This window comes from Lepus europaeus, chromosome 3 (genome assembly GCF_033115175.1).
Source record: "Lepus europaeus isolate LE1 chromosome 3, mLepTim1.pri, whole genome shotgun sequence".
Lineage (NCBI taxonomy): Eukaryota > Metazoa > Chordata > Mammalia > Lagomorpha > Leporidae > Lepus > Lepus europaeus.
Genome location: NC_084829.1, coordinates 114,993,807 through 115,065,669, shown reverse-complemented (window position 1 = coordinate 115,065,669; position 71,863 = coordinate 114,993,807). Strand labels below are relative to the sequence as shown.

Sequence of the window (71,863 nt, the reverse complement as noted above, 5' to 3'; positions counted from 1 at the left end):
ACCCATTATCAGGTCCACTCAGTACATTAATATTTGTAGATGTAATCTCCCAGTGTTGCCTGGAGGAGAGTATGATGTTACGTTTCCACCTCTTATCAAATTGTTAAATTCCAGTACCCTATTTTCCTTATTACTTGTTCCTCTCACCATAGGCAATCCATCTTTTAGGGTTATAGGTACAAATTTGGTGCTGGCATTTGGAGCTGTAGTTTAAGACAATACCTTGGCTCCTGAAATCATAAAAATATGATTCCAATCAATACCAATGGAATTCTTTTCAGATCTAGAAACAAAGACACTAACACTTCTCAACTTTTTGGCTAAGATCAAGTGTAGAACAAAAGATGCTAAAATTCATATGGAAACACAATAGACCACCAGATAGCTAAAGCAATCTAATACAACAAAAACAAACCCAGAGCCATCACAATACCAGATTTGAAGACATACTACAGGACAGTTATAATCAAAACTGTCTGATGCCAGAAAAAAAAATACAGACCTAAGGAACAGAATAGAAACTCTAGAAACACTCCATGCATCTAAAACCAACTAATCTTTGACAAAGGAGCTAAAATCAATTCTTGTTGCAAGGACAGTCTCTTCAACAAACGGTGCTAAGAAAACTGGATCTCTGCATGCAAAAGCATTTTTTTTTATTTGACAGATAGAGTTCTGGACAGTGAGAGAGAGAGACAGAGAAAGGTCGTCCTTCCATTGGTTCACCCCCAAATGGCAGCTATGACAAGCGCTGCGCCAACCCGAAGCCAGGAGCCAGGTGCTTCCTCCTGGTCTCCCATTGGGGTGCAGGCGCCCAAGCACTTGGGCCATCATCCACTGCCCTCCCAGGCCACAGCAGAGAGCTGGACTGGAAGAGGAGCAACAGGGACTAGAACCTGGTGCCCATATGGGATGCTGGCTCCACAGGCGGAGGATTAACCAAGTGAGCCTCGGCGCTGGCTCCTGCAAAAGTATTTAACAAGACCTCATCTTACACGTTACACAATAATTCACACAAAATGAATCAAGGACCTAAATCTAGGATATGATACCATCAAATCACTAGAGAACATTGGGGAAACTCTGCAAGACATTGGCATATCCACAAAGACTGGTCAAGAAGACCCCAGAAGCACAGGCAATCAAAGCCAAAATCAACAAATGGGATTACAGCCAGTTGAAAAACTTCTGCACTGCAAAAGAAACCCTCAGCAAAGTAAAGAAGTAACCAACAGAATGGTAGAAAATATTTGCAAACTATGAAACTGATAAAGGTCTAACATCCAGAATCTATAAAGAGCTCAAGAAACTCCACAACAACAAAATAATCCAGTTAAGAAATGGGCAAAGGATTTGATCAGGCATTTTTTTTTTTTTTAGGAGAGAAAACTCAAATGATTAATGGACCCCCAAAAAATGCTTAGAATCACTCCCCATCAGGGAAATGCAAATCAAAACCACAATGAGGCTTTCCCCTCACTAAGGTTAGAATGGTTCTCATACAGAAATCAATAAACAACAAACTCTAGGGAGGAAATGGGGACAAAGGTACCCTAATCTACTCTTGGTGGGAATGTATGGAGATACAAAAGAAACTTGAATATAGATCTATGATATGACCCAACCATCCCACTCCTAGGAATTTACCAAAAAGGAAATGAAATCTTCATATGAAAGAGTAACATGAACTCCCATGTTTATAGCAGCTCAATTCACAATAACTAAGACATAGAATCAACCCAGATGAACATCAACTGACTACAGGATAAAGACATCATGGTATATTTATATTATGGACTACTATTCAAAATTTTAAAAAAATAAAAGGAAATCCTGTCTTTTGCAACAAAATACATGCAACTGGATACCATTATACTTAGTGGAATAAGCCAGCCTCAAAAAGATAAATACCAGAGGCTTGTGCTGTGGTGCAGTGTGTTAAAGCCCTAGCCTGCAGCTTCAGCGCCCATATGGGCACAGGTTCTAGTCCCGACTGTTCCACTTCTGATCCAGCTCTCTGCTATGGCTTAGGGAAGCAATGGGAAATGGCCCAAGTCCTTGACCCCTGCACCTGTGTGGGAGACCTGAAGAAAGCTCCTGGCTCCTAGCTTCAAATCAGCTCAGCTCTGGCCCTTGTGGTCATCTGGGGAGTGCAACATCAGATGGAAGACCTCTCTCTCTCTCTCTCTCTCTCTCTCTCTCTCTCTCTATTTGGCTCCTCCTCTCTCTGTAACTCTATATTTCAAATAATTAAAATAAATTTTTAAAAATATATAAATATTATATATTTTCCCTTATGTAGTAACTAATAGAGTACCTAAAAAGGAATGTGTAGGACTGAAATTTACATTTTAAGATGCAATGGCTCAATAGGCTAATCCTCCGCCTGCAGCGCTGGCACACTGGGTTATAGTCCCAGTCAGGGTGCCAGATTCTGTCCCGGTTGCTCCTCTTCTGGTCCAGCTCTCTGCTGTGGCCCCGGGGAGTACAGTGGAGGATGGCCCAAGTGCTTGGGCCCTCCACCTGCATGGGAGACCAGGAGAAGCATCTGGCTCCTGGCTTCGGTTCAGCGCAGTGCACCAGCCGCAGTGGCCATTGGGGGGTGAACCAATGGAAAAGGAAGATCTTTCTCTCTGTCTCTCTCTCTCACTGTCCACTCTGCCTATCCAAAAGAAAAAAAAAGATTCAATGATTGTTGACAACCTCTCTCTTGACTGTTGAGGAACAGTGTTTTTTTCTTCATAATATTTGTGAAAATCTTTGCTTAGTTTAGGGTCAATTTTAGGGTTAATCTTAAGAGTATAAAGTAAACTGAAAATAGATCCTTGTAAATAATAAGAGTAGAAATAAGAGAGGGAATGGGGAAATACGGTCTAGAGGGTGGTTAGGGTGGGAAGTATCATTATGTTCCCAAATCTGTTATATATGAAATCTGCACATTTAAACAAATTTTTAAAAAAAAAAAAAAAACTTGAAACATAGGTTTAAAAGAAAGAAAGAAACCCTAATGATTTAGTCAATTTATTTTATAAACCCACTGTGTCTTGTACAGGATCTGGAAATTCTTTTCTTAAATCTTAATTTAGTGAATCCAAAAGACATAGTTGATGATTAACCTGTTTTCTCTGTAAGTATCTCTTTGAAAAAAAAATAAATAATTGAAGTAAATTTCAAGATGCAATGACTTTGAACAGCTCTTGTCTGGACTGTTGAGGAACAGGTTTTTTTTTGTTTGTGCAAATTGTTGAACACTTTATTTAGTATAGAGTTGGACTTCTCTGTATAAAATTAATTGAAAATGGATCTTAGTGGAGAGTTGAACTAGGAATGGGAGAGGGAGGGAGAGGAAGGGTGGAAGTTTATGTGGGAGGAGGGGTATGGTGGGAAGAATCACTATATTCCTAAAGTTGTACTTATGAAATGTATGAAATTTGTTTTCCATAAATAGAAGGTTTCATTGGGAAAAAATAAATAATGAAAGAAAGAAAGGAGCTATTATAATTGTATGCTCTGAATTTTTCAAAAGTTTTAGATTCAAGAGTGGGAGCAAAGTTTGAAGTGGAGGCAAAAAAAAAAAAAGAATCTGGTCCTGAAAGTGCAGGGAGTGAGGGCTAAAAATGGAGGATCCACTATTCTAGCTGTTGCAAGAATAGTCAGCTGCTATGGTTGCCATTTGCTTTAAAAGCATTTATTTAATGTTTAGACAAGTTTTCCTTTAGAGAGAATTAAGTTATTTACTTATATTTTAATTTTGAATCTAAAAAGTTAAGAAAAACCATAAGGGAGCCACTTGGAGACATTGGAGTGCGCAACAGTTTATATGACATTGATGTTGCAAAAGAAAAATATAAGAGGAGCTCTGTAAATTTAAAACATTTTGTACATCAAGCACAGTGGAAAGGCAACACATTTGATGGAGAAAATACTTGCAGATCATATTTCATAAGAGATTAACAGTGAATAAATATTGTTTTTAAAGAAATCATTCTAAAATTTTCATGAAATTTTGTGATAACATATTTTCATTGTACATTATAATCAAAGGGTTAATGTTCCACTAAATAAAGAGTTCAACAAACAAAAAACAAAACCAGCATATCTCAGCAGGAATGCACATATGTTCCATAAACAACAATAAAATGAGAAGACATCAACATCACCCATACACAGTAAACTTCAAGATATTCACATATCATTGAAACCATATTGGTATGTTCTTGACTGACAATGATTCAAAACAAAGTTTGACAAAACAATATATTTGAACCAAACTGAGACACAGAGGCATTTCTTATTTTTGTTTTTGTTTTTTGATTTGTTTTTATTTTAGTTCCTACATAAAAGTGAAAACATGAGGAATTTGTCTATATGTGTCCGATTTATTTAACTCTACATTATTTCCTCCAGTTGCAACCATTTTGATGCAAATTATAGAATCTCATTCTTTTTAAAAACTAAATAATACTCCATTGTGTTTATTATATATATATAATGCATACACATTTATGCAATATCACATTTTCTTTTTTTAAAAGAAAGATTTATTTATTTCAAAAGCAGAGTTACAAAGAGAGAAGGTAAGACAGCAAGAGAGGTCTTCTACCCACTGGTTCACTCCCTAAATGGCCAAAGAGCTGTGACTTGGCCAGTCTGAAGCCAGAAACCAGGAGCTTTTTCCTGGTCTCCCACGTGGGTGCAGGGATCCAAGCATTTATGTCATCTTCAGCTGCTTTCCTAGGCACATTAGTAGGGAGCTGGATTGGAAGTGGAACAGCAGGGACTCAAGCAGGGGTCTATGTGGGATGCTGGCTCTGCAGTTAGCAGCTTATCATGCTTGGCCACAACACCAACCCCACATTTTCTTTATCCATTCATCTGGATAAAGAAAAGCATACCTTGGTGATTACATATTTTGCCTATTGTGAACAGTGCTTCTATAAATATGTTGGTGCAAGTATCTCCTTGCTAGAATGTGTTCATGTATCTTTGTACCAGTATTTTGAATTGTTGAATCAAATGGCAAGCCTATTTCTAAATTTTTAAGAATCTCCATACTGTTTTCCATAGAAGCTGTACTAATAGTTCTCACCAGGGCCGGCATTATGCATAAAGGGTTAAGTTACCACCTGTGGCGCCAGCAGCCCAAATGGCCAGTGGTTCAAGTCCCGGCTGCCCCACTTCTCATCCAGCTCCCTGCTAATGTGCCTGGGAAAGCAAAAGAAGATGACCCAAGTTTTTGGGCCCTTGCAGCCACATGGGAGACCCAGATGAAGTCCCTGGTGAAGTGGATTAAGGCACCACCTGCAGCACCAGCGTCCCATATGGGCCCCCCGTTTGAATCGTGGCTTCTACTTCCCATGCAGCTCCCCGCTAATGTACCTGGAGCCCTGGAGAAATGTCCAGTATAATTCAGCAGTGAGATCCAGAAATTACTTTTTTTTTAAAGTTCGCCTTTCTCCCCATCATTGCCAGCTCTTGTTACTCCCTGTCTTTTGGATAAAAGCCGTACTGACAGGGTGAGGCTATTTGTCATTGTGGCTCTGAGTTGCACTTTCTCGATGGCTAGTGGTGTTGATTATTTTTTTCATGTATTTCTTAGCCATTTATATTTCTTCTTTCGAGAGCTCTCTATGCCCATTTCTTAACTGTATTGGTTGTTTCTGTGCAGTTGTGGGTTTTTGAGTTACTGCTCCATTTTCAAGTTTTGTTAAAGACATAGGAGTATAGATAAATGGTTTTTTTTTTCAAACTCAAACAAATGTAATGGCAGTTGACAATTGTTGCAGTTGATTTCTCAACAATGTTGCAGTGGATTCCTTTCTGAGAGGAGGAGCGTGGTGGGGGCAAGAGGCGCAGAGGCACCACACAGACCCCGGGAGTCGGGTGAAAGCAGGCTTGAGGCAAGTAGCCCACAAACTCATTTATTTCAGTTGGTACAACATCTTATATAGCCAAGACCAGCCAATCCGGTCAAGGGGCAGTCTATGCCCCAACCAATCACAGCCTGTTGTCAGGAAGTTTCCAAAGCTATCCAATTTTAGCCTTTTACCAGGCAGACTCCATTGCCAGGTGGGATTCAAAGCCATCCAATCACAGCCTATTGCCAGGCAGGCTCCGTTGCCAGGTGGGTTTTAAAGCCATTCCTGAGTAACTGACGCTCACTTGCCAGTGGCCACCTTGGCATGGCCTTCTCATTCCACCACAGACAATAACTTTAGCATCTAGAAGACAACAAGGTGTGCTGAGATTAATGGTAAAGAGTGTGTTCTTCCCTCAGGTTGTCTCAGTGCTGCCAGTGTCAGATGTTTCAAAAGAAGGGGAGGCTGGCACCGCAGCTCAATAGGCTAATTCTCTGTCTGCAGCGCCAGCACACAGGGTTCTAGTCCCGGTCGGAGCCTCGGATTCTGTCCCAGTTGTTCCTCTTCCAAGCCAGTTCTTTGCTGTGGCCCCGGAGTACATTGGAGGATGGCCCAAGTCCTTGGGCCCTGCACCCACATGGGAGACCAGGAGGAAGCACCTGGCTCCTGGCTTCGGATCAGCGCGGTGCGCTGGCTGCAGCGCGCTGGCCACTGAGGTCATTGGAGGGTGAACCAACGGACAAGGAAGACCTTTCTCTCTGTCTCTCTCTCTCTCTCTCTTTCACTTTCCACTCTGCCTGTCAAAAAAAAAAGAAGAAGGGGGAAATATGCTTACATGAAGAAGGAAAAGGAAGAATAACTTCAAGAAACACGAAGATAAATGTTTTGCTTCATGACATTATGTATATAGCCCCATAACAGAGTTAAGTGCAAACTATGTCTATACTTCTCAGTGTGTTTCTCATTTTTCATGGTACTAAATTGGGAAATCATATTAAAAGGCTGATTGTATAAAATATTTAATGTGTTCAAATTTATCAATCATATGAATAAATCATCTATTGCAAAAATTACTCCCCACCAAGCACTACTACCATCCTCCACTGCTTTCCCCTACTGCTTTCCCAGATACAGATACAGGGAGCTGTATTGGAAATAGAGCAGCTGGAGAGTGAAATGGTACCCATGTGGGATGCTGGCATTGCAGATGGCAACTTTACCTGCTACACCACACCATCAGTTCCTAAATATTTCTTTTTATATATTCCCATTTGGAAAAGCATAAGTGCTTGACACAGAAGTTACTTCTGAAGTATTTCTGCTTTGAGGTCAATAAGAAATAGAGAATTTTCTTTAAAGTATCTTTTATTGGAGCCAACCAAAAGAAATAATTAAATAGTACTAATTAAACAACCCAATCATACTGAAATATAAAAAATGATCAGGCGTCAGTGCTGCGGCATAAAGGTAAGGCTGCTGCCTGCAGTGCAGCATCCCATGTGGGTGCCGGTTTGAGTCCCAGCTGCTCCACTTCTGATCCAGCTCTGCTGTGGCCTGGGAGAGCAGTGGTTGATGGCCCAGACCTTGGGCCCCTGCACCCATGTGAGAGACCCAGAGGAGGCTCCTAGCTCCTGGCTTTGGACTGGCACAGCTCCAGCCTTTGCGGCCAGTTGGGGAGTGAACCAGTGAATGGAAGACGTCTCTCTCTGCCTCTCCTCTCTCTGTGTAACTCTTTTAAGTAAATAAATAAATCTTTAAAAATAAATAAGTAAATTTTTAATAAAAAGGATGATCAATATTTATTCCAATTCATTTTTTAAAGCTATATTTTATTTATTTGAAAGACAGAGGTAGAGAGAGAGAGAGAATAGAGAAAGGGAGAAATAGAGAAACAGAGATCTTCTATCCTCTGGTTCACCCCCAAATGATTGCAACTACCTGGCCTGTTCAAGCCAAAGCCTGGAGCCAGGAGTTTCTTCCAGGTTTTCCCTGTGAGTGAAGAGGCCCAAAGACTTGGGCCATCTTCTGCTAATTTCCCAGGTGCGTTAGCAGGAAACTGGATCAAAAGTGGAGCACCTGGGACTCAGACCAGCGCCAATATGGGATGCTGGCACTGGAGTCAGCAGTTTAACCCATAGTGACACAATGGAGGCCTCATCCCAATTCGTTTTTTTTTTTTTTTTTCAATTCGTTTTTTTGTAATTCATTCAGTGTCTTCACAGATGCTGAATAAATAGCTCTGGATAAAATACAGTTTTCTGGGGGCCAGTATTGTGGCTTAGCTAGTAAGGCCACCACCTGAGATGTCTGCATCCCATATAGACACCAGTTCATATCCCAGCTGTTCCTCTTCTGATCCAGCTCTCTGGTAAGAACTTGGAAAATCAGCAAAAGATGGCCCAAGAACTTGGGTCCTGCTATCTATATGGAAGACCCAAAAGAATGTCCTGGCTCCTGGCTTTGGCCTATTTGTGGGCACCTGGGGAGTGGGAACTAGTGGATGGAAGATCTTTCTCTTTGTCTATCCCTCTCTTTGGGTAACATTGACTTTCAAAAAGTTAAATGTTTTTGTTTTTTTTTTTTTTTAATGGAAAAAATGTCAAGCTATCTTTTAAAAATATGCAAGTTCCTACATGTTTTTTGTGAAATGACATGTTTATCTCTGGTTAGTTCCCTTGGGAAACATCCAAGTTAAGTGCAGCAGAGAATCCTTTTTACACTTGTAGCCTCCTTGGAGCAAACCTTCAATGCGAAAGGTGCGTAGATGGATGGAGAGTGTTCGTTAGGGTTTCCAATTCCTTGATAGATGCCTCCACTGCATTAGAAAGACACAAATCTAAGTCCTTCATCAACCCCAGTCCTAGCCTAGGTTCCAATCACTCATGCTGGGCAGTTCCACCTGGTGAGCTAGGTCATTGTTGAGCATATATGCCTTGTGACAATTGACAATGATTCACCATGATCAGGTCCACTCAGTACATTAAAATTTGTGGATACAATTTTCTAGCACTGCCTGGAGGAGACTGACTTCATGCTCCTGTTATCACAACTTCATAACTCATTGTTATGAAACTCTAGGAAGCTCTTTCATAAACTATTTTCCAAATCACAAGTACTTACTGTTTCTGCAGGAGGTATTTACTGCACACTCAGGACCACCAGCTCTGGTTCCTGAGAGGTTACCATTCACAACTTCAAGAGATCATGAGACCTCAGAGATTCAAAAATACGAGAACTGGAAAAGTGCTTTCCCCTTGCAAAATTACCTATATTTCTTTTTCTTCTTCACTTCTATTTTTGTCTTCATTTTCTCCTCCTATCAATATCCATTCTCATATTTCTTTTCCTACTTTTTATCTCTTTTTGATTAAGGTGCTAGTATGCTGGTTTTAATGTTGTCAATTTTTCTGTAAAAATCTTCCAAATTGATAATACTTATTCTACATCCTTCCTTATTTATTTTTTAATCCTTTTCTTCCAGTTTCCTACTTTCATTATTACCTCTACCTCCCAAACTAGGTAAATGAATAAAAATGTTTAAAAAATAATACTGCCTACACTATTTCACTAAACTGTGTCATTTGGGCTTCAGCATTCAGGATATGAGCCACATTTACTCCCTACATCATTCCTTCAAACTTGGATGGGGAAAGTAGATGTTGCCAGCTACAATCTACAGCCATTCTGGAATACATAAAGGGGGATGGTCATGAGACCATGGCTCCTGCCCAGTTTTAGAGGCTTCTAACACTCATACTTTTATTATGTAATGAATATAAAATATTATATAGTTGATGGGTTTGTGTGTGATATTAGTTATGTAAAATCACCCATATATATTCAGAGATTATTCAAACAAGACAAAATCCTCTCCCTATCTCATATCTTTTTCATTAATCAAGGAAGAATTGTATGTTATATGAATATAGATTTCATGAAACAAATGGTATCATACTACAACTTACTGCTCTACAATTACTCTTTTTGTGCTTAATCATTCATCATTTTCTCAATTTTATGTATATATCTATGTCACATATATATCTTCATTTAATCAGTGTAACATGGCTGATATTACATGTATTCCCTTATATGTGCAGTCCTAACAACTATTCATGAATATTAAAATTTTCAATTTCTTACCTCTTAAGAAATGTAACACCAAATAACTTAACTCAGCTATATTTGCGTAGATCTCAAACATTGCCTAGTAGTGCATATATGTATATATGCATGCATACATACATGAATATGTGTCTTCAAAAAATTCATGGAAAATTCTTATGAAAAATATGGGGCCGGCACTGTGGTTGTGGTGGGTAAAGCTGCTGCCTGCAGTGCTGGCATCCCATATGGATGTCAGTTCAAGTCCCAGTTGCTCCACTTCTGATCCAGCTCTCTGCTATGGTCTGGGAATGTAGTGGAAGATGGTCCAAGCCCTAGGGCCCCTGCACCCATGTGGGAGACCCAGAAGAAGTAAAATAAATGAATCTTAAAAAAATGGAGAAAACTCTTCCAAGCTTATTCTAGGGGATCATCATTGCTTTAACTCCGAAACCCAAAAAAGGATTAAAAAAAATCCCTATAGACCAATATCACTAATGAACATGGGTGCGAAAATTCTCAACAAAATACTAGCAATTCCAATCCAACAGTAGATCTAAAAGATCATTCACTACGATCAAATATGCGTTACCTGAGACATTCAGGAATGATTTAACATATGTAAGTCAATAAATAAACACAGAACACAAGCATAACAAAGGATAAAAATCATGACCATCTCAATATATACAGAGAATGTGTTTGATAACATGCAACAACCCTTCTTAGGAAAACACGTAAACAAATTAGGTATAGAAAGAACATACCTCAGAACTAAAAAGGCTGTCTATAACAAGCACAAAGCCATCATAATAGTGAATGGGGAAACGTTGGAAACATTTCGCTAACATATAGAACCAGAAAGGATTTTTACTCTCACCATTATCTAGACGTTTGAAACCAGACCCTTACCTTATATCCCATACAAAACTCAACACTGATTAAAGATATAAGTGTAACTGACATAGAAAAATATAAGGGAAATACTCCAATACTTTGACATATATAACAATATTTTCTGTAAGAACTCTGAAACACAGGCCATAAAAACAAAACAGGCAAATGGAACTACATAAGACTAGAAACTTCAGCATAGCAAAGGAAACAACCAACCAAATAGACAACTGACAGAGTGGTAGAAATTCTTTTTTTTTTTTTTTTTTTTTGACAGGCAGAGTGGACAGTGAGAGAGAGAGACAGAGAGAAAGGTCTTCCTTTACCGTTGGTTCACCCTCCAATTGCTGCTGCGGCCGGGGCACTGATCCGAAGCCAGGAACCAGGCGCTTCCTCCTGGTCTCCCATGCAGGTGCAGGGCCCAAGCACTTGGGCCATCCTCCAGTGCACTCCTGGGCCACAGCAGAGAGCTGGACTGGAAGAGGGGCAACCAGGACAGAATCCAGCACCCCGACCAGGACTAGAACCCGGTGTGCCAGCGCCGCAGGCAGAGAATTAGCTTATTGAGCCGCAGCACTGGTAGAAATTATTTTCAAACTACACATCTGATAAAGGATTCATATTCAAAACATATATAAGGAACTCAAGAAATTCAATAGCAATGATCCAGTTTAGAAATGGCAAAGGATCAAAATAGCCATTTTTTATAAAATAAGAAATGGAAGTGGCTAAGAAACACATAAAAATGCTCAGCATCACTAGCCATCTGGGAAATACAATTCAAAAACACAATGAGGTACCATCACATTCCAGTTAGAATGGACATTATCTAAAATCAAAAAAGGACAAAGCTGGTGAAGTTGTGGCGCACATGAAACTCTATTAGATTAATACTGTTGGTGGGAATGAAAGTTAGTGCAGCCATTACCAAAGAGTATGAAGATTCCTCAACAAAAATATGTTACAATATAACCAACTATCCCACATCGGGGAATATAGTCACAGGAACTGAAGTCAGTGTATGGAAGGGATGCCTTCACTCACATGTTTATTACAGCACTATTTACAATACTGAAGATATGGAATAAACAAAAAAGACAATGAATGAATAAAGAAAATACATGATGGAATATTATTTCAGCCATAAAAATGAATGAAATCCTGAAATTCATAACAAAATGGATGGAATTATACAAAGTTAATTGAAAATGAATCTTAATGGAGAATAATACTGGGAAGGGGAGGGGGAGGAGGAAGAAGGGTGGGAATGTGGATGGGAGGGAGGGTATGGTGGGCATAATAACTATATTCCTAAAGTTCTATATATGAAATTTGTATTCCTTAAAAATAAATTAATAAATTAAGTTTTAAGAAATGGATAGAACTGGAAGTCATTACACTAGGTAAAACAAGCCAGACATGGAAAAAAATACCACGTTTTTTCTCTTGTGTGAAAGTGTGTGTGTATACAACACACACACACATAATACTCATTAAAAATATGTGTATATGCCATACTATTTTATATACATGTTTAAATGCTGCCTTCACCAAGTTTTGTGCCTTACATAGTAATATACACATCTTTCCTCATTTCAAAATCTTTGCTGTGAGTGATACTAATATATCCACTCTAGCTTTTAAAAAGGGATGCATGTATTTATACATAATGGTTTCATATGAAGTGAATAAGAAATTATTTAAAATTTGTTGTCCAGAGTCCTCAAAAAATATTTCCAATAGCTATAAACTACTCAAAAATTCTCAAAAATTAATTTTAGAAAATGGTTTTATAGCATGATGGAGAAACTGATACACATACACCTCAGAAAGCTGCTATAATAGGATTAACACCATTCAAAGTATCTGAAGAATACCTGCAAATCTTAAACTTGTGAACCTTATTAAAAGTTTGTGAAATTCAAATATCCACATCCAGTAAGCCTTAAAATCTGAGTTTTAACACAGATAGCAGAAGTTTTTTATATACAGAAAAGCTATTGCAGTCACAGTGAATGTACATCTTGGTCAAAATGAAGCCTTTGCCACAGCTCAGGGAAAGCCATGTGGAGAACGCAAACGTGAGGACCACAAACCACACAATCCCTAATTGATTACTAAAAGCTAAGAGAAGAGGAAAAGTATATTTTAGTTCTAGAGTTAAACAAAGCAAACTTTGATTATGGCACTAATGTTTATTAAATATTTTCCCTTGGGAAATTTAGTTTACTTTTCGAAGGCTCTGTCTTCTGATTTAAAATATATCACCTAACTCATAATGTTATTGTAGACATTAAAGGAGATAACTCAGACAAAATTCTAAACTCAATATTTAGGGTTCAGATTGAGCTCATATTTACTGTGTAAAGCACAAGATTTCCTTTGCTCTCCCAACTTAACCCTTGTTTGTAACAAAATGTGATATAGGAGGAGAAATAGAGCCCTCTGGAAATGGTAGTCCTCTTTCAATCTCACACAAGAGGAAGTTGTGAGCCCCTGAAGCAAAGGCATACATAAATGCTGGTGGTGGTTACCAAGGAGTGCACATGGGAATGAGAAATCCTCCCATAATGCAAGTTTCAGGACACTCCAGATTCTTATTTAAAGAAGCAGCTTATGAAGAAATTCCGTATGTTTATGAAGAATAATGAATAGCATGGTGGTGCACATTGGAGCAAAAGCAGGAGTGGCAGGCAGCAGCCCTAGTTGGATCTAAATGAGCAGACATAGCTGTGAAACTGCAGAGTCCACTGGCTGCTGGCATCACCATTTCACTACTGCTGGCCTCAGAATTAGGGCATTGCTTCACGCTCAACTAGACCTGGTACCAGAAGCCTGATTTTGATAAGCTGGTATTCTGCACAATCAACAACAGTAAGCGGTTAGTAAAAAAAAAAATCTTCCTTGAGGTCAGGCACTTGGCCTACTGGTTAAGACGCCTGTGTCCCTCATTCAAGTCCCTGCACTCCATGTTTGCTCCAGCTCCTGATTCCACATTCCTACACATGCAGATCCGGGGAGATATCAAGGTGATCAAATTACTGCATTCCTGCCACCCACTTTGGAGATCTAGATTGAGGTCTTGGTCCCTGACTTTGGATCCAGCACAGTCCCTGTTTTGGCAGGCATCTGGACCAGTAAATGGGAGAGTCTCACTCGCTCTCACTCTCTCTCTCTCTCTCTCTTTCACTTTCTTTCCTTTTCAAATAAATAAAGATTTTAAAATACCCTCTTACATTAGTTACTAATTCTGTACATGCTTAGGAACAAATTTAAAAATTAAGTAGTGTTTTATAAGGACCATATAAGAAAACAAAAATAAATAGGAAGAATTCCAGAGAAGTATTTCTGAATGGCAAAAGTCAACTTGAAATGATGTCAGTTATTAAATTACTTTTATATCTAAAACATTATTTAAATTCCACAAGATTTTTATGCAAGTTCATGAGCTTATTTTTAAAATAAAACTGTTGCACTCTTGACAATAATATTACCAGAACCTGATTACAGAATCAACTTATGCATACACAGTTATCTTTAATATGATAATATCTATTTTTTTTGAGGAATACCAATTTCCTAAGTACAATTTTAGGAATATAGTTATTCTTCCCACCACATCAGCCCTCCCACTCACACTCCACCCCTTCCCTTCCTCCCTCTCCCCTTGCCAGTCCCATTCTCCATTAGGATTCATTTTCTTTTTTTTTTTTTAAAGATTTGTTTATTTGTTTGTAAGTCAAGAGGTACACAGAGAGAAGAGAGGCATAGAGAGAGAAAGAGAGGTCTTCCATCTGCTGCTTCACTCTCCACTTGGCTGCAAAAGCTGGAGCTGTGCCAATCCGAAGCCAGGAGCCAGGAGCTTCCTCTGGGTCTCCCATGCAGATGCAGGGGCCCAAGGACTTGGGCCCATCTTCTACTGCTTTCCCAGGCCATAGCAGAGAGCTTTATGGGAGTGGAGCAGCCAGGACTTGAACCGGCACCCATTTGGGATGCTAGCACTGCAGGCGGCAGCTTTATCTGCTACGCCACAGCAGCTGCCCCAATATTCATTTTCAATTAACTTTGTACACAGAAGACCAATTCTATACTAAGATTTCAACCATTTGCACACACACACACACACAAAGGAAACTGTTTGAGAACTGGTTTTACAATTAACTCTCAATATAACTTATTGAGGACAGAGATCCTAGATGGGGAGTTAGTGCACAGTGACTCTTGTTGTTAACAAATAACACTCTTATGTATGATGATTCATTTTTTATTTAGAAGGAAAATTTATTCTGCTCAGCTGAGCTCCTCTCTTCAAAGGAGACCAGTGCCTGAGCGCTAGCCCCAGTGGGTATAATATGCGTTTGCTCTGTCCTGAGGACCACACAAAAAAATCTGTGCCGTCTTCAGTGAAAGTTCAGATTCCCCAGCAATGTCTCTCACCGGGAGCCAACAAGCCCTAAGCATGTGGATCTCCCACTGTGACTGCCCACAGACCCAACCACACCAGGAGTCCGCCCACACATCCTCATTTTTTTTTATACAGTCCCAGTACAGAAACCTCACACAGTCACAAACTCCTGGACCCTTGTTAGTTCTCTCGACCAGTGTCAGGAGTCTCCACTCAGCTGATTCCTGGGCATGGACAGGGCTGGCACAGCTGTTACGTATGTCCAAAATGGTGCCAGGTCTATTGACTTGTTACAGGGCACTGTTGTAACATGATCAGGGAGAGAGAAACATTTCCACCCATCCTTTTTGTTTGTTTGTTTCTCCTCTACTTTGGCAGGTACACTATCCCCCACAGGGCTCCAAGCCTGGTTCCCTCTAGGCACTTCCTGTAGCTTATCGCCAGTGTCTAGGGTTACTGCAGTCTGGTCCCACCTTACTTTCCAAAACTGGTGCATGAGCTCTAGGCTGCTGGAGTCCTGGGTTGTGGGCACCCACGCCCTTCATGTAGGTCCACCATGACCCTCTAGTTTCAGTAGAGTTTCTTTTGCCATTTTCTCCCTAACTCTTCCCTGAGACTATACTCTCTCCACTTTTTTTAAACTATCTTCTCCTGGACTAGAGCGGTAAGCCCCCTCCCTACTCCACCATCTTAGAACTGCAATAATATTTATTATAAGATGGAAAAATGATGGACTATTAGAATAAAGGATATTGGGTCAATTTATTATCTATGAGAGCATTTCAGCTGGCTGAAAAATATAATTAAAATGTAAATTTACTGTAACTCTACCTTTCAAATAAATAAATAAATATTTTAAAACACATAAATTTATTTTGGTTAAAAAAATTCCCAATCGTGCATTATTTTTCAAAACTTTCATTTTCCAAGAACTTTCTGAATACCATTTGCATATAAATCATGTCATTATTTCATCTAGATTTCATTCTTATATTCAAAGAAAACTATTTTATTAATTATTGAAAGGTGTGGTTACTTCAAAAATTCATGGAGAACATAAGTGAAAGAAAAGTCTCTTTTGGTGCAATATATTTCAAATACATGCATAAGAAGGGTCTTCAAAAATAAATCACATATTATGATCTCACCTTTTTCTCCCTCTCTCTCAGTTACTTTGCTTTTCAAATAAAAAATAAATAAATATTTTAAAAAGGCCAAAGTCATGCAGTTTATAATGACAGAACTGAAATTACTCCACCTTTTCCCTACTAAGAGATGAAGCAGCCATAAACAAAACTTACAGGAGTGAAAAAAAATGACTGGTGACTGGCAATAGCACCTCATAGAAAGAGACAAGAGAGGAAATAGGATTTTAGTATCACATTCAGCACCAAAGCAAACCTGAACAAATTGAAATGCAAACACCAATTGTAGGGGCAGTAAAGCCAATGCAAACGACATTCCAATATGTTGTATGAACAAGAGAAGAGCTTATGTACCAGGAAAATAAACACCAGGAAGAGTGCTGCACTTCCTGGATTATATTTTATCATACATATTTTTCTTATTGGCGACTTTTTGTTAAAGGGCTATCAGCACACATTAAGTGATTTTTTTTAAAGACAAACAAAAGGCAGGTGCAAAGGTAATGGCAGTGGATAAGGCCCTCAGCTTCTGAAAGACAACTGGGTGCGCTAGAGCTAATGGTAAGAATTCTGTCCCTTCTTAAAGTTGCCTTAGTGTGACCAGTGCTTCAGATGTTTCAAAAGAAAGAGAGGAGAACCATCTAAGAGGAGAAGGAAAGGAAATTCTAATTTTGAGGCAAATAGAGCCAGTATGTTTTGCTACTTGACATAGATGTATTTATTTAATCCTTTAATAAAATTAAGTGCATATTGTGTCTATAGTTCTGCATTTTTTATTTTTATGGTACTAAATAAAATCATAAAATATAGTAAGATTTTATCAAATAATTAAATAGCTTAATATGATCAAACATACCAGTTGCAAGATTAATTTATTCATTCTAAAGACTCATCATAAGAGACCAGATGTATAATAATACATTTTGTGATGTGATGTGCTTTGTTATTTCTTTCTTTTTATTTCATTTGAAAGACATACAGAAAAAGAGAGGATTTGGGACATGGAGAAAAAGAGAACTTTCATCTGATTCATACACAAGTTCTGGCAAGGCTGGGGCGAGGTGTAAGGACAAATTTTTAGGATGAAGAGGCTTGTATCTAGGTTCGGCTCTGGTAAACAAGTAACTTGTCTGCCGGATGACCTTCTCCTGCTCCTTGGGAGCCGGGCCAGTCCTCAGGGAGGAGGATAAAGGAATGTTTCTGATAAACAGGTGGGCATGCTTCGTGTCTCGGCTCTCTGGCCAAGATCAGAGACGGGATGCACTGCTTGCCTAAAATCTTGGCAATGAGACCCCTTTGTCCTTGGGGGCTTTAAGAGGGAGCCAGAGCAAGCCTCTGCTGCTGCTGTTGTATCCTGTGGGAACACGCAGTCATGCTAAACATTGAACGTGCTGGTGATAATTACTGATGATGTTTGGTTCTCAGTATGGATCCTTTTCCGGTGCTGTGTGAAGATTGCCTAGAGGTAAATTCCCAGGTTGAGTCCTTACTCTTAGGGACTCCCCCCACCCACCCCACCCCTGTTCTTTCTCCTTCTCTCTCTCTCTGCCCTGCTTCTTAAAATTTGCTACTTAAATAAGCTACTTCTTTCTTTATACTACAAGGCTTGCAGAGTATTTCTTGCGGATGGAACTAAAAGTAACGAAGTCTGTGCCCAGCAGACAGCTAAGAAATAATTTGCTGTCACACTAGGTCAGGCCAAAGCTAGGAGGCCAGGAGTCAGTCTGGTTCTCTGCCATGGGCAGCAGGGCTCTAAGATGTGTGCCATCAACTGCCACTGGCAGTATCTCCATCAGCTGGATGGTGGATCAGTAGTGGAGAAAACAGGACTAAACACAACAGTCTAATATGCAACATGGACAACCCAAGTTTGCAAAACAACATCTTAAATGCTGTGTCAAATGTCTGCCACATGCAAGATGCTAGTTTAATAAAAGATATAAGCACAGATGTGCGTGGTTAGTTCACTCCTCTCAGAAGTTTAGGATAGATCATGAAAATGTGAAAGTGGGGTATAAGAACCAACAGAACTCTTACTGCTTCCATCAGCAGATATGATTGGCACATTTATGAGATGAAAGCATCTAACAATAAAGGACATCAATTTTGTAGCATACACTGTGCCAATTATTTCAAAAAAATAAAATAAATCTTTTTAAAAAGTCTACAAGATAAGGTTTTAGATATTTTCATTATAACAACATGTTAAATGTTTAAAGAGAGAGATATATTTAACCTGATTGGACATTGCATAACAAAACATGTATTGAAGCATCACATGGCACTCAATAAGTACGTTAATATGTCTGTGAAATTGGTTTTAGAAAAAATAAAATTTGAGGCCTGCACTGCAGCACAGTGGGTTAATCCTCCACCTACAGCACCAGCATTCCACATGGGCACCAATTCTAGTCCCAGCTGCCCCTCTTCGGGCCCAGTTCTCTGGCCTGGGAAAGCAGTAGAAGATGGCCCAAGCACTTGGGCCCTGCACCTACATGGGAGATCCAGAAGAACTCCTGGATCCTGGCTTTGGATCAGTGCAGCTCAGGACATTGCCACCAACTGCGGAATGAACCAGTGTATGGAAGACTTCTCTCTCTCTCTCTCTCTCTCTCTGCATCTCCTTCTCTCTGTGTGTAAATATTTCAAATAAATAAATTTTATTTTTAAAAAATAAAATAAAGAAATGTAGAGTTCAAGTATTCCTGAATTTTTTAAAATAAATTTTTTATTTATTTGAGAGTCAGAGAGACAGCTTCCATCTGTTCATTCACTCCTTAAACGTCCACAAGAGGGGGCCAAAGCTAGGAGATAAACATCAATCCCCTTATAGAAGGCAGTAAATGGTTTATTTCAGGCTTCAAATCATTTGCTGTCAAATGTGACACAGTTATCTCAACATGTTTTAACCCCAAGTAAAGTAACCACTACCTTCTCAGTAACTCTTATACCACATGGAAATATTTTGATCCAAACTGCTTAAGATGGTTAAGGAAATCAAAGGAATACACCCTGTAAAATATTCCTTATACCTAAGCCTTTGATCATCCAATTCTTTTTAGGGAAAAAAATGGCTACGATGCTCCACAATATAGAAAGATTTTAAAAGTTGCTAGTGAAGCAGGCAGCTGGGTGAGGAGTTGAGCTGGTGGGTAAACACATGTTATTTTTCAGGCCTGACCACATAGTATTATGTAGGCTTTACCTGGAAGGCCTCACAGAAAACTGCCCTTCCCACATCACACGTGGTTCACAATCCAAGCACTGTCACGTTTTAGGTCTCTAAATATTAGTGCTGCTGTCTTGTACCTTGATTTTTCTGGCTGCCCATGCACGTCATATATTTACATTCCTATCTCAGGGGGTTCACTGCTGGGTTTCATTATCCAAGGCACTTTGCAAAGACTTTCAGGAATCTTTTTTTCCAACTCTGATTCTGTACTCACTACTTTTCCATCCAACCCACCAACTCCGCACCCCAACCCTGTCCCCTTCCACACATTCACACTTCCTGGGACCACTAGGTCCAAAAAACAAAACAGTCTATGATGGAAAACTCCCTGGTCAACAAAAGGAACCCACGAGCCCCACATCTATGATACCCATATCTGTGCTGATGCTTCTGACCGTCCTCTGGAGAGCCATTTTGGAAAAGGAACAGGAAAATCACTGCTTTCTCTTATTGCACTATCAGTAAATTCTTAAAGGCTTAACTCACTTTTGGCTTTCCTTTAATGGCTAGACTGACATCCAGCAGCTCATCTATCCAGCTCAGCTGGGTTGCTGACAACAAATTATTAGGAAATAAATGGGAGTAAAAGGAAAATTGAGAGCCTCATGCTGTGGTGTGTCAGGTTAAGGCACTGCTTGCAGAACTGCCATTCCATATGGTGGCCAGTTTGAGTCCCACCTAATCCACTTCCAATCCAGCTCCCTGCTAGTGTGCCTGGGAAAGCAGTAGAGGAGGGTCCAAGTCCTTGAGCCCCTGCCCCCACATGTGAGACTTGGAAGAGGCTTTTCCGGATGGAGAATCTCTCTCTCTCTCTCTCTCTGTAGCTCTGCTTTCAAATAAATAAATTGTTATATAAAAAGAAAAATTGAAATTTTTTTTCTAGATAAGGAATAAAATGATTTTTATTGTCCTGTTGATCCTAAGTCCATTGAAACTGATAGAAATAAAACATATTTTAACTATGTTTTATCAAGATGATAAATTATTATCTGAGATTAAACTAATTCAAGCACTGCTCAGAACTACCTTTATTAATTTATTAAGTAAACTAATAAATCAGTAGCAAATAATCATAGATTAAAAGCTAAATCTTATACCATTAACTGAATAATTAAGATGCAAAGGGAGAAGTCTAAACTATTATAATCTTCTGAATGGGATGCTGTACTGTATAATACAGATACTGTTTTAATAGATCTTATGCCATACAACCTTAATATGATTTAAAATAATACAGATTAACACTTCAGTGAAAATTATAATTTCCAAAGCTTGAATAATCAAGATAACTACTCTGAAAGTCATCAGATACTTACTTGCCATTGCAAAAAGCAAATACTCCTGCCCAAAGGTTGAATAGAAGGACTTAAGTCACACATGGCAGACTCAAATTTGAGGATAACTGTGTTGATCATAGGGTTATATTCTAAAATGTAGGAGCTCACAGAGAAATTCAAACGCTTAACTCTTAAATAGACAAGAATTCACTGTGTATAAAGAAGGTATTGCTGGGGCCTGCGCTGTGGCACAGTAGGTTAATCGTCCACCTGCTGTGCTGGTATCCCATATGGGCGCTGGGTCTAGTCCTGGCTGATCCTCTTTCAATCCAACTCTCTGCTCTGGCTTGGGAAAGCTGTAGAAGATGGCCCACGTGCTTGGATCCCTGCACCCACGTGGAAGTTTGCGAAGAAGTTCCTGGCTCCTGGCTTCGGATAGGCGCAGTTCTGACCATTGCTGCCATTTGGGGAGTAAACCAATGGAAGGAAGACCTTTCTCCCTAATCTTTCTCTCACTGTCTGTAACTCTACCTCTCAAATAAATAAATAATCTTTAAAAAAATAATGTATTGTTAATTTTACACACACACACATGTACACACACACACTTTATTGATAGAGAAGAAAATCTTGAACCTGAATTTAACCTAGCTGTTAGGATGGTTTCACACAAGAGTTGAGTCCCCTAGTTCAATTCCCAGCTCTGGCTCCTGACTCAAGTTTTCTACCAATGAGACCCTGGAAGCTGCAGTGATGGCACCAGTAATTCAGCGCCTGGAAACCACCTGAGAGAACTGAATTGTATTCCGGGCTCCTGACCTTGATCTGCTCAGCAAGGCCCATATTGTGTTCCAGGCTCCTGGCTTGGCCCTGACCACCAAGCATTTGGGGCATTTACGAATGGATAAGATGGCATCTCTCTATGTCTTTATCTCTTTCTCTCTGTTTCTGCCTTTCCAATGGATTTTAAAAAATCAGGAACTACTGGGGGTGGGAGAGTGGGTAAGGAAGGAAGAACCACTATAATCCAAAAGTTGTACTTACAAAATTCATATTTATTAAATAAAAATATCCTATAAATAAATAAATAATAAATAAATGAATAAATAAATAAATAAAGCACAAAAATCAGGAACTAAACATTAAAATTTAAGATTATTTTATGACTATTGTAGCACCATGAAATATAAGAATATATGTCCATTTGTGCAATAATGACTTAAGTTTTATTAAGGTTAAAAAACCTTCAAGGGAGAGGAAATAATATGTGATGACCAAATAAAAGATCAAATCACTACTGTGAAAGAGATCAAGGGTTACAAGCACAAAGTTTACACCAAAAAATAATAGAACACACTGAGAGTTTTCAAGATTCAGAAGAGGGAGGTAGCTTTCTGCTCTAGTCTAGGAGAACATAGTTTTTGAAAAAGTGGAAAGAGAGCAAACTCAAGGAAGAGTTAGGGAGAAAACAGCAGAGGAAACTCCACACAAATTGCAGGGATACTGTGGACCTATGTGGAGGGTGTGGATGCCCACAACTCAGGATCCAGCAGCTGAGAGCCTCAGCACCAGCTTTGGAGTGAGGTGAGACCAGACTGCAGCAGCCCAAGCCACTGGTGATCAAGCTGCAGGAAAAACCTCACATGAGTCTGGCCTGGAGCCCTGTAGGGGACAGTGTACCTGCCAACCTAGAGGAATAAAACGGGGGGCACATTTCTTGCTGTCCAACCACCCGGCACCAGCTTACTGCAACCAACCAAGAGAGGGCTGGCACAATTGTGGACATACCAAACAGCAGGGCCAGCTCATTTTGGCATGCCTAGCAAAGAGCTGAGAGGAGATGCCTGATTCTGGCTGGGACATTTGAAGAGGGCTGAGAGCTCAAGACTGTGGGAACCTTGTATGCTGGGACTGTGAAAATACTGCAGCAGAATGGGAGGACACAGGGTGAACTCTTCATTTCTAATATTTCATTCTCACTTCACTTTAATATCTCAAATTTCTTAGGAGCACTCTTCATTTAGATGTTGAATTTGCATCTGATTGTTTCCAAGAAATATGACGATTGATTTTCTGAATTCTGTTTCTGGCATATCCTCAACCTCCACATCTTCACCTTCTGTTATTGAAGAGTTGTAGTGTTCCTTTGTGTGGAATCGTAGTGTCTTCCTTATTCTTATTTAGGATTGTCCCTTTGTTTTTCTGCATTGGTGTATTTTTTTGTCTGTGGAGATTCTCTTGTAACGTTTCTCTCTGTTATGAGCTGCTGTGTTTATGCATCACAAGTGGAAGCACAGTGTGCCATCTATTAGAGGCCTTCTCACTTCTCAATTGTAGTGGAAGTGGGTATTAGCTCCTGTGCACTTAGCCCCGCCTACCGGGAACCGGCTTGCCTTCAATGGTTGATGGTAGGGGCTCAAGTTTTCTTTATTCAGGACTTCTCCTTGTTCTATGACTTGTACAGTGGAGAAGACATTCTTCTGAAATGTTTGGACCTCGTCCCTGAGAGGCAGGTGTGATGAGATGGCCCCTGCAATTGATGGGTTTGTGCCTGGGAGGCTAAAGCTGCTGTCCTCTGTCCCCTGATTCTGTTAAAGAATGTTAACAGACAAGATGGCTTCTCTTGGCCACCTGCAGGTCCAGGTTGCTGCTGGGGAGAAGGATGGAGGACGGAGATGGGCCAGGGAGTGCCTGACCTGTTTACTTTTCTATACCTTCTCATTATTTTTCCCGTGTGGATCTTCAAAAGCAGTTCACCACACTCTCCCTCCTCCTGCTGCTATTCGCTGTTCCGTGGACTCGCTGTTTCCTGACTAACCTGGTCTGCTGGGGGCTGGTGCCAGCCACCCTGATCTGCACTTCCCCCACGCCTCCGCCACACCTCTGCTTCTTCCCTTTCTTATTTTGCTCTTTCAGTATGGACCTGCACAGTCTGTGTTGGCCCCCTGGGTTTCCAACATGAATTTCCCAAGGCTCTATCTCCTTATCCATTATAATACATTTTAATTCAACCAAGAACATTTCAGCCATGACAGAAATATTTTTCCTAAAGCATTATAAATTTATCTTTTATATTTAGGTCAACAAGATTTTTTGTCTTAATTTTTATAAAGTATGTAATTTAGGTTAATTTTTTGTGGTTTCTGTTTATGTCCATCCCTGCTATTGTGGTTCTAATTTTAATTTGATTGCTCATTGCTGGTATATTGAAATATGACTGCATGGTTTCTCTTCACAATATGTAGCATGTAATATTTCAAAATTCACTTATTAGCTTTAGGAGATTTTTAACACCTTGGGATTATCTACACGGATGATCATGTTATTTGCAATCATGTTGGTTTTGTTTCTACCTTTTAATCTTTTTTTTTTTTATCTTTTCCTGTGTTATTGCATTGGTGAGTCTTTTCTCTTACCATGTGAATAGAAGTGTTGAGAATGGATTTAAATCTCTAATTGTTATTCCAATGATAACTCATAGATTGGATATTTATTCCATGCACCAGTGGTGGTCAACACTACATTGACTCTCTTGGTTTTGCTTCAGAACCTTTTTTAAAAGCAATGGATTAGACTAGCAAATTACTTAATTGAGTTGGAAAGCATTGTGATTTTATCATAGGCTGTAGTAAAACTATTACTTTTTAACCTGGTGTTTTAAAATAACAAAAATTTATTGTATCACAGTTCTGAAGGTTGGAATTCAAAAACATACACATCAGGATCCATGCCTCTGAAATTTGTAGGAGAGAAACTGCCAATTGCAGGTTCTTACGTTTGTTGGCAAAATTCAGTATTCTCTGCTTTGTAGGCATCACTCCAAACTCAGCCCCTATCACCACAAGGCCAACATCTTCCTTTGTCTCTTCTCTTCATTTATTAGCACTTCAGTATCATAGTGATAAGGATCAACCCAACTTCAGTAGGATTATATCTTAACTGATTACATCTACAGTGATACTATTTTTAAATAATGCCACATGATGAGATGCTGGAGGTTATGACTTCAATACATGTTTCTGAGGGACAAAATTCAAGCCTTAAAAGTCTACTTTCTCATTCACAAAAATGCATATTTTTCCAGTAAAAATATGCACTTCTTCCAAGCACCTGTAACAGTCTTAACTCACTACAGCAGCACCTATTAAAAAAAGAAAAGAAAAGAAAAGAAAAGAAGAGAAAAGAAAAGAAAAGAAAAAAACCTCATCCACATGCACATGTAGTCAAAATAAAAAGTCCCAAATAAAGTCTAAAATCACCTAAACCACATATAAATGAGACTCTAGGTGTGGTACAATTTCTTCATGTCTTGATCTAAGAAATCTGAAAAAAAACGAACTATCTGCTTTTAAAATGCAGTAGTGGGACAGGCATTGAATAAAAATTCTCATTCCAAAGTGGACGAATTTGAAAGAAAAAAGAGAAACATTAGTCTAAAACTAGTTTTAAAACTCAGCAGAAGATATTCCATTAGGTCACAGGGAACAGTTTTCTGTAACATGATGTTTCTGTTCTCTAGGGCCCTAACCCTATCCACCTTAGCCCTGGGTAATGACTCTGCCATCCTGTCCTGTGTGGATTGATGTCTTAACTGCAAGGTCTAAAGGAAAGCAAGTTTCCTTGCCTCCTCCAGCTTCTGGTGTTTACTAGAAATCTTTGGTGTTACTTGGCTTTCAGATGAATCCTTTCCGTCTCTGTCTGTATCAACATATGGCCATCCTTTCCTTGTCCCTTCCCTCTTATTAAGGATGCTAGTCTAATGAATTTAGTGCCTACCCTACTCCAGTGTGACTGTACATATATCTAATTAAAACTAAACAACACTAGTTCCAATTTTTAATTCTAATTCATAATGAATTCTAATTCAATTATCACTGTTCTGATTTTACCATAGGTTAACTCTCTTTGGAAGCCAAGTGACCTAACTTATACCATTAAGTTCCTTTCCCAAAAATTTCAACTGAGTTCAACACCACCTGGGCTCTGCTTATTGCTTAAGCGATTTGGGTGTAGCATATGCCTGCCATCATACTTGAGCAAAGCCACTCTCCAGAGATACGTGAGAGAAGAATATATTTAACAGGTTCTTGTATTGACTTAAGTCAGGTAGCTGAACTGTATCCTAGGTCCCTTTGTGCAATTCCTTATAAAATCTAGTTTTAGCAAAGAATTGACACATCAGTTGAGCAAAAACCTCCCACACTCAGTATCTCATCACCTTTGATTATCTCCTTGGTTTTCTCCTCTTTGATCATCTCCCAGGTGATGTTGATCACACTGATGAATTTTCAGCAAGAACTTTATTAAATCATTTTAGCAAGAATATCTCTTACCCTTGATATGTCTTCTTGGAAGTTTTCCATCCACTGACCCTTGAAACCTGGTTATAAATTCCCAGATATTCATGATATATTCTTGAGTTAGCCCAATCTCTCTCTGCAGTGAAAAGCCCCATTGCAGTGATTACTATACCTATTAATATGATCCTAAATGGAGTCTTCTTTACCATGCTTTAACAAGTGTTATGAAATAATAAATTCTGTAACAGAATTTTTCACATAAAGAACACACGTGATATAACACAAGCCACAAAACATAAGAGAAGAAAAGTTGAAAATGATGTAAGTCTTTGGCAGCTATATGTTTCTTGGTTCTAGATCTTCATGAGTTCAAGGCAATTCTTTTTCTGCTATTACATGAATCTTTTAATTAACCCTACTTTTCACATAAACTGGTTAAAAGTAGATTCCCTTTGTTTGCAACCAAGGATTTAACTACGATATGGGTAAAAAGAATTTGAAAATTGAAAAAAAGAGGTACAATTCATATTCTCCACACATATTTAAGTGGATATTCTCGATATGTAATAAAATAAGAAAATTGCACGGACATGGAAAAATATGACAAAGGTGAAATGAGAAATGAAGTGAAAGTTAAGAAAATCACCAAAAATTGAATTAAGTAAATAGGCATCCTGAATTTTCCTAGAAATGAAATTACCAAATCATAGGACAAGCTGACTTTTAAGATTATTGATTCTGTTCCAGAATTGCTGGATAGAAAATGTAAAATGATTTCTATTTCCAAGAAGATGCATGACAATATTTATTTCACCCTATTTAACATTGGGCATTCCCCAATCAAAAGTGGTAATTCATGTTTTGTCCATTCAATAAATCCAAAAGTTTTTATGTTTCTAGTCTTACAAATTGTCTTTATGTTTAGGAATTGTTTCATGTTTATGAATTGTAAAGAAGTACTATAAAAGCACAGAGAAATGCCAAAATCATATGTATGCAGTCAGATGACTACTCCCAAAATGACTATCCCAGTGATCACTGCGATTATTAAAACACACACACACACAGAACAGAACATTACTAACACCCCAAGAGCTGTCTCACTTAGCAGTTCAATTATTACATCATTCCCTCTAGGTAACCATTCTTCTAATTTCTCAACTCATACATTAGTCTCCCCTGTTTGTCAATCTTGTGTAACAAACCATGCAATAAGCTTCTGGCTTCCTTTCACCAAATGTTATGTTTCTGAGGTTTATACATGTTTTCCATGCAGTTGTAATTCATGCAGCCTTACTGTTATTTAGCACTTCATCATATAAAATCTCACAATTTACTTACTACATTAATATATATGGAAATCACATGTTTTCCCTTTGGTGGAAATGGTGCTATTATTATTCAATGTTTATGATGTTAAGTTTAGTAAATTTTTCCTTTAATTTTCTTCTACTGCTATTATGCTTCAAAAGTGTTTGCGCATGTGGCAATAACAAATTTACCTATATTTTTCTAGCTATTTAAAATGATGCTATTTTATTTAGCTATTAAATTAATATGAAATTAGTTTAATGAGTGACATTATGGATAGAACTTTTTAGATGGCTAAATGACTAAACCAGTAGATAATTAATCCCTTTTTCAGTTCTTTGATTTCTTGGTACAAACTTTAAATTTGTTTAAATTATTAAATTATTTTTAAATTAATAATAATTAATAATTATTATTAAATTACTAAAGATGCATATGTACATGTGATGTTATTAATAAGAGGTATATATGTACATATTATATCTCTAATCTACTTACTATACTTTTCATCATCTACATTTTTTGTTTTATTTTTTAATTTTTTAAACTTTTATTTAATAAATACAAATTTCCACAGTACAGTTTATGGATTAAAATGTCTTTTTCCTCCCCACAACTTCCCTCCCTCCCGCAACCCTCCCATCTCCTGCTCCCTCTCCCATTCCATTCACATCAAGATTCATTTTCAATTCTCTTTATATACAGAAGATCAATTTAGTATATATTAAGTAAAGATTTCAACGGTTTACACCCACACAGAACATAAAGTGTAAAATACTGTTTGAGTACTAGTTATAGCATTAATTCACATGGAACAACACATTAAGGGCAGAGATCCTACATGAGGAGTAAGTGCACAGTGACTCCTGTTGTTGACTTAACAATTTGACACTCTTGTTTAAGGCGTCAGAAATCTTCCCAGGCTCTTGTCATGAATTGCCAAGGCTATGGAAGCATTTTGAGTTCGCCAACTCTGATCTTATTTAAACAAGGTCATAGTCAAAGTGGAAGTTCTCTCCTCCTTTCAGAGAAAGGTACCTCCTTCTTTGATGGCCCGTTCTTTCCACTGAGATCTCACTCTCAGAGATCTTTCATTTAGGTTTTTTTTTTTTTTTTTTTTTTTTTTTTTTGCCAGAGTGTCTTCGCTTTCCATGCCAGAAAATACTCTCATGGGCTCTTCAGCCAGATCCAAATGCCTTAAGGGCTAATTCTGAGGCCAGAGTGCTGCTTAGGGCATCTGCCATTTAATGAGTCTGCTGTGTATCCTGCTTCCAAAGTCCATATTTACTTTGAAATCAAAGAATGAAAATTTAATTATAAGACTAAAAGGAGTTCTAATGTTGTATCAATCCTAAATTTAAATGTAGAAAAACAAAAAATACAAAACAATACTCTGTGCAGATTTTTGGAATTCAGATTTTATGATTTCTCTCCTTCCCAATATCATGCAGAGTGGTAATACTATTCAATTTAATGTATAAATAACAATTGAATTATAGTCACAAATTAATATCTTATATTAACATATAACCTTTGGCTAAGATTTTATGTGACTATTTTGCACTGTGATTAGTATTCTCCTCCTCATTTAGATCCCAGATGAACTTCAAGGGAAAATCTTTCATCTCCTCCTGGAATATCCTGTCAAACCTTTCACTCTGCTCCACAGTCATGTGGTGTTTCCAGTCTCCAACAGCACCTAATATGATAAACACATGGATAACACCCAAGTGAGGAGGCAGTTTTGACAGGGCAAAAGCTACCCAATCCCATTATAATCATTTCTCTGAGCCACACTAAATACTCTCTAGTGGTATGACATATCACCTCCCCTTAGGCCACGATGAGTTACAAAAGGACCCTAGGAATACAGTAACTATAAATAAGAGGGCTCTTCAAAATGTTTGTAGAAAATGCATATTCTTTAAAAACTATACATGGAGCAAAAAATTTTTTACACAAAATGAACTTATTTTGCAATTCTGTTTCTCATTTTTGAAGTTTCTTCATAGGTTTATAGTTCATTACCCTATCAGTTAGAGTTTTACTAACTGCTGTCATTGAGTCATAACCACTTGTTAGGAAAAAAAAGACCTGGAAAGATGGATATTTGGAACTTTTAATTAAAATTTTATTAATTTATTTTAGAAGCCCAAAGACCAAAAACAAAAAACAAAAAACAAAAAAACAGACAACAAGACAGGGAAAGAGATAGCTCCTTCTCAATGGTAAACTCCCCAAATGCCCACAATGGCTGGGACTGAGAATTCAAACAAGTCACCCACAAGTGTAGCAAGAGCCCACTTTCGTGAGCCATCACCAGGACCTCCCAGCCCTTCCATTAACAGGAAGCTGGGCTTGAGGGCCTGAACCATGAATTGACCCTAGGGTCTCTGATTTGGAACATGGGGGTCCTAACCACTAGGACAAAACCTTTTCCCAAAGTAAAAGAATAATATATTTTACCACATGGTAGGCATCATACCACACATATCATTTTTATCACATCGTATAAATGTTAACAGCCCTACAAGGTAACTATTTCTTCACTTGTTATTTAAAAATGTGCTGCAAAGCTTTTCAGCTAATGACATAAGGTCACATTGGGTGCCAGAGCTGCTATTGCTAAGTTTTATTGGACAGAAGTTTGGAATTATCCGTATGCTATTTTTAATTGAAACTAATTGTTGGGGCCAGCACTATAGCACAGCAGATTAAAGCCATGACACAGCATTGGCAACCCATAGAGGCACTAGTTTGAGTCCCAGAGGCTCCACTTCTTGCTTTTTTAAAGCTTTTATTTAATGAATGCAAATTTCATAATACAACTCTAGAAATATAGTGGTTCTTCCCCCACATCCACCTCCCACCCCCACTCCTAGCCCACCTCCTACTCCTTTTCCTATCCCATTCTTCATTAAGATTCATTTTTAATTAACTTTATATACAGAAGACCAACTCTATACTAAGTAAAGATTTCAAAAATTTGCACTCCTACACACATACAACATATAAAATATTGCTTGAGAACAAGTTTTGCAGTGAATTCTCATAGTACAACTCATTAGGGACAGAGGTTCTACTTGAGTAGTAAGTGCACAGTGAGTCCTGTTGTTAATTTAACAATTAACACTCTTATTTATGATGTCAGTGATCACACAAGGCTCTTGCCATGAGCTGCCAAGGCTATGGAAGTCTTTTGTGACCACAAACTCTGTCAGTATTTAGACAAGGCCATAAGCAAAGTGGAAGTTCGCTTCTCGATTCAGAGAAAAGTACATCCTTCTTTGATGGCCCCTTCTTTCCACTGGGGTCTCACTCACAGAGATCCTTCATGTAGAATATTTTTTTTTGCCACAGTGTCTTGGCTTTCCATCCCTGCATTGCCCTCATAGGCTTTTCATCCACTTCTGAATGAGCCTCCACTTCTGACCCAAACCCCTGCTAATGCACCTGGGAAAGCAATGGAGGATGGTCCAAGTGCTTGGGCCCTTGCACCCACATGGGAGATCCAGAAGAAGCTCCTGGCTCCTGGCTTTGGATCAGCTCAGCTCCAACAATCACAGCCATCTGGGGAGTGATACAGTAGATGGGAGACCTCCCTCTGGGTATCTCTACCTCTCTCTGTAACTTTGTCTTTCAAATAAATAAAATAAATCATGAAAATACTAATTGTTCAACACCTTCAGCAGTCAAATTTTCTGTATAACATTATTGGAATTAGGATCAGATAGCAAACTATTATATATAGGAGAATTGTATTCTATGTGATTTAATTGAATTATAAGGAGAAGTGATAATAAATGGCACAAAAATAATAATTTTAAAGCAACATTATCCAGGTGAATGTCAGTAAGATATTTACATAAATATTTATAAATCAATATCCATTATCATAATGGTGTGTTATAAATAAACTACAGTGTAAAATATAGAAGTTCAAATAAATTTTAAGGATGGTATACATTAAAACAAACAACTTTTAAGTAGAAAAATTTTGAGTGGAAAAATATATTCATTTTTAAAACATTTGAAACATAATCAGAATACAACAAAAATTTACTGCATTTTTGAATACCTTATTTTATAGTAGAATGGGCTAATAAGAGATCACTGTACTTTCTGTGAAGAAGAAATCTCATACAAGAAGAAGTAATAACTCAAATTTTCTTCCCCATGATAGCAATTAAAAATATATACTATGTAGATTTCCTAGGAAAAAAAAATTGAAGACATTGTGGTCCAAAAATATCCACAACTTTCAGATAGGACTTAACAAATTTTAAAAAGGAAAAACATGCTTTCCAGAATGAAGGAATATGGCACTTGCTTCTTTATATTTATTTTATTGCTTTTTTTTTGCAAGCACATAGAAATATATATATATATATATATATATAGAGAGAGAGAGAGAGAGAGACAGATATAAAGAGGTCTTCTATCTGCTGATTCATTTCTCAAATTCCTGCAACACTGGATGGGCAAGGATTAAGTCAGACTGGAATTCTATCTGATCTTCTGTGTGGGTGGTAGCGACACAAGTTCTGGAGCCCTCACTTGCTACCTCCCAGAGTGTGTATTAACAGGGAGCTGGAACTGGAAACACAGCCAGGACTCAAGGCAGGCACTGCAGTATCAGATGCAGGTATCCCATGCAGTATCAGATAGAGCAATCCCATGCAGCATCAAAACAAGGCCAACCACCTGCCCCGGAACGTGGTGTTTATTAAGAAAGTTCAGTGATGTCATTAGGTACAAAAACATTGTTAGAGTCCCTAGAAACTCTTCCCAGCAATTTTCAGCTGTAATATTTGATAAGTAGTAGGTCCCTAACCACAGTACAATATGAAAACATATGCTGGAAGCACTGATGATTCTTTCTTAGGTGCCAAGGACTCGTGAGAACTAGATAATTTTGGTAGTATAAATCACTTAATGTCACCTTTGCGCAAGAAAGCTCCCTCAGTATTTCGTGTGCCAAATTCATTGCTTAAAATATTATTATAATTTGCTTGTGGAATTAACTTCATGTTTTCAAATGTAGCCTGCCTCACAATGGCATCCACCTCCTCTTCACTCAGTTCCTTCTCAAGAAAACTGCTGATTTTCAGTATTGAACTTCTGAGATCCTGAAAGAGTCATAATGTGAGAAGTTACTAAGTTTATGAACAATGAAGGAGTTACAGCCCAATATGCAGGATGGTCAAGTAAATGATAAATAAATTAAGTGAGAAAAAGAAAGAAACTACTTCAACATCAAAAAAAAAAAAAGCTAATGTACAAAATACCTATATCTTACATCATATCCAATGGAGACAGATTGGAAGATTTTCACCTAAGATGTGGAAAACGTCCAACTTCTTCACTTTTATTTATCAGAAAATTAGGAATACTAGCCAAAGTGATTAGGCAACACAAAGAAACAAAGGCATCCAAATGGAAAAGAAAGGATTAAAAAATATCTCTGCTATAGATGACATGATCTTATATGTAGAAAATCCAAATGATACCATATCTCACACACACACACACACACACACACACCCCAAAACATGTGTTAGAATAAAAAATAAATTTATCAAAGTTTATGGATACAAAATCAGCTCAAAAACTAGATGAATTGCTATCAAACATCAATGATCAAGCCTAAGAAACAATTAAGAAAACAATTACATAGAAAATAACACCCAAAAGTTTAAAATTAGAATAAACTTAATCAGGCAGTTGAAAGACTGGTACATTCAAAACAAAAAAAGGAAAAAAACAACCAAAAAAGCTTAAAGAAATGAAAGTCTACACATATAAGTGGACAATATTCCATGTTCCTAAACAGAAGATACGAATTCTAATACTACCTAAAGTTATCCATAGAATCAATGCAATCTCCATCAAAATTCCAATGACTATTTTTGTAGAAACAAAAATTCATCTTAAAATTCATATGGAGGTGCTGGCACAGTGGTATAGAAGGCTAAGCCTCCACCTACATTGCCAGTGTCCCATATGGGTGTCAATTCGAGTCCTGGATGTTCCACGATGGTTCCAGCTCCCTGATGATGCACCTGGAAAAGCAGCAGAGAGGGCTCAGGCCCTTGGGATCCTCCACCCACATGGGAGACCCAGAGGTGGCTCCTGGCTCCTGGCTCCTGGCTCCTGGCTTCTGGCTTCAGGTTGGCCCAGCCCCAGCACTGGGGAGTGAATCAGTAGATGGAGGCTCGCTCTCTCTCTCTCTATCTATCTCTCTAACTCTCTCTCTCCTTCCATCTCTCTCTGTACCTCTGCCTTCCAAATATAAATAAATAAATTTTTAAAAGAAATTGATATGAGGCAGGCACTGCGTGGTATAGTGAGCCAAACCTCTGCCAGCAGAGCCAGCATCCCATGTGGGCACCGGTTCTAGTCCCAACTGCTCCTCTTCTGATGCAGCTCTCTATGGCATAGGAAAGCAGTAAAAGATGGCCCAAGTGCTTGGACCCCTGCATCCACATGGGAAACCCGAAGAGGCTCCTAACTCCTCACTTCCGATGAACCCAGATCTGGCCATTGCAACCATGGGATTCACCAGCAGATGGAAGACCTTTCTCTCTGTCCTTCTATCTGTAACTCTACCTCTCAAATAAATACATAAATAAAATCTTTTTTAAAAAATTCTTATGGGTGCCAGCACTTGGCACATCAGGTTAACACCCTAGCTTGAAGCACTGGCATCCCATATGGGCGCCATTTCGAGACCTGGCCACTCCTTTTCCAATCCAGCTCTCTGCTGAGGCCTAGGAAAGCAGTAGAAAATAGCCAAGTCCTGGGTCTCCTGTACCCCAATGGGAGACCCAGAGGAAGCTCCTGTGTGGGGGAATGAGGTGCAAAGGTGATATCAAGATGGTCGCTGTGGTGAAAAGTTCATGCCAAGATGGCCACTGAGGTGAAAAGTTCATGCCAAGATGGCCGCTGACATCAGAAACTGTCTGGCAACAGGCCGTGATTGGATGGCTTTGGAAACCACATGACAACAGAGGAAACCACATGACAACAGAGCCTGAGTGACGGCAGGCCATGATTGGATGGTTTCAGAAACTGCCTGGCAACAAGAGCCTGACTGGCAGCAGGCTGTGATTGGATGGCTTTGGAAACTGCCTGGCAACAGGCTGTGAATGGTTGGGACATAGACTGCCCCTTGACCGGATTGGCTGCTTCGCTATATAAGCTGTTGTAGCAACTGAACCAAAGGAGTCTGAGGGCTGCTCCCGTCAGGTCTGCTTTCACCTGACTCCCGGGGTCTGTGTGGTGACTCTGCGCCTCTTGCCCCCACCAAGCTCCTCCTCTCAGAAACGAATCCACTGCAACATTGTTGAGAAATCAACTGCAACACTCCTAGCTCCTGGCTTCAGATCAGCACAGCTCTGGCCATTGCAACCAATTGGGGAGTGAACCATCGGATGGAGGACCTCTCTCTTTCTCTCTCTCTGCCTCTCCTCTCCATGTCACTCTTTCAAATAAATAAATAACTATTTAAAAAAATTCTTATGGACTCTCAAGGGAACAAACCTTCCAGTCTTGACAAAGAATAAATTTGGAGGGTTCACAATTCTAGATTTCAAAACTTACTGCAGGTCACACTAATTAAAACTCAGTGATAGTGACATAAGTCAATGTAATAGAAACTTGGACAAATCGAATAGAATAGAGATCACAGAAATCAATTCTCATCTATGTGGTCAAATGATTTTTTTACAAAAGTTTCAATAATATTCAATAGGAAACAGTCAGTCTTTTCAACAAAGACTCTACTGGAAAAGTGGAAGTCCATAGAAAAAATTACTACTGGAAAATTGGAAGTTCACAGGAAAAATAATAAACAGAAACACAATATGCAATAGTACTTCACAAGGAAGAGAGATTAAATTTAATTGTGGAGGTTAGAACAATTTCACAAGGAAGAAATATTTCTTTCAATTTTAGAAAAGAGAAACAGCCCTGAAAAATATGGAATTCCTTTCTGAGTTTAAAAGTAGTCTCAAATTGCAAAAATTTTAAATCCCATTCATTATAGTGAAATTTTAACTTCAGTGTTCTTGGTACTTGATAGATTTGCAAGAAACGAGCTGGCTGGCAGATGGGGGCAGAGAATTAAGGGCCATGCCAACGTAGATGAGCTTTTTAATTTTTTATGATTTATTTATTTATTTGAAAGTCAGAACTACAGAAAGAGGAAGAAACGGAAACAGAAAGATCTTCCATCTGCCTGTTCACTCCCCAAATGACAGCAATGGTCAGGGCTGGCACGGGCTGAAGCCAGGAGCCAGGAGCTTCACCTGGTTCTCTCACTTGGGTGCAAGGGCCCATGCACTTAGGCCATTCTCGGCCTCTTTCCCAAGAACATTAGCAGAAGGTTGAATTGGAAGTGGAGCAGCCAGGACTCAAACCGGCACCCTTATGGCATCCTGGCACTACAGAAAGTGGCTTAATCCAATATGCCACAGGGCCAGCCCCAAAAAATATAGCTTAGTGAATGTTACAAAATGAACATTCATGAACTCATTCACATCAAGCAACTGAACAGCACAAGTATTCTGGAACCCTACAAGACACCTCTTTCCTAATTTCAAACTTTATTCTTTCCCCAAAAGACAACCACTTTTCATCTTATGGTAATAACATCTCAGCTTACTTACAATTTAATCATCTAATAGAAATATCTGAACAGTATATTTGACTCCGTTCCTATTACATACATAGACACCTGAGACAAAGTAGTAGAAAATAACTCTGCATAGTCAATATGGTCCTCAGTATATCACCTCCAAATCAATGGGACTGCTCAAAATACTCTGAGATAAACTGCTATGCCTTTGGGCATCTGGATGATATTATAATTGGGGAATAGGGAATAGGCAATTTTGAGTAAAATCATCAAGAAATTTCCAAGATAAAATTAAGAATGTTTTTAGAAAGAACTTTTAGAGCTAAAACACTTGAGCTAACCAATATCCATCATCCCCAGACAGTTGAAAGAGAATCTGATCTTATTATATGGTTTAAAAAGTCTTTTTTTTTTGCTAAGCTGGAAATTACTTATATCAAAAATACATAAACAATTGGCTACTTTGTAGAAGGTTAAACAAAAGTCAGATCTGGTGACAGATTATAGAACAAAGAAATATTACAGAGGTTTTGCATAGTCTACTCTGGTCTCTATCCAAATGTTTGTTAAAAATCTACTGAACTACTATGTTTCAACACTTTTTGTGAGCACACTCTCATTAATTCAAGTATAAAAATAGGGAAGGGGCCGGCGACATGGCTTAACAGGCTAATCCTCTGCCTTGCAGAGCCAGCACACCAGGTTCTAGTCCCAGTTGGGGCGCCGGATTCTATCCCAGATGCCCCTCTTCCAGGCCAGCTCTCTGCTATGGCCTGGGAAGGCAGTGGAGGATGGCCCAAGTCCTTGGGCCCTGCACCAGCATGGGAGACCAGGAGAAGCACCTGGCTCTTGCCTTCAGATCAGCACGATGCGCCGATCGCAGAGGCTATTGGAGGGTGAACCAACAGCAAAAAGGAAGACCTTTCTCTCTGTCTCTTTCACTATCCACTCTGCCTGTCAAAAAAAAAATATGGAAGGAATCAGATTTTGTTATGTGACAATAACTGTGGTTGAACAATAAATAATAAAGAGAAACAAGGGAAGATTGAAGGCAGGTAGACCACAATTAGGAAAGTTGATCTAGAAACTAACCACAAGTTGTTAGTGACCTGGACTGCAGCAAATGCAACATGGACTGAGACAAGGTTCTGTCTCCCACAAGGGATACAGAGCCTGAATTCACATGACCCATTGATTAATTGAGTAAGTGAAGGTTTAAGAGCAAAAGAATAAAATAAGTATGTCATCTCATTTCTGATTAATGCCACGTGAATTCTTGTGCAATTATTAGGAAGACAAGCATCTAGGGCTAAATTACATTTTGATCAGGATTTTTTGAAGTTTGACTATTAGATATAGAAGCTTTAGGAAGTGCCTTCTTAGTGCAGTAGGCAGCACGTCAGTCTCATAATCTGAAGGTCCTGAATAGATATAGAAGATAAGCATGAAGAATACAATTATAATATAGGTGTTCTTCGGTTGGTGCTATATACTTCAAAATTCACCAATTTATGCCCCAATATGTTGCAATCTGCTGTAACCTACTTTGTACACATGTTACAACACAAAATTCAGTGGATATTTTAACCTCATTTTTAGTTGATTTCTTTGATACCATAAAGATTTTTAATATATCTTAAAGAACTTTGTTGACATATCTGCTTGGCCACTGTCATCACACACTTTATATTGTTTCTCTCTGACTGTTCATTTTCTGTTTATTTTTAGTGCTCATCCCTCTATACCCAAAATTCCCTGTTAGTCTTATTTCCTTTTTTCTCATTCCTTCCTCTCTCTCCCACTTCCCCTCCTTTCATGCTTTCTTCTTGGCTTTTATCCCCTTGGTTTAATCCCCTACTTTATCCCTCCCCTGTCTATTTTATCAACATTCATTGTTTCTCTTATATTTATACAGGGACTATGTCCAAATTAGTGTCACTAATTTCCTCAGCCCAGACCATTTTTCGGAGATTTTGTGTTTGCATTTTCCACTTATTTCTCAGTATATCCATTTCAGCACTTGTAAGACACCTTAAACTTCATATGTCAAAACCAATATCATAAGCAATCTTCTTCCTTTAACCTGATTCTGCTTCAGTGTTCCCCAAAGAGCTCCATGAATGATATCACTAACTACACAGTTATGTGAACTGGAGATGTAGGAAGCATCCTAGACAGCTGTCACTATTTCCTTTCATGACTCCTTTCCTGTTTATGTCCCAAATATGTATTGAAATTCTACATTCTCTCCATTCCCAGATACCACTCTAGTGCAAGGTACTATTGGCATTCAACAGATTAATACACTCATCTCTAATTGCCCTTCTCTACTTTTTTTCACTATTTTCACTTTTCATCCCACCAAGGGAAATGATATCCCAGAAACACTGACTCTATCTCATTATCTTCTTATAACTAATAAAGTCTAATTGCTACTTTTAAGATTCAAGATATCACCATCGTTAGCATAGTCTATAGACCTTGCCCAGTCTGGCAGTTACAACTCATCTACCTGGGTCTTTCATCACTTGCTCCTTAATCCTCAAGTCCTTCTTCAGTTCTGAAAGGTGTGTATACTTTATCACTTAAAGAATTGGCATCTTCTTTTTCATTAATTTATAGTTCCTTTTCACCTGTTTTTTTATTAGATTTATGCATTATCTGTCTGCTCTCTTTTCATCATAATTCTGCATGTTCCACAGTTATCACTAGTTTCTGAATTAATGAATAGATTGTGAATTTCTGAATCATCATGCCAATTAGAGATCCATAAGATCCCAAAACTGTGTTCTGTTAATTTGCACATCTTCTTCAGACAGTATTGTTGGTTGCCACCATGTAACCATTCTGTGATTTCACATAAAAACTACATTTCAAAATTATCTTTGGGGGCCAGCACTGTGGTGCAGCAGGTTAAAGCCCTGGCCTGAAATGCCAGCATCCTGTATGGTTGCTTGTTCTTGTCCCAGCTGCTTCTCTTCCGATACAGCTCTCTGCTATGGCCTGGGAAAGCAGTGGAGAGTGGCCTGAGTCCTTGAGTCCCTGCTCCCACGTGGGAGACCCAGAGAAAACTCCTGGCTTCAGATTGGCACAGCTCTGGCAATTGCAGCCATCTGGGGAGTGAAGCAGCCAATGGAAGACCTCTCCCTCTCTCTCTCTCTGTCTACCTCTATGTAACTCTGTCTTTCAAATAAATAAAATAAATCTTTAAAAAATTATCTTTAAAAATACAAAGAACTTGCATCACAGGGCACTGACTCATCTTTGGAAGCATTAATCAGATGTTAATAGTGGCTTCTTGGTGCTGTGTTCCATGTTGCCCCATTTTTAAGAATGGTTGTCCTAAATTTAGCCTTTATTACTAAAAGCAGCTACATGAGAATGAACCACAAAAGATGACTGTGTAGTGACAAAAGTGACCTTGAGAAGACTGGTAGCACAAGCACAGATGGAATTAGAAACATAAAATGAAGCCTGAGAAAGTGTGGTTAGATACCAAGAGATGTGGGAGAATGCGATTTGCTGAAACCAATAGAGGAAAGTGTTTAGTAAATATTTTTCTTAGTTCTCTCATCTTACCTTCTTCATATCTTCATACATCACGAACAGAATATTGAAGTCATGTTTGTGTTCATACCAGCCTCTGATGTGATCAAACCAGAGGCTTCCCAACACTGTGGGGAAAATTAAATAAAGTCAAGTTGTTGTCTTCATTTTCAGGGAACTATTCTTTTGCTTCTGTTTTGGAATATTCAGAAACAGATATAAGTCGCCCATCAGTAGACATCTAGATCACACTTTTAAATACTTAGTACTCTGAGGAACATTAAATTATTTTCATAGAAACTTGTCTCAGAAAAACTACTCTGTGTGTAGAAAGTGTCACTGCAAAAATACATCGTCATCTGAGTCTAAAGATTTCTTTATGGTACATTTTCCTACCTACACCACCTGATAACATTCGTTTCTATTTCTCTGTCACTTAACATCTTGCATAGAGATATCTAAGATCTCTATTCTTCTATTTTCCAAGATCATGCATGACAACCTTCACTCCCTCCCATGGGCTGGAACCTAAATTTAGTCAACTAAATGACTGACAGCCATATCCCACAATTCACAACACTTTTGCATCAATCCTCCTAAGTAGTGAATTGAAAAAGCCCACAGTGGTCATGTAAGAACTACCACAGGCTCAGAATAGCTCATAAAGTCTCTCATCAGCTAGTCTGGAATATATAACTCTAGCTGTGGATTTAGCTAGTTTGATTAGTTAGAACATTTGAGGATCTCTTATACATGGTCAAAATACCTCCAAAGAATATGCCTTTGCAATCTTGACAATCCCCACAGGGTCCTGGCCACCACAAAAAAGCAACTAAGTGGCAGACTAAATTGCTGTACAATTGTAACCACTTCCCTGAACTCCATTGTCTATCATTGCCCTTCCCCTTTTCTCTGTAGTATGTTCCCTAAGGCCAAGGACTTGGCTAGATGGCAGCATTTTCTCATCAATCTATGGCTTAATAAATAAATTCATAGTTACCTTTTCCATCTAGAAACTTTTCCATGAAATTTTCTAAGGTATTTGAAGCTTCTAATCTAACCATCAAATTTGAAAAATGGAAAAACGAAATTAAAACATCCTTAGGATTTCTGTAGACATAAATAATCTGCAGAGAAAATTATGAAATAATTTTAACAGTTCTTTCATCTCTTTACAAATTTTATGACAGCAGTGCAACCTTTCATTACATGAATGCATAATTCCTTTCATTCTGTCTATCCATCATAGAAGTTTAGCTTGTTATCAATTTTTTATAATAAAGAATATTACAAAAATTTTTTATTCATGTGTGCAAACATACAGGATAAATTTCTAAAAGTGATATTGATGATTGGTAGAGATTATAAATAAAGAACCTGTATTAAATAACTTCTATAAGCATTATATTTGACCTACAGCCAAGCTAGCACTAGAGATAAGAAAGAAAAAGAACTACTTATGAGGTTGGAGCAAATAGCTATTTACAAAGAACAACAATGAATTTTTTATCTCACATCATATACAAATGGACCTATTTAAATATGGAATAAAATTTTGACATCTAAGTCAAGAATGGGTTTCTGTGTTTGGAATAAGGAAGGATTTATTTAAAACAATCCTTTTTAAAATAAAAACTGATCAGTTTTGCTCCATTAAAGTTAAGAGTGTTAGTAATTATAATACAATATAAAGCATTGAAAAATCACAAATATGAGAGAAGCAACACTTGCAAATTGCTACTTAATATCCAGGGTATGTATAAAGCAAAGGAATAAGAAAAAAATCATGGTTAATACAACATGGGCAAAAGATATATTCGCATCACAGAATAAAAACTAGTTATGGCCATAAACATATCAAGAAGTACTTCATATCATTACTGATTATATATATGCAAATTAATATGAGTTTAGGGACATTTGTATAAGTACTAGAATTAAAAATTAAAAGTCTGGTGTGAAAAGTTACTGGAGAAAAATTATTAGGAGAAAAATAAGAACTCATCCATTAACAGGGTACACCTGCTTGCTTAGGAAAATATAACACTATCTTATCAAGTTTATTATTATTGTACTTTTGTCTTTGTAATTCTAATCCTGGAAATAGATTACTTGGAAATTGGTAGAGATGTGTGAGAGTACCTAGTGAAGATTGTTCATCGAAGCACTTATTATAACACCAAAACATTGGAATAGTCCAGTTATTCAACAAAGGAAAACAAAGCCCTGATATAATTACTTAACAAAGTTTGTGAAATTAGATGGCAGTGAAAATAGTACTGAAAAAACAAAGCAAATGGTAAAATGCCATCATGAAGAATCATGTGACAATATAAATATAAATTTCAGTAAAATTTAAAGCCAAGGGATTTAACAAAACAACATAAATTTGCTCAACAAAAAAGTCATCTCCAAATATTGAAAAAGTTAAACAGCAAAAATTCTATCAAGTGCAAAACATTTTGACTTAGCAACAATCATGGTGGCAGACTTATATATATTTATTTTTTGACATAAATATAAAAAATAACAAAATTAATTTAATTTTCAAACTTTGCTTGATGTATGTATGTATTAATGCCTCAAAGAGAAAAAAGTACATTATATTTTTATGTTGTGGGACATACTGAAACAATAATCATGTAATTGTTGCAAAAATTACCTAAAAAAATCCAAAAATTCAATCATTACCCAATACCACCATTACCCAAGGATAGCACAGTAAGACCAATAATCATAACTTTATAATATCTTTGAACATTATATAAATACTTAGAAGTAAAAAAATTCTAAAAATATCTGACACCGGCTGGTGCCGTGGCTCAACAGGCTAATCCTCCGCCTAGTGGCGCCGGGACACCAGGTTCTAGTCCCGGTCAGGGCGCCAGATTCTGTCCCGGTTGCCCCTCTTCCAGGCCAGCTCTCTGCTACGGCCCAGGAGTGCAGTGGAGGATGGCCCAAGTGCTTGGGCCCTGCACCCCATGGGAGACCAGGAGAAACACCTGGCTCCTGCCTTCAGATCAGCGCGGTGCGCCGGCCTCAGCGTGCTGATGGCAGTGGCCATTGGAGGGTGAACCAGCGGCAAAGGAAAGACCTTTCTCTCTGTCTCTCTCTCTCTCACTGTCCACACTGCCTGTCAAAAATAAATAAATAAATAAAAACAAATAATAAAAAAAAATCTGACACCTATAGAAGAGTAAAACTGAAATAAATTACTCAGATAGTCAAAATTCTTTTCCATATCTATATTAAAAACAGTATCTATTATTTGAAATACTAACATTTTAGAAACAAATATTAGAAATTGACTATTTGGGCTGGTGTCATGGCTCACTTGGTTAGTCCTACGCCTGCGGCACCGGCATCCCAGATGGGCGCCGGATTCTAGTCCTGGTTGCTCCTCTGACAGTCCAGCTCTCTGCTGCAGCCCGGGAAGGCAATGGAGGATGGCCCAAGTTCTTGGGCCCCTGCACTCGCATGTGAGACCAGGAGATATCTCCTGGCTCCTGGCTTAGGATGGGTATAGCTTCAGCCATAGTGCCATTTGGGGAGTGAACCAATGGAAGGAAGACCTTTCTCTCTGTCTCTCTCTCTCTCCTCTCTCTCTCACTCTCTCTCTCTCTCTCACTGTCTAACTCTGTCAAAAAAATTTATAAAAAAGATATAGACTATTTAATTAAAGAAGATAGAAACATATGTGTAAACAAAATAGGAAATAATTAAAATAAAAATCTTTAAAGTAGAAAATATTAAGAGATGTTTCCTAAAACAAATCTATTTCCTTGGTGAAAGAAAACTGGGTAGTTATTATTTAATAATCACACCATTTGAAAGAACATGAGTGAGTGGGGCTGGAGAACAATTCTTAGGGAAGGTGTGACGCCAGTGCAAAAAGTGCATAAAATATTTCTGTGACTTACTTTAGCTTTGTTGTTCTTGAGACTTTTGGGTGCTAAATAATATGGTAGGTGGGAAGCAAAGAGGCGAGGGGATGGCCTGTTCTCAATGTCCACTTTGCGAATATTGTATTCCAAGAAGGGCACTCTATCAAGCGTGTCCCAATTTTCAGTTCTGTTTCGGTGGCCCTCAAAATAAATCAAGCTTAGTATCTGCTGAGTCCAGATAGTGCCTGTAAACAGAGATAATCTTGTTTTCATACCTCATATAGCTTTGAATAATAACTGTGAATAGTAATGGTCAAACCATGTATAACAAACTTGTTTTAGGTGTTCTGACACTGTTACACCATAAATATGAAAACAAATATTATAGAAAATCTTAACTCCAACATTACCTTTTGGTCTGTATCAACCACAAAAAAAAATTCAATGCAGTTTCTCCAGGTTCCACCCTCCATTCACTGCTAAGGTAGGGATCATGTTGACAAAGGAAAAAAAAAAAAAAAAGCACCTTTTCAAGGATGGGCATAGAGACTAGTGGTTTAGGTTCATCCCACATTGGGATTTCTAGGTTTGATCCCAGGCTCTGGTTCCTGACTCTAGCAGCCGGCTCATGTATACACTGAGAAGAAGCAGTGGCTCAAGTAATTGGACTCCTACCACCCATATGGAAGACCTGGATTGAGTCTTTAGCATGTGGCTCTGGTTTGACACAGTCCTGGCTGTTAAGGTTATTTGGGGAGTGAATCAGTGGATGGGAACTCTCGTTCTCTGTCTCTCCCTGTCATTCTAAAATAAGTAAAAATGTGAGGTTTTTAAAAATGTTTCTGCACGGTCTCCTATGGCCCATTAAGATTGTATTTTACGACATCTTGCTAGTGATGGTCTTTAGAGAGATTGAGATTATTAGATACCATTGACCAAGGACTTTTGCTGACTGGAATACAGCTGTCATAGAATACTTCTCAAAAAAGGAAACGTGTTGCTAACCTTTATGTAAAGTATGGTCTCAACTAATATGGCATTTACAATTTGGGGAAAGGAAAATTTTGTATTTTCAGATTTGTCATGAGGAAAACAACATATTTTTTGAAGTAAGAACAAAAGACAGACCTCTCAGGCTCAAAATGGTTTTTCCCATATCAAATGAATGATTTAGTGTATTACGTTCACAGAATTTATTATGTATCTGTCACATTCCAAAACTGATACCATCCATAAGAAAGCCTCTCTCCATTTAAACTCCTTTAGTACTTAAACACTCTCTGCAAAATACCTCTGGTGCCCACTCTTGCCAGGTCAGTGATCAGAGTATGAGTTAGCACTTGTTTCTTAAGGGCTGTCCTCCAGGTTCTGCCTGTCCCAAGCACATGTGTCTCCAAATTAGTCACCCACTCTGACACAGCAAAAAGTCTCCAGAAGTCAAACTGCTGATCACTGGAGTTCTCTACAAAAAACACTAAAATGTACATACACTACAATGACACTTCTTATGGTTTAGCAAACATAGATTCTTCTCCTGGCCTTTCCTACCACCTACTTAAAAATGTCTTTCATTTTCTTTTAAATTACAAGCAATATGTTTTCTTGATGAAGAAACTTTATGAAACTGAAGTATGTGCCAAACATGCAGAGGAAGATAGGAGAATGAAGGGCTATTTGCCTGGCTTCATTGGTTTATGCTGTCTCCTATGGGGTGGCACTGGATTCCATGAAAATGTACAAATATTACATGTTAATCAAAAGTTTACAGGAATTCCAAGATGGCTAATAAAAAAAAAAAAGATGTGCTGATTCTGGCCAAGGGAAGACAGCAGAATAAAAGTGGAGAAAGTATATTCCCAGGGGAGAGTTGTAGAGAATTTTGCACACAAAATAACCCAGAGAGAAGAGTAATGCAATGGAGCAGTGTGGAAAGTGCAGACACTCAGCAGTGAGCAGGGACACCACCCAGGACTCCCAATGCAGCGGGCTAGAGAAGATGCCAGATTCTAAGAGCAAGGTGAGGACAGACTGAAGCAGCCCAAGCCAATGATGATATTGCATGAGGAAGAATGGACAGACATAGTTCACATATTTAAAGAAAAAACTCAACTAGAATATCGTATCCTGCAAAGCTTTCATTTATGTGTGAAGGTGAAATGAAAACCCTCCATAACAAGCAGAAATGGAAAGGATTTGTCACCACTTGCCAAGCCTTACAAATGATGCTTAAGGATATACTACACACAGAAGCACAGAAAGATAGTCATCATTATGAAAGAATGTGAAGGCAGAGAAACTCAAGTCAAAGTACAAAAGAAACCCAAAGCAAACAATAAGAATATTTACACAAAAATTGCAGAGCCAAATCATTCCACATCAATAGTAACCATGAAACAACTGGCCTAAGTTCTCCTCTTAGAAGATATAGACAGACCCTTCTATTTGTTGCCTACAACAAACACACATCACCAACAAAGATACATGCAGACTGAAAGTGAAAGGATGGAAAAAGTTAGTCCATGCTGATGGAAAGCAAAAATAAGCAGGTATAGCCATCCTAGCATCAAACAAAATAGGCTTTAACATAAAAGCTGTTTAAAGAGACAGAGAAAAGCATTAGATCATGATGAAGGGGTCAATTCTACAGGAAGATGGGGCTATAATAAATAAATAAATATGCACCCAATGCCAGGGCACCTGGCTAATTAAAACCAATGTTAATGAACCTAAAGGGAGACATAGACTCCAAAACAATTGTAATGGGGACTTTCATCATTAGACAGATCAGCTAGACAGAAATAAACAAAAAAACAACAGCACTAAACTACACTATTGACCAAATGAATCTAAATGATAGCTACAGAACAGTTCATCACACAGTTGAAGAACACACATCCTTTTCATCAGTTCATGGAACTTTCTCTAGCATACACCATATGCTAGGCCATAAATCAAACCTCAGCAAATTTTAAAAACTTGAAATCATACCATGTATCTTGTCTGACCACACTGGAATGAAGCTAGAAATGAACAACTTAAGAATCTCTAGAAAACATGCAAACACATGGAGACTGCAAGGCCGGCATCCCATGTGGTCATTGGTTTGTGTCCTAACTACTCCACTTCCAATCCAGCTCCCTTTTAATGGCCTTGAAAAGGCAACAGGGGATTGCCTAAGTGCCTGTGTCCTTGCACCCAAGTGTTAGACCTGGAAGAAACTTGCAACTTCTGGCTTTGAATTGGCTCAGACCCCCTTGTTGCACACGTTTGGGAAGCTAACCAATAGTTTGACAATCTCTATGACTTTTCCCCATCTCTCTAATTATAACTGCCTTTCAGATAAATAAATAAGTAGTTTAGGGGCAAGTACTGTGGCGTAGCAGGTTAACGCCTTGGCCTGAAGCACCAGAATCCCATATGGATGCCGGTTCTAGTCCCAGCTACTCCATTTCCGATCCCGCTCTTTGCTATAGCCTGGGAAATCAGTAGAACGTGTCCCAAGTCCTTGGGCCCCTGCACTCATGTGTGAGACCTGGAGAAATCTCCTGGCTCCTGGCTTCACATTGCCACAGCTCTGGCCATTGTGGCCATTGGGGAGTGAACCATCAGATGGCAGACCTCTTCTCTCTCTCTCTGCCTCCTCTTTCTGTGTAACTCTGAGTTTCAAATAAATAAATAAATCTTTAATAAATAAACATAGTTTAAAATAAAATTAGAAGAAAAAATAAAATAAAGATAGTTCCTACAGAAATTTTGAAATAAAAATATATATGCAACAAACATTTTTTATTGATAGGCAGAGTTAGAAAGTGAGAGAGAGAGAGGCAGAGAAAGATCTTCCTTCCATTGGTTCAACCCCCAAATGGCCACCAAGGCCAATGCGGTGCGCCGATCCGAAGCCAGGAACCAGGTGCTTCCTCCTGGTCTCCCATGGGGGTGCAGGGCCCAAGGACTTGGGCCATCCTCCAATGCCTTCCCGAGCCACAGCAGAGAGCCGGACTGGAAGAGGAGCAACCGGGACAGAATCTGGCGCCCCGACCGGACTAGAACCCAGGGTGCCAGCGCTGCAAGTGGAGGATTAGCCTAGTGAGCCACTGCGCCGGCCAAACTTATTTGTGTTTAAAATCATTAATGGATATTACTTCAGTTCTTCAAAAATTAATTTAAAACTAAGAAAATATACTTGTTTTTAGCAAAATAAAAAAAGTGTTTGACTTGTCTGGAAAGTTGAGGAAGAGGGAGAGCAAGCAATATATGCAATAATATCTGGCTGTTGGTACCCCAAAAGACAATAATGCCCAAACTAGGACCAACAACAGGAGCTCAAAACACCATTTAGATCTCCCACATGGGTGGGAAGAACCCAATTATTTGAGCCATCACTCCTTCCGCCTAGGGTCATCATTAACAGAACACTGAGGCCAAGAGGCAGAGCCAGGAATCAAAACCAATTGCGCTAACATGGAAATTGCTAATTGCTCACCCTAGATTCTGATTTTAAATGCAATATTTTAAATGTTTCATAACTGAATGGTATTTATTGGGGTTTGAGGTAAGTCCTATTAGCCAGGTGAAGGATGTTCCATTTTTTCCCTATTTCATTATAGTTTCTGCATTTATTGACATGATAAGATGCACTTTCTCATTTTCTCTTGGTGTATGTTATAATTTTTTAAGTAGAAAGCATTTAGCCTAGCATTAATAGATCTTTTTTCCACCTCAGCTTACTTAAATTAAACCTAATGTAGACCCTGGTAGGCAGTGATGTGACTCAAGTAATTGGTATTCTGCCATTCGTATGGGAGACTTGGCTGGACTTTATGTCTATGAAGTTGGATTCCTCATTCAAGATATTTGAGAAGGTAGCCAGAGGATGAAATACCAATCTCTCTCTCTCTCACTCCCTCTGTCTCTCTCTCTCTCTCTCTCTGTCTGTCTCCCTCTTCCCCTCCTTTCCTCCCTCTTCTTCTCCCTCTCCCTAATACCTTAATAAAATTATCCTTTAAAGTTCTTAACAAATATTGATTTCTGTAATATATCCCTGTTAATCATGGTATATATTTTCTTACCTTGCTGGAGTTGATTTTTTTATATTTGGTTAAGGATTTTTGCATCTGTGATTGTGAATGTTCTAAAAGAATGTGATGTACCAAAAATCTTGTAAATGCTACTGCCTAAGTGATTTATCTACAAGATAGATTTAATACAATTGATAGTCAATCCCAGAGATAGCAAGGCCACCTAGGATGGGATAGGCACTGATGTGTGGTTTTCCAAAATCTTGGGCAGCATAAAGAGAACTAGAAGGACATTTTTTGTTACTGAGATGCTTGACCTTAAACCAAGAAACCTGAAATGCCAGCAATATCTATGGAAGAAAAGGAAGAAACCATTTCATTTGTTACTGGACCATTCAACAGACAATTTTCACAGGATGGAGGAATCTAGAGGCAAGTCGAATAGTTACTAATTTGGAAAAAAGATATTAAGGTCAAGAACCTCAAAGCAGAGTGTGAAAAGGAAGGGCTAGAGCATTTTTGTAGAAAATTTTTGTAGAAATGTGGAAGAGGTTTTTTCATTATTATTATTGCATTGACTTAGACACCAGAAAGTCTAAGAAGCCTAAACAACTCTTTACATCATTGTTTCAATGGCAAAAATTGTCCTATGTTCTAAAAAGGACAATTTAAAAATAATATTTCACAAAACGTAAATTCACATGCACTTATTTTAGCTGAAAATGATTTTGTAAAGAAATACAAAGCAATTAGAGTACTGAAAATCATCATAGAAACAAAATCCATCTGGGTTTTTTTTTTAATTTCTATTTCCCTCATTTTCTTCCTGATCAAACAGTCAGCATTTACTAAGTACCTGTTCTTGCATCAATATTTGATTTCTTCATATTTACTATCAGACAATACAATATATATATTGAAAATGTCCTTATACCATAGGGATTTGAGCTTATTTACCTTCTTTTCTGACTAAATTGTAGTGGCTTCTGCTACTGTTGATATCCAGAAAGAGGCCTATTGTTACGCATTTTTTACCAAGCCTAAATGAAAACTGACCCCAGATGGTTTACTCGTTAAACTTACCAGATTTGGGATATGTGACTACGAAGACATCATCATCTCTGATTTCAAAGTCATCTAACTTTTCCAGTATTTTCATATCAACAAATGTACGTTCAAAATTATAGCCTTTGAAGTTCAATAAATATTTACGTGAATTGTCCATAACTTTTCACCTACAAGTAAAAACAGATAAATATCTCTTCAAATTCTTAAATTACTAAAACTTAGTGAGTGCTCCACATGTGCCAAGCATCAATTAAATGTCTTAAGTAAACCAACTGACATAACACACCAAGCATGTTATATATTCATTATTTAAACCACAGTAATCCAATAGTGCTGTTGTTATCATTATTTTAAAGAAGAGGAAACTAAGACACTAAGAAGTTAAATTGCTTTTCCTAAAGCTTCATGAGGGAACATGATTGTGATTTCAAAGATACAGATGAGGGCAGTAAGGCACAATGAAGTCAATCCTATTAGTCAAGTTTGTCCAGCTATTACAAGTAGGATGAAAATGAATTGATACCAGAAAATTTGGCCAAAGGGCCCATGCTTTTAATACACAATTTCCTGTTGTTTTATTTCTTTTTTCTGATATTTCCATTGGAAAGAATAGGAAATTCTGGGGCCGGCGCTGTGATGCAGCAGGTTAACACCCTGGCCTGAAGCACAGGCATCCCATATGGGAGCCGGTTCAAGACCCAGTTGCTCCACTTCCAATCCAGCTCTCTGCTATGGCCTGGGAAAGCAGTAGAAATTGGCCCAAGTCCTTGGGCCCCTGCACCTGCGTGGGAGACCCAGAAGAAGCTCCTGGCTCCTGGCTTCGGATCAGGGCAACTCCAGCCATTGCAGCCAATTGGGGAGTGAACCATCCGATGGAAGACCTCTCTCTCTCTCTCTCTCTCTCTGTGCCTCTCCTTCTCTCTATGTGTAACTCTGCCTTACAAATAAATAAATAAATCTTTATAAAAAAAGAATAGGAAATTCTTTGATGAATACATTTTATTAATTTAAGGAATATATTTTGTTTCTGGCTTGGTTTTGCTTGTTTGTTTTCCCTAGAGTATAAATAACCTGTTTCCCTGGAAGATATTTCTGCCTTTGGAATCTGATACAGTGTTTTAAATGAATCATGGAGAACACTCTGCACGAGTAGAAACCTGGGAAATATGGATCCTCTATAGTTGCAGAATGATGTGTGGTAATTGTAATTTCCAGCAGAAATCAGAAATCTAGCAAAGGTAAATGAGAAAATTAAAAATAAACAGTCTAAGAACACATATTTTAAAACTTTTGGCTAGTCAAACATTGCTATTAGCTCTGCGTGAGACTGAGAGTTATTTTGACATTGATATCACAATTTCTTTTTTTCTTTTTTTAAATATTTTCTTTATTTGAAAGACAGATTTATAGAGAGATGTATGTGTGATTATTTTCAAAACCATACATACATAGCTTGTATACTTTACTAGATAGAACATATTTTAAAAGAAAAAATATATAAGGTTATGCAATACATTTGTTCATCAGCAAAGAAGAAATATCTGACATTTCAGCCACTGTTGGTGCTAGTCTAACTGACAAATTATTAAAATGCAGAATAATACATAATAATATGAAAATAGAAACAAGATGGACTATTCCTCACAGAAGTTAAGTAGATTTCTATAGGGTGAAGATCCAACAAGATGGTGCTATTATAGTATTTGCTCTTCCAAATTGGCTCAGTCACTGCCATGACTCGAGCTAACTGGTTACTTTGTTCATAGGGTATGATTATTTGTACATAGTAGATAGTAGAATGACAAGGACACCATCTCTTCATTGAATTCTGTTGACATCTGAAAAGTATAAATTTCCTCTGGCACATTCTTCCAATAATGCACTTATGATCTAAGTATTCCAGAAACATGGAAGGTGCATGGCAGCTGTTCAGACTGTTCTCCACATTGATAACACGTGCCTTAGTGGCCACACAGATGTTAATTTTGCAATTTTGTCTTTGCCAAGGTTATCACCATCACATTTTCCCAGGACAATTTAGAACTCAGCTTTTGGATTGTGGTGATAAATGTTTTGCATTGTATAACATGAACTAATGAAGAAGTCTATAAGTAGAAACTTTAATTGAAGGGAAACACAAAGATGAAGCATGACTCATTATCAAACTCCTCCTAATAGCCCACAATGCCACTCTCACAATCTCCAAAAAACCAGCACAGATTCTAGAGACCCTGGATGCTGACAATAGAGGAAGGCATGTCAGACAGTCCACATCATTCTGAATGAATCATTCATAGCTTTTTAAATATAGAAGAAATCGTTGTATTAATAGGAACAACATCTGTGTCTCCCTCTCATTCTTACATTGAGGAACCAAAGAAAACAGGAAAAATCAAAAGTTTGGGAGAAAAAGTAAATGCACCTGTTATGCAGAAAAGAGGCAGAGATTTTAAAGAGACCCTCAGTCTCTCCTTTTCCTACTCACTGTTGTAGATCAGCTGAGGAAGCAAAAGCACCACTGAGAATATCAGGGATGAGAGGAACTGAGGTGTTGAGGCGAAATAAATGCTCCCTACAGAGTTCGTTTTGGCCAATGAGTAATGTTCTAGAAAACAAACTGGTAGCTCAGCTTGGATTAGTTGAGTAAGATTTTGTTGACATTAGGGAAAGCATATCAGATTATTCTAGAAATATCATAGGAGTCAAACCATTTGGAAATACTAAAGAAGACTGCCCTACTAATTTCAATAACTGTGAAACAGTCAAGAAGTATTGAAAGCTATAGTAATGACATTCGTGGCCATGAGTTACAGGAAGTTGCATCCTTTAGATATATGTAAGGAGCCTTATTTCCATTTGCAGATCCTTATTGACACCTACCTCTCTTTTGTTTTTCTCTTAATCTCCTCTGGTTTGTTTTTTCTATTGAAAAGCTGGCTGTGGTGTGGAAGTTTCCAGAAATCTTATCAATCCAGTTAGTATATAAATTAATTTTCCAGAATCCAGAATTGTCCTTTTTTAAAAAAAGATTTATTTGTTTATTTGAGAGACAGATTTACAGACACAAAGAGAGAGGTCCTCCATTCACTGGTTCACTCCCCAGATGGCTGCTAAGGCCAGAGTTGGGCCAATCTGAAGCCAGAGCCAGGAGCTTCCTCAGGGCCTTCCACGTTGGTGCAGGGGCACAAGCACTTGGGCCAATATCCACCAATTTCCCAGGCCATTAACAGAGAGCTGAATTGGAAGACACAAAGCAGCACCCATATGGGATGCCAATATCACAGTGAGGCTTAGCATATTATACCATAGCACTGGCCCCCAGAATTGACCTTTCTAAGCAATGCCCTTTCAATATAGTTAGTTTTTAAAGGTAAATATTACAAATGAATTGTCTGCCTTTTTGTGTTTTAATGATATATGCCTCGGGCCTGCCCTAATAGCTCTCCCGGGCTATTCACCTATTCGTTAGTCTGCTGTTTTCCACATAAACTGATCTTTGATAATAATTCTCAGGTTTTCACTAAATATAGAATTTGATCATAGGGAAGATTTTAATCTTTTCAATGTGAAAATATTTACTGATATGGGAATAGAATTTAATCTAAGGATAATTTACGCTTGTAAATATTGAGCTTGTCTCATTTCTCACAAGGCCTGTAAATTAAGACAATACTAGTAAAACAATCCACTTTGTATGGTTGGCACAACTGTGAAGACCAATTGGAGAAGACTACTTGCTAACACAAATAGCTCAGGCACAAAGTTCTGATTTTATAACAAATTGTATGAAATCTGTGAATTGAACTGGGAGGTTTAGCACTTTTTGTGGTACTTGGGATCATTTCCCCGCTTTCTTGCTCTTGTTCTCAGTGTCTCTCTCTCTCTCTCTGTCTCTCGCCTCTCTTACTCTCTCTCTCTTGCTCTCACTCTCGCTCTCTCGTTTTCTCTCCCTTCCTCCCTCACTCCCTCTTCCTTTACTCCCCTCTTTTCACTTTCTGTTGTAATTATCAACTATGAGACTTATAAATCAGTCAGTGATAACACTCCCCACCCCTGAGTGATTAAGACAACACCCCAAAGCCATTGTTTTTGATTTCTCCTTAAAAAAAATGCTAAACAATGATAGGTGCATTTAACAGCTGAGAGGAATCAGAATAAATGGCTGATTGCAGCCATGGTCAAGAAAAGTACAAGAATGGGAGTAGGCAGAGGCAGGGGAAGCTGCTCAGCATGCTACAGAAACATACAGGACTGGCACCATCACAAAGAATTATCCAGCCTCAAATGCCCAGTGGTGGCCCTTTGGAGAAGCCCTGCTATATGGCAGACGGTTATGTAAACATACTCGCATTGGGAGAGAAAGAAAGAAAGACATCCTACTCCATCCATTTAGGCAAATACTACTACTTCATAAATGTTGACCCAATTACAATCCGCATCTATTTATTTTTTATGTTTAATTATAATATTTCAAATGGATCAAAAACATGCAATTACTAAAAACAATAAAATACATTTCCCATTATAGACGCCTTGCACCTCCTAGTTTTTGCCTTGCAGATGGCCTGTCCAAATACACATGGACAACATCCCCCAAACCTGGGATTCTTTCTCGAAGATTGGCCAGAGTACTACCTGGGATGAGGCCAGGAGACACCAGAAAATGACACAGAAGGAAGAGTCACAAGTGGTCTCCCTTCACCCTGCAGTAACCACAAGTGAAAACCCTTTGGGTTAGATTTCATTGTAAATCACCCTAGCTTACCACTTGGTTAATGATAGTGTACTTTTTTCCTAAAGCAAACTTCATTCCACCACTGGTTCCCACATATAAAAGCTTCTTTCATCAAGGTGGCAACCTTATGATGCTCATTTTAAGAAAAATGAAACACAAGATTAGACAGGCAAAGTGACTGCCTAAGATCACTCAACTAACAACGTACAGAAGGTTCTGCTGGTTCACTACCCAAATCCCTGAACAGCTGGGCTGGGCCAAGACAAAGCTAGGAGCCTGTAACTAAATTGGGGCCTCAAACATGATCACAAGGACCCATCCCCTGAGCCATCACCTGCCACCACCAGCAGGAAGCTGGAAGCAGAGTGGAGCTGGGACCAGGCACTCCAATATGGAATGTGTCGTTAAGGTCTGTCACAGAACTTTAGAAGCAAACTAATTCTCCAAAATCCCAGCTCTCCTGGGTTGGGGATAAACAGTATCTAAATGACCCTTAGCACAGATTTGGAGGTGACAGATCCAGGGAGGCCAACCAAGGTGGGTGGCACAGACCGTGGCTCCCAGAGGTCTTATCGCCACACAAATGTCTCCCAGCAGTGGCTGTGTCTGCCTTCTTAGCTGCACACCATCCTGGGCACACTGTCAGGAGCACAAGGCCCTCGGCCAGTCCTGTGGGGACACTTCACATCACACCTGTATGTCAATGGCAGGGAGCCCAGAAGGATGCTGGGGCTCCACGACATTCCCAAAGGGGTTGACACTGGGACCAAATGTGAATGTAAACCAATATTTGTAAAGCCAGGTCCTCAGGACTCTGGGTAAATGTAATCATGTTCAGTCAATAAATCTGGTCTCATAGAGTGTGGGAAGCTAACAAAGAATTAAGGTGAGAGTTCATAGCTGACCTCAGAGTGTGAGTCCCCAGAGATCAGGAAGGACATGAAGACACAAAGTACTCCACTGAATTGGCTGCCCCATTTTTCATAAGGAACATTCAACTTAATGAAAAAAGCCAGGTCTTACTGACAATAATAGCTACCCTTTATTTCCTTTCCATGGGCCAGAAAACTGCACACATTTGTTTCTTGTTCTTCCCGGAAACCCTGCAAGGTGGGAGCTATCATTTTCATCTTACAAGTGAGGAGCATGAGGCTCAGGAAGGTCATGTACCTAGCCAAGATCACACAGCTAGTGTTACTCAGGATTCCAACCTGGGGCTGCTTTTCCCACCATGACATCCTCCTGTCCACACTGCTCTGGGACACTGGGGTGGAAGAAGAAATACATACCTGCTTTTCATGCCCAGTTCCTTGCACAGAGCTCCTGAGACCTTTGTGATTCTCTGGGTGACATGAGTGAGAGGAACACTTTAAGTGTATTTGGTCTTAATACCCACTTTCCTGACACAAGAGCTTCTAGGAATCCTGTGTATTCTGTGTGCAGTGTCTTTTTGTATGCTAATGAGATGACTGATGGTTGAGGATTTTCAGAATGGGGACTAGTTACCAGAAAGACCAAGACATGATTAGAGGATGGAACTTTCAGCCCCACCTGCCAGGATGTGGAGACTGAGTTAACTGTCAGTGGTTCAATCAATCATACCTATGTTGACCTCCAACAAGACCCTGGACAGCACAGTCTGGAGCCATTATAGGCTGGTGAGCACACCCACATGCTGGGTGTGGAGCATTCTCACTCTATGGAGACAGAAGCTCCTGCACTCAGGACCCTTCCAGACTTGCCATGTGTACCCCTACCTGGTCATTTGTATCCTTTCTATTTTCCCCTAAAATAAAAAGTCGAGTGTCCCAAAAAAAGTCAAGAGAGCAGACTGGGATATCTTCTTGAACCTGATAAGCTAGGGTCTTTTTGCTTTCTACTTGTTAAACTTCTTATTCCCACTGGTGAGGATGTGGGGGAAAAGGTAGCTCAATCCACTGTTGGTGGGAATACAAACTGATAATTTCACTGTGGAAGAGAGTTTGGAGATAACTCAGAAATCTGAATCTACTCCTACCATACGACCCAGCCACCCCACTCCTCAGAATTTACCCAAAGGAAATGAAATCAACAAATAAAAGGGTCATCTGCACCTCCATGTTTATTGCAGCTCAATTCATAGTAGCCAAGATATGGAATCAACCTAAATGCCCATGAACTTGGGAACGGATAAAGAAACTATGGGATATGTACTCAAAGGAATACTACACCAAAGTTAAAAAAAAAAAAAAACACGAAATCAGGTCATTTACAGCTAAATGAATAAGTCTGGAAAATATCACACTTAGTGAAACCAGCCAGAACCAAAGGACAAATACCATAAGTTCTCCCTGATCTGTGAGAACTAACAGATCACCTTAAAGGAAACCTGTAGAAGTGAAACTGACACTATGAGAAGCAATTACTTGTCTTGACTGTGGAGAACAGTTTAGTATTTCATTTTCTTTATTTATTATTCTTTTTTTCTCTGTGTAATACCATTGGTTCAACTCCTTACTTAACATAGAATTAATTATAGATGTATTAAGTCATTTGAAAATAGATTCCAGTTAGAAATAAGAGTGGGAAAGAGAAAGGGAGGAGCTGTACAGATCAGCACACATTCCCACAGACTTATCCCTAAGGGTGAAGCTAAAAACTTGCCATGGGACTCCAAATTCCATTTAACTGGGTGGCACTAATCCCATCTTATGTGATAAAGTGATCATATTAAGTATGGAATTCATCATATAGACTGGACCATAAGTCAAAGGGATCACATAAAGAAGACCAAGCACCTGGTAGTAACAATAGATAGAATTACAAAGGAGAGAAAGTTCCGACATGGGAAGCGGTCCACACAGCAGATTCAGAGGTACAAACACTCTAAATAGCACTGTGACCTCAGAATCAGCTCCTAAAGCATTCAGATCTGACTGAAAATACCATGAGAGCATTTCAGGCATGGAAAGCCAAGACACTGTGGCAAAAACAGTTCTGCATGATATATCTCTGTGAGTGAGACCCTAGTGGAAAGAAGGGGCCATCAAAGAAGGAGGCACTTTTCTCTGAAGGGATGAGAGAATTTCCACTTTGCATATCATATGGTCCTGTCTAAAAACCGACGGAGTTTGTGAACTCAAAGGGCTTCTATACCCTTGGCAGCTCATGACAAGAGCCTTGGGTGATCACTGACATCATAAATAAGAGTGTCAGTTGTTAAATCAACAACAGGAGTCCTTGTGCACTTGCTCCCAATGTTGGACCTCTGTCCTTTTTGAAATATACTATGAGAATTAACAGTAAAACTTTTCTTCAAACTGTACTTTCTATCATGTGTCTGTGGGGGTGCAAATTGTTGGAATATGTACTTAGTATAGAGTTTGTCTTCTGTATATAAAGTCAATTAAAAACGAATCTTAATGGAAAATGGAATGGGAGAGGGAGCGGGAGGTGGGATGGGAGTGGGGCTGAGAGGGCAGGAATGGGAGGAAGAAACATTATATCGGGGGGCGGAGCAAGATGGTGAATAGTGAGGTCGCACATTGATAATCCGGGAAAGATAGGTTGATATAAGAGGAATTACAGTAAATACAGGGAAAGGCCAGGGGGAAAAAAATGCAGAGGAAACGCCTCTGGATCTAGTGGAGGAGACACAGACGACCTGCGGCGAGAGCAAGGACACTCATGGCTCTGGCTCCGAGTCTTCACATCCGCACTGGAGGGGGAGGTGAGCTCAGTAATCCCAGAGGTTGGCTGGAGAAGCGGGAGACAGAGACGGAACAGGGATAGAAACGGTGCAGGGCGAGCACACCAAAATAACTTCAGGAGAGAAAAAAAAGAAATAGGGGTGGGGGAGACCAGTCCGGATGAGTTTCTCTCTCCGCCCACCTAGCAAAGGCGGGCAAGAGACAAAGAGCAGGCGCCATTTTCATTACACGTAAAAGGTGCGCGCCCTCAGGGCTGTGCGTGACGTCAGAGCTGTGCACAACAGGGCCGCTTGCGTGAACTCAGAGCTGAGCTCGAACAAAGTCAAACAGAGAATCCTGACTCTGGTGGGGAGGGGGAGGTGAAATACCAGGAGGTTAGGATTTAATAAAAGAGTAGAAGTGATGAACTGAGGTGGGAAAAAAAAAAAAGAGAGAGAGAGAGAGATGGTGGGGTGAGAGTGCTTGCGGAGGTCACGTGACTACTCTCCAGAGACGCTACAACTCGGTAACCTTAGCAACCCAGTGGGAAACTGAAGGAGAAACCGAACCCACACTGAGCTCAGCACAGATACTTTGGGTGATCTGTGGGGAAAAACAAACAAACAAAAAAAAAGCAGACGATTCCTATACCCACAGAAGCCGGAGATTGGAAACTAACTACCATCAATTCTGCTCAGCTGTGTGGTATTACTTCCCTCCTGAAAATAAATAAATAAATAAAGAGACACAGAGAGAGAGAGAGATCTACCACACCTAACCCTGAAGAACTAAGCAGAGCTCTCTGCCCTCACACATCTCAGGCCACTAAGGCTACTCCAATAGCAGACAGCCCACTTAACACAGTCATAGTATAACAAGAAAAAGAAAAAAAAAACACGGTAAGGAAATAATTCAAAGAATTCCTCCAATATGCCAAGCAATAAACACAGAAACTGTGGGAACAAGATCAACAAACACATTATGACGCCCCCAAATGAACAAAACACCCCAGGCCAAGATTATGAACATGATGAGATAGAAGAAATGCAAGATACAGATTTCAAAAAATTTATGATAAAAACATTTAGAAGTTTTCAAAAGCAAATTCTTGAACTACAGAAATCCTTATTGGACAGGGTAGAAAATCTCTCTCGTGAAAATGAAATCTTAAGGAGGAACCAAAATGAAACGCAGAAACTAGTCGAACAGGAAAGTGTGATAGTGAAGAGAAATCAAAATGAAATGAAGAACTCAATAGATCAAATAACAAACACATTAGAGAGCCTTAAAAACAGAGTCAGTGAAACAGAAGAGAGAATATCAGACTTAGAAGAAAGAGCACAAAAAAGTATACAGTCAAAACAAAGAAAAGAAGAGGAAATTAGAAATCTAAAAAATATTGTTGGGAATCTACAGGATACTATTAAAAAACCCAACATACAAATTCTAGGAATTCCTGAAGGCATGGAGAGAGAGAAAGGATTAAAAGGCCTTTTTAGCGAGATACTAGCAGAGAACTTTCCAGGTTTGGAGAAGAACAGAGACATCCAAGTACAGGAAGCCCACAGAACCCCTCGTAAACATGACCAAAAGAGACCCTCACCACGACACGTTGTAATCAAACTCAACACAGTGAAATATAAAGAAAAGATTCTAAAAGGTACAAGAGAGAAAAGTCAGATTACTCTCAGAGGATCTCCAATTAGACTCACAGCAGACTTCTCATCAGAAACCCTACAAGCTAGAAGGGAATGGCGAGACATAGCCCAGGTGCTAAGAGAGAAAAACTGCCAGCCCAGAATATTATATCCTGCAAAGCTCTCATTTGTGAATGAAGGTGAAATAAAGACCTTTCACAGCAAACAGAAATTGAAAGAATTTGTCGCCACTTGTCCAGCCCTGCAAAAGATGCTTAAAGATGTGTTACACTCAGAAACACAGAAACACGGTCATCAATATGAAAGAAGGTAAAGGAAGAAAACCTACCAGTAAAAGAACATAGAAAACTCAAAGCATATACCAGAAAATATCTTTGGGAAAATGGCAGGGCAAAGTTACTACCTATCCATACTCACAATGAACGTTAATGGATTGAAATCTAAACTTAAAAGGCAAAGACTGGCGGAGTGGATTAAGGAACAAAACCCATCTATTTGCTGCCTACAAGAAACATATCTTTCCAACATAGTAGCATACAGACTGAAAGTGAAAGGTTGGAAATAGGGTCCAATTCAACAGGAAGATGTAACTATTATAAATGTATACACGCCTAATTACAGGGCACCAGTTTATTTAAAAGATATGTTAAGGGACTTAAAGGAAGACTTAGACCCCAATACAATAGTACTGGGAGACTTCAACTCCACTCTCAGAAATAGACAGATCATCCAGACAGAAGATTAACAAAGAAACAGCAGATTTAATTGATACTATTGCCCAAATGGATCTGACAGATATCTACAGAACTTTGAATCCTACATCTAAAGATTTTACATTCTTCTCAGCAGTGCATGGAACCTTCTCTAGGATTGACCACATACTAGGCCATAAAGCAAATCTCAGCAAATTTAAAAGAATGAGAATCATACCATGCAGCTTCTCAGACCACAGTGGAATGAAGGTGGAAATTAGCAACTCAGGAATCCCTACAAAGTATGCAAACATATGGAGACTGAACAACATGCTCCTGAATGAACAATGCGTCATAGAAGAAATCAAAAGAGAAATCAAAAATTTTATGGAAGTAAATGAGGATAACAACACAACATATCAAAACTTATGGGATACAGCAAAAGCAGTGTTGAGAGGAAAGTTTATATCAGTAGGTGCCTATATAAAGAAATTGGAAAGGCACCAAATAAATGAGCTTTCAGCGCATCTCAAGGATCTAGAAAAACTGCAGCAAACCAGACCCAAAGCTAGTAGGAGAAGAGAAATAATGAAAATCAGAGAAGAAATCAACAGGATTGAATCCAAAAAAAATTGCAAAAAATCAGCCAAGCGAAGAGCTGGTTTTTTGAAAAAATAAATAAAATTGACACACCATTGGCTCAACTAACTAAAAAAACAAGAGAAAAGACCCAAATCAATAAAATCAGAGATGAAAAAGGAAATGTAACAACAGACACCAGAGAAATAAAAAAAATCATCAGAAATTATTACAAAGGGTTGTATGCCAACAAACAGGGAAATCTATCAGATATGGACAGATTCCTGGACACATGCAATCTACCTAAATTGAACCAGGAAGACATAGAAAACCTAAATAGACCCATAACTGAGACAGAAATTGAAACAGTAATAAAGGCCCTCCCAACAAAGAAAAGCCCAGGACCAGATGGATTCACTGCTGAATTCTACCAGACATTTAAAGAAGAATTAACTCCATTTCTTCTCAAACTATTCAGAACAATTGAAAAAGATGGCATCCTCCCAAATTCTTTCTATGAAGCCAGCATCACCCTAATCCCTAAGCCAGAGAAAGATGCAGCATTGAAAGAGAATTACAAACCAATTTCCCTGATGAACATAGATGCAAAAATCCTCAATAAAATTCTGGCCAATAGAATACAACTACACATCAGAAAGATCATCCACCCAGACCAAGTGGGATTTATCCCTGGTATGCAGGGATGGTTCAATGTTCGCAAAACAATCAACGTGATACACCACATTAACAGACTGCAGAAGAAAAACCATATGATTCTCTCAATAGATGCAGAGAAAGCATTTGATAAAATACAACACCCTTTCATGATGAAAACCCTAAGCAAACTGGGTATAGAAGGAATGTTCCTCAATACAATCAAAGCAATTTATGAAAAACACATGGCCAGCATCCTATTGAATGGGGAAAAGTTTGAAGCAATTCCACTGAGATGTGGTACCAGACAGGGATGCCCACTCTCACCACTGCTATTCAATATAGTTCTGGAAGTTTTAGTTAGAGCTATTAGGCAAGAAAAAGAAACTAAAGGGATACAAATTGGGAAGGAGGAATTCAAACTATCCCTCTTTGCAGATGATATGATTCTTTATTTAGGGGACCCAAAGAACTCTACTAAGAGACTATTGGAACTCATAGAAGAGTTTGGCAAAGTAGCAGGATATAAAATCAATGCACAAAAATCAAGAGCCTTTGTATACACAGGCAATGCCACGGCTGAGAAAGAACTGCTAAGATCAATTCCATTCACAATAGCTACAAAAACAATCAAATACCTTGGAATAAACTTAACCAAGGACGTTAAAGATCTCTACGATGAAAATTACAAAATGTTAAAGAAAGAAATAGAAGAGGATACCAAGAAATGGAGAAATCATCCATGCTCATGGATTGGAAGAATCAATATAATCAAAATGTCCATTCTCCCAAAAGCAATTTACAGAATCAATGCAATGCCAATCAGAATACCGAAGACATTCTTCTCAGATCTGGAAAAAATGATTTGAAATTCATATGGAAGCACAGGAAACCTCGAATTGCTAAAGCAATCTTGTACAGTAAAAACAAGGCCGGAGGCATCACAATACCAGATTTCAGGACATACTACAGGGCAGTAGTTATCAAAACAGCATGGTACTGGTACAGAAACAGATGGATAGACAATTGGAACAGAATAGAAACACCAGAAATCAATCCAAACATCTACAGCCAACTCATATTTGATCAAGGATCCAAAACCAATCCCTGGAGTAAGGACAGTCTATTCAATAAATGGTGCTGGGAAAATTGGATTTCCACATGCAGAATCATGAAGCAAGACCCCTACCTTTCACCTTACACAAAAATTCACTCAACATGGATTAAAGAATTAAATCTACGACCTGACACTACCAAATTATTAGAGAGCATTGGAGAAACCCTGAAAGATATAGGTACTGGCAAAGACTTTCTAGAAAAGACCCGGCAGGCTCAGGCAGTCAAAAACAAAATTAACTATTGGGATTGCATCAAATTGAGAAGTTTCTGTACTGCAAAAGAAACAGTCAGGAGAGTGAAGAGGCAACCGACAGAATGGGAAAAAAATATTTGCAAACTATGCTACAGATAAAGGGTTGATAACCAGAATCTATAAAGAACTCAAGAAACTCAACATCAAAACAAACAACCCACTTAAGAGATGGGCCAAGGACCTCAATAGACATTTTTCAAAAGAGGTAATCCAAATGGCCAACACACACATGAAAAAATGTTCAAGATCACTAGCAATCAGAGAAATGCAAATCAAAACCACAATGAGGTTCCACCTCACCCCAGTGAGAATGGCGCACATTCAGAAATCTACCAACAATAAATGCTGGCCAGGATGTGGGGGAAAAGGGACACTAACCCACTGTTGGTGGGAATGCAAACTGGTTAAGCCACTATGGAAGTCAGTCTGGAGATTCCTCAGAAACCTGAATATAACCCTACATACAACCCAGCCATCCCACTCCTTGGAATTTACCCAAAGGAAATTAATTTGGCAAACAAAAAAGCCATCTGCACCTTAATGCTTATTGCAGCTCAGTTTACAATAACTAAGACCTGGAATCAACCCAAGTGCCCATCAACAGTAGACTGGATAAAGAAATTATGGGACATGTACTCTATAGAATACTATACAATAGTCAAAAACAATGAAACCCAGTCATTTGCAACAAGATGGAGGAATCTGGAAATCATCATGCTGAGTGAATTAAGCCAGTACCAAAGGGACAAATATCATATATTCTCCCTGATTGGCGACAACTAACTGAGCTCCAAAGGGGAAACCTGTTGAAGTGAAATGGACACTATGAGGAACAGTGGCTTACTCAGCTCTTGTGCTGACTGCTGACGTACAGTGTAATACTTCATCCATTTTAGTATTTTTTACTCCGTTTTGTTCTAGTACTATTGGTTGAACTCTGTAATTAACACACAATTATTCTTGGGTGTTTAAAGCTTAACTGAAAAGTGATCCCTGTTAAATATAAGAGTGGGAATAAGAGACGGAGGGATGTACAATTTGGGACATGCTCAATTGGACTTGCCCCAAATGGTGGAGCTAGAAATGTTCCAGGGGATTCCAATACAATCCCATCAGGGTGGCCTGTATCAGTGCCATCTCACTAGTCCAAGTGATCAATTTTAGTTCACAAATGATCACACTGAAAGGTCTAAGAATCAAATGGATCACACAAACAAGACTAGTTTCTGCTAACATTAACTGATAGAATCAAAAAGGGAGAGAAGGATCCAACATGGGAAGTGGAATACACAGCAGACTCATAGAATGGCATATGTCCTAAACAGCACTCTGGCCTCAGAATCAGCCCTTAAGGCATTCGGATATGGCCGAAGAGCCCATGAGAGTATGGTAGGCATGGAAAGTCAAGACACTACGGCAAAACAAACAAAAAAAATAGAAGAAGAAGAAGAAGACAACCTAAATGAAAGATCTCTGCGAGTGAGATCCCAGTGGAAAGAACCGGGCCATCAAAGAAGGAGGTACTTTTCTCTGAAGGGAGGAGAGAACTTCCAATTTGACTATGACCCTTTCGGAATAAGATCGAAGTCGGCGATCTCAAAAGGCCTCCATAGCCTTGAAACTCTTACTGACGCCATAAACAAGAGTGTCAAATTGTGAAGTCAACTTCAGGAGTCACTGTGTACTTACTTCTCATGTAGGATCTGTCCTTTAATTAGGGTCCAATGTGAAGTAATGGTATAACTAGTACTGCAACAGTATTCTACACTTTGTGTTTCTGTGTGGGTCCAAATTGATGAAATCTTTACTTAATATTTACTAAATCAATCTTCTGTATATAAAGATAATTGAAAATGGATCTTGATGTGAATGGAATGGGAGAGGGGGCGGGAGATGGGAGGGTGTGAGGGTGAGGGAAATTGTGGTGGTGGAGGAAGCCATTTTGATCCATAAACTGTACATTGGAAATTTATTTTTACTAAATAAAAAATTAAAAAAAAAGAAGCACTATATATCTAAAAGCTGTACATATGAAATTTATATTCATTAAATAAAAACCTTAAAAGTAAAATAAAGTAAAATTTTTAAAAAAATGTCTTATTCCATAAGTATTAAGCATTTTTACTGTAATGTAAATTTAAAATGTGTTTTTTTGAAAACTAAAAGAAAGAAAAACAGGGATAGGAAGGAAAGTGGGAGGGACAGAGAGAGAGAGAAGAAAATATTGTTATATTCTTAGAACTGCATTTACAGAGCACACTGAATCCGTTAAAGACTAATTTTAAAATTTTTGCATCTATATTTATCAAGAATATATGTCTATAGATTCTTCATATGTAATTTTTTTTTGGTATTGGAGTGACTATTGTCTTGTAAAAACTCTGGAACGTTCCATCCTGTTCAATATTTTGGTATAGATTGAAAAGTATTGGAGTTAGCCCCTCTTAAATGTATTGTAGAATTCAGTGTAAAGCCATTAGGTCCTGTACTTTTCCTTGATTGAAGACCTCTAATTACCGATTCAATCTCACTGCATGTTTCAGGTAAGTTTAGATTTTCTAAATCTTCTTGATTAAATCCTCATAGATTATATGTATCCAGGAACTTATCCATTCCTTTGAGGCTCTTGAAGCTTGTTAGCATATAGTTTTTCATAGGAGTTTCTTGTGAACCTTTTTATTTCGGTGCTGTTGGTTGTAAAGTTTTCTTTTTCCATCTCTAATTTTATTCATATAAGGTGTTTTCTCTTCTTAGTCTTTATAAGTCTGGCTAAAGTTTCATCTGTACTGTTTATCTTATCAAAAAATTCAACTTCATGCTTCATTGATCTTTTGTAGTTATTTTTTTCAGTCTGCCTATCAAATAATAAAGTAAATCTTTAAAAAAAAGTAAATATATTCTCTCCTTCTATTGGTTCTCTCTTCACTCTATTGATTGTTTCCTTTGTTGTGCAGAAGCTTCTTAGTTTGATATAATTCTACTTGTCTAGTTTTGTTTTACTACCTATGCTTCTAGAGTCTCATCCAAAAAACTGTTTCACATGCCAATAAAATGGAGTGTTTCCTCTGTACTCGCCCTCAGAAGTTGCATGGTTTCCAGACTCATATTTAGATATTGACCCACTTTGTGTTTATTTTTGTAAAGAGTATAAAAGAGAGGCCTCATTTCAAACTTGTGGAAATCCAGTTTTCTGACACCATTGGTTGGAGAGACTGTCTTCTGGCCATAGAGTGCCTTTATCATCATTGTCAAAGATAAATTGGTTGTAAATGCATGGATTTTTTTCTGAGATCTCTTTTCTGTTCTATTGATCTGTGTGTCTACTTTTATGACAATACCATACAATTTGAGTTACAGTAGCCCCATAGTATGTCTTGAAGTTGGGTATTGTGATACCTCCATCTTTGTTTTTATTGTTCACGATTGGCTTGTCAGAGGCCAGCATTGTGGTACAATGGGTGAAATCATGACTTGTGATGTCAGCATCTCATACCAGATTGCCAAACTGGGAACTGACTGATCTGCTTCCTATCGAGCTTTCTGTTAATGCACATGGGAACTCAGTATACGAATATCCAAGCACTTGGGTCCCTGCCACCCAAGTGGGATACCCAGATGGAGAAACTGACTCCCGACTTTTCCTGGACCAGTCCTGGATGTTATGGCCATTTGGGGAACCAGCAAATGAAATCTCTCTCTCTCTCTCCTTTTCTCATTTTGGATATATATATATATATATATATATATATATATATATCTGCATATATATACATATATATCTGTCAGCAGACAACATTTGAAGAAAATGATGATGGTACTCTCTCTGCCCCTCCCCACTGCCGCCCACCAAAAAAAAAACCTATAAAGACTAAAAGAGAAATTTGTCAAAGTTGCAGGATGCAACGTCAGCTCAAAAAAAAATTAATGAGTGTCTACACACTAACAGTGATCAAGCATTAAATAAAAAGGGGAAAACATTACATTTAAAATCACTTCAAAATGATTAAAATCCTTAGGGATAATCTTAACTGTGCAGGTCTATAAAATATTGTCAAAAGAAATGAAGATTAGCAGAAATAAATGGGAAGATATTCCCTTTTCACAAATTAGAAGACAATAATTTCCAGATTCCTGTACCACCCAAAGTGACACAGATTCAATCCAATCTCTATGAAAGTCACATTTGACATTTTTTAGTAGCAAAGAAAAATTCATGATAGAAATCATGTGGAATTTCAAAGGACCACAATAGCCAAAAGTCTTGTCAAATAAGAATGAATTTGGAGTTCTCACAATTCCAGATTTCAAAACAAAATGAAACGTCACAGTACTCAAAACAATATAAATGTTTGACATGTTAGTTTAGATTATTATATCTCATATTAGAGTGTCTGGATTCAAGGGATTCAAGTCCCACCTCCACTTTTAATTCAGCTTCCACCCACTGCACACCTTCTCAGGCAACAATAATGGCTCTATTAGTAGTTGAATACTTTCCATGCATAATAGAAGCCTGGATTGAGTTCCTAGGTGCTGGCATTGGCCTGCCCCAGCTCCAGCAGTAGCAATTGTTTGGTGAAAACACCAGTAGACAGAAGATCTCTCTGTGTCTGTTCCCTGTTTCTACCTTTCAAATAAAAATAAAATATTTTTTTAAAAAGTTAAAAGCCATTCTGATAACGATATTCAGACCCAAATATAAGTTTGCAAATAGAAGTATGGGACAATGTCAAAAACTAGAGTTCACAGAAATCAACTTTCACATACATGGTTAAATGACTTTTCATACAAGTGACAAGTACATTCACTAAAAAATAACAGTCTTCATGAAATAGTGCTTATCCTGAATGTCCACATAAAAAATAATAAAACTGGGTCCTTCTAATACATCCTATATAAATATTAATTCCATATAGATCAGACAAAAATGTAAGCTAAAACTATAAAACTTTATATAGGCTGGCACCGCGGCTCACTAGGCTAAACCTCTGGCTGCGGTGCTGGCACCCTGTTTTCCTTCCCATAAGGAAGCTTGAGTATGGAGCTTTCTCAAATGGCAGTCATTTCAAAACTCGGGTGTGTATGACGAGGGCTATCACCTGATGAGGATTATGTATGGAGGGGTATTTTAAACTGTCCATGAAACAACAGATTTCATAGAGCAATTTTAAATTTTTTATAACTTAAATTCTTATTAAATATCCCACAAAGAGAGCTCCCTGGTGGCTCAGAGGCTAGGAGCTGGCCTGACTTAGGGAGGCAAGGGAGCAGAGGATTTTGGGGGAAGGCTGAAATGTGCTGAGTCCCGGAAGTGAGTTCATTCTGTGCTTGCCTGTTTCCTGTGGCCAGTTTGGCTCTGGGCCTGGGCCTCTGAGGGAGGCAGGCTTGCTGTCTTTTAGGAGGCATGGGACCCTTGGGCCAAATGATGCTTCTAGGGTGACTCCTTTCTAGCTGTATGTGTATTTAAATAATGGGACTTGTCTGTGTTGCAAATAAATGATGTTTTTGTTGTTTAAAAAATTTTCATTAAATATAGGCTGGATTTCATGTTTCTGTAACTTAGAACTTATTTTCGTATTCAGGAAATGATTCTATAGTCTTACAGAAAATTTCTGTTTTTCTTAGAAGTTTTCTCCCAGTTGCTCCTCTTCTAGTCCAGTTCTCTGCTGTGGCCCGAGAGGGAAGTGGAAAATGGCCCAGGTCCTTGGGCCCTACACCAGTATGGGAGACCAGGAGGAAGCACCTGGCTCCTGGCTTCAGATTGGCACAGCGTGCCGGCCGTAGCAACCTCTTAGGGGGTGAACCAACGGAAAAAGGAAGACCTTTATCTCTGTCTCTCTCTCTCTCACTCACACTGTCCAACTGCCTGTTGAAAAAAAAATATTATATAAACAAATAGGAACTGCATTTCACAGTATTGAATTTGAGAACAATATTTCACATATTGTATCAAAAGCACGACAACAAAAAACAAATGTACTACATCAAAGTTTAAGTTGTGTAAACACACTCAATCAGTGACAATGCCCCATGGATGCTAAAAATATTTGCAAGCCATATATTTGATGAAGGATTTATATCCAAAATTCATAATTGACTCATGCAACTCAACAACTACCAAAAAATGTTCTGATTAAAATTTGTAAAATAGCATTCATTATATTTCTCCTATGAAGGTAAATTGTAATAAGCAAATGAAAAGATGTTCAGTATTACTAAGCACTAAGGAAATGCACAATGAAATACCACTTCGCACATTTTTTTTTAATTTCTATTGCTTTTTTAAAAAAGACCAGGAAATAAGAATAAGCAGCAAGGATATGAAGAAATTTGAACTCTTGTATACTGATGAAGGAAATGAAAATTGTACAATTGTAATGGAAAACAGAATGATGGGTCCTCAAAATGCTAAAGATAGAAAAACTGTATGATCCAGTTATTCTACTCCTGAGTATGTATACGAAAGAATTGAAAACAATATCTCAAAGAGACATGAAATGTCTTCAGAAATTTCTTGAAAAATGCATTCAATGAGAAAAACTATGTAGGGATTTTAAAAATCTTGTACACCCAAATAAATATGCTTTCATTCTATTTTTCACAAACATTTTAGAGTATCCCCCAACCCGTATTTTTATACTTTTACTCATATCATTTATTATTCCCCAAATCTAAGCAAAGTGAAGGTAGATGAATAGATACACAAACAATAGAATTTGAACACAATGGAATATCATTCAGTTGTAAAAGGAAGGTGGGGCTGGGATTGTCATGGAATGTGTCATGCTGCTGCATGAGATGTCCTTACCCCCAGTTCCTGTCCTGGCTTCTCCACTTCCTACCCAGCCCCCTGCTAATTTGCCTTGGAAAACAGCGGAGCATTGCCTGAGTCCTTAGGCCCTTGAATCCACGTGGGAGACTTGGATGAAGCTCATAGCTCCTGGCTTCGACATGGACCAACCCGGGCAACTGGAGCCATTTAAGGAGTGAACCAGCCTATGGAAGATTTCTCTCTCTCTCTCTCTCTCTCTCTCTCTCTCTCTCTCTCTATCTCTATCTCTCACTGTAGCTTTGCTTTTCAAATAAATAAAAATAAATCTTCAAAAATATAAAAGGGAGGAAATTCTGATACATGCTATACACATAGAGGAATTTTAAAAACATTATGGCCAGTGAAATAATCCATTCAAATAGACAAGTACTGTATGATTCCATTCATATGAAATACTAAGCAGACTCAATTTTGCAATGAAAGAAAGTGGAATTGTAGTTCCAGGAGATGATAGGAGGGAAGGCCTAAGAGTTATTGTTTAATGAGTATAATGTTTCAATTTTACAGGAGGAAAAGTTTTGGAGATGGATATTGCTGATAGTTGCAGAAAATTGTGAATACTCATAATGTCACAGAACTATACATTTAGAAGTGGATAATGTAGTACATTATCCATTTATTACAATAAAATGCAACTATGAAACTGAAACGCAATGTTCATTTATAGCACATAGGTTACAGCGATTAAATATATCTTAGAACAATTTTCATGAGTAGGAAATACTTCCATCTAAGAAAAACAGTAATTTTCTGTAAGACTATAGAATCATTTCCTGAATATAAACATAAGTTCTAAGTTACAGAAACATGAAATCCAGCCTATATTTAATGATAATCAAATTTTATTGTGCTTGGTGTTTGATAGACTCATAAGAAATGGAGCAGTATGGATAGATTGGGGAAAGAGAATAAAGAGCCTTGAAAAGACTGCAAAGTGGCTTTATTTTTACTCTTGTAGATTACAGGAGAAGAGACTGAATGTGATGAGGTAAGTAAAATAACAATACCTTAGTTCTGAAATTATTTCTACCAATATGAACACATAATTTCACATTAAATTTTATGTAACTAATATTTTTATAACAAAAACTAATACATGGCAGAACAATAGGTGATAAGACATTGAGGACCAGGGGTTGAGTAAGACATTCTGGTGAAAACCTTCCCACAGAAATACCAATTTGAGAAGTTAGTAAAACATCAAGTCACATTTGCTAGAGCAGTGAATATCAGGTAAGAAACCACAGTGCCTTCTTTTGGAATAATAATAAGAAAAGTCACATTGAAGGTAACAGAAATGAAAGATTTTCCTGCATCACTCCTTCCCCAACTCCAAGGAAAGTGATGTGGAGAAAGACATCTCAGGTTTGGAACAGGGAGAGCTAACTGAATCCCAGTGCCCAGCCCACAATCAGAAACCTCAGTCAGACTGAGTTCCCTGCCCCTTTCCCCAAGGTCCATACATTTATATTATTTAGAGTCTTCATAGCCAGACTGCTTATATTACCCCTCCCTCAACTGCAAGAAGAAAGCTAAACTCCCAACATGCAGAGTGGCCAGGTGAGGGTGGTTAGGACTATACTATAAAGTTTAGAGCCAAGCATGCTGAGCCTAGACACACCATTTGATAATGTACAAAGGCTTCTACCGCCAGGGCAGTGTTAGCAGATTTAGCCCCTAGACTTGCCCAACATAAGGCAAAGGCCTACACTCAGGAGGGAAAAACTCACTTTGCTGTATGTCACTAAAGTGGGCCTTGTGGTCACTACATACTGAATAATACATCAACTGAAGGTTAAAGACAGATTTGAGGAAATATCATAGAACTGAATCAATAAAAATATATCAAAAGTGGACCTAGGATAAGTCTCAGCTTAGAATATTATCTAGTCCTGAAAGAGCAGAAGCATTTATACTTGGAGAAAATAGACCGTTGAGAATTTCTAGAAGGGTAACCACAAGTAAAGTCATACTACTATAATTAATCCTTCAT

General features: G+C 38.4%; 1 protein-coding gene across 1 annotated transcript; it reads right to left on the bottom strand.

Moving 5' to 3' along the window:
* Positions 1 to 29,044: 29,044 nt before the first annotated feature.
* On the bottom strand, positions 29,045 to 49,841 carry LOC133757062 (amine sulfotransferase-like). Its single transcript, XM_062187673.1, has 6 exons — positions 49,696 to 49,841; positions 43,631 to 43,839; positions 40,711 to 40,837; positions 39,744 to 39,838; positions 32,469 to 32,655; positions 29,045 to 29,225 (listed from the first exon to the last, which is right to left on the bottom strand). Exons 1-6 carry the CDS (start codon positions 49,835 to 49,837, stop codon positions 29,080 to 29,082), a joined length of 906 nt encoding a protein of 301 aa, XP_062043657.1. The 5' UTR covers positions 49,838 to 49,841; the 3' UTR covers positions 29,045 to 29,079.
* Positions 49,842 to 71,863: the final 22,022 nt, after the last annotated feature.

What these genes read in the sequence shown, in the direction of transcription:
- LOC133757062 (XM_062187673.1), bottom strand. Translation starts at nt 49,837, where the DNA reads ATGGACAATTCACGTAAATATTTATTGAACTTCAAAGGCTATAATTTT. An exon ending in TGTATGAAGATATGAAGAAG is followed by an intron (nt 32,656 to 39,743) that starts GTAAGATGAGAG and finishes TGACTCTTTCAG; the next exon opens with GATCTCAGAAGTTCAATACT. An exon ending in GGGAGCTTTCTTGCGCAAAG is followed by an intron (nt 29,226 to 32,468) that starts GTGACATTAAGT and finishes TTATCATATTAG; the next exon opens with GTGCTGTTGGAGACTGGAAA.